At 38.2% G+C, this 69,234-nt stretch overlaps 1 pseudogene; it reads right to left on the bottom strand.

Annotated features, from left to right (window-relative positions):
- Positions 1-17,578: 17,578 nt before the first annotated feature.
- Positions 17,579-19,151, bottom strand: LOC144294241 (importin subunit alpha-1 pseudogene; annotated as a pseudogene).
- Positions 19,152-69,234: the final 50,083 nt, after the last annotated feature.

The following is a 69,234-nucleotide window of genomic DNA, read 5'->3' as shown; positions in this document are numbered from 1 at the left end:
TCTAGTACTATGTTGAGTAGCAGTGGTGAGAGTGGACATCCCTGTCGTGTTCCTGATTTTAGAGGAAAGCTCTCATTTTGCCCCATTAAGAATGATATCTGCTGTGGGCTTTTCGTAGGTGGCTTTTAAGATGCTGAGGAATGTTCGCTCTATCCCTACACTCTGAAGAGTTTTGATCAGAAATGGATGTTATATTTTGTCAAATGCTGTCTCTGCATCTATTGAGAGGATCATATGGTTCTTGTTTTTTCTCTTGTTGATATGATCTATCACGTTTATTGTTTTACGAGTGTTGAACCACCCTTGCATCCCAGGGATAAATCAAATCCCGCTTGGTCATGGTGAATAATCTTCTTAATGTATTGTTGGGTCCTATTGGCTAGTATTTTGTTGAAAATTTTTGCATCTGTGCTCATCAGGGATATTGGTCTAGAATTCTCCTTTTTGGTGGGATCTTTGTCTGGTTTTGGAATGAAGGTGATGCTAGCCTCATAAAACGAGTCTGGAAGTATTCTGTCCCTTTCTATCCTTTGGAATAGCTTTAGTTGAATAAGTATTATTTCTTCTTTAAACATTTGATAGAATTCCCCTGGGAAGCCATCTGGCCCTGGACTTTTGTATCTTGGGAGGTTTTTGATGACTGCTTCAATTTCCTTCCTGGTTATTGGCCTCTTCAGGTTTTCTATTTCTTCCTCTTCCAGTTTTGGTTATTTGTGGTTTTCCAGAAATGCATCTATTTCTTCTAGATTGCCTAATTTATTGGTGTATAGCTGCTCATAATATGTTTTAAAAATTGTTTGTATTTCCTTGGTATTGGTTGTGATCTTTCCTCTTTCATTCATGATTTTATTAATTTGAGTCTTTTTTCTTTTTAATAAGACTGACTAATGGTTTATCTGTCTTATTCTTTCAAAGAACCAACTCCTAGTTTTGTTGATCTGTTCTACAGTTCTTCTGGTCTCTATTTCATGGAGTTCTGCTCAAATCTTTATTAACTCTCTTCTTCTGCTTGGTGTAGGTTTTATTTGCTGTTCTTTCTCCAGTTCCTTTAGGTGTGAGGTTATCTTGTGTATTTGAGTTTTTTCCAACTTTTTGAAGGATGCTTGTATTGTGATGTATTTCCCTCTTAAGACTGCTTTTGCTGTATCCCAAAGATTTTGAATGATGGTATCTTTTTCATAATTTCCATGAATCTTTTTAATTCTTCTCTAATTTCCTGGTTGACCCATTCATCTTTTAGCAGGATGCTCTTTATTTATTTATTTAATTATTTTTTTAAAAAAAGACTTTACTTATTTATTCATGAGAGACACAGAGAGATAGAGAGGCAGAGACACAGGCAGAGGGAGAAGCAGGCTCCATGCAGGGAGCCTGATGTGGGACTCCATCTCAGGACTCCAGGACCATGCCCTGAGCCAAAGGCAGATGCTCAACCTCTGAGCCATCCAGGCGTCCCTAGCATGATGCTTTTTAACCTCCATGTGTTTGAGAGTCTTCCAAATTTCTTCTTGTGATTGAGTTCTAGTTTCAAAGCATTGTGGTCTGAAAATATGTAGGGGACAATCCCAATCTTTTGGTATCTGTTGAGACCTGATTTGTGACCCAGTATGTGGTCTATTCTGGAGAAAGTTCCACGTGAACTTGAGAAGAATGTGTATTCAGTTGCATTTGGATGCAAAGTTCTGTATATATCTGTGAAATGCATCTGGTCCAGTATATCATTTAAAGCTCTTGTTTCTTTGGTGATGTTGTGTTTAGAAAATATGTCATTTGCAGAAAGTGCCGTGTTGAAGTCTCCTACTATTTGTGTATTATTATCTAAGTATGTCTTTACTTTGGTTATGAATTGATTGATATTCTTGGCAGCTCCCACATTAGGGGAATACATATTCATGATTGTTAGTTCTTGTTGAATAGATGAGGGTCGTGATCCTGATGCATGTGTCTTTCCCCAGAACAACTGGCAAACCTGACAAATGATGGGTCAACTGAATTGAGGCTTTTCTTCTACATACATCATCATGCTTATTGTGTCCTCCAAGAAATGGTAGTGGTAGTGGGTATTCTATCTTCCTGAACTGGAAAGAACATGGGATTTGGATTCATACAGATACAAATTTTAATTTTTGGCTTTGCCATGTAATAGCTGTGTAGCCTTAGGCATGTCACTAAACCTTTGAGACTTGGTTTCCTTTGCAAAATGGGTAATTTTTATCCTATAGGGTTGCTATGAAGACTAGAAGATACGTGTTAAATACTCAGCAGTATTTGGCATAGTTCAGGTGACAATTAGTGCTAGCTCCTTTTGTTCTTTAATTAGTCCATTTGGGAAAGCAGGATTAGAAGCTGAGCGCAAGTGGTCTCTCAGGTTGTAGAGGAGACATTCTAGAACACCCAACCCTTGCAGTTTTTTTCCCCTAGAAGGATATTTGGAGATTCTGTAGAACCCTTTTCCATTTTTTTTCTCTATTTTAGGCAACCCTAAACTGCACACCTAAGTCCATTCGTGAGAAGTAATATATGACAATAAGATGTTTAGGTGGGTTGCATTAGACTTCTATAAAAGGTGATTTATTGCTATTTTAATAGGACATTTTATCCAGAAAATTCCTGGATGTGGGGTCTTTCTTGTCCTGATAAATTCATCTTTGAATGGTAGCAGAAAGGCCCTTGTATTAGCCAGCAGTCTTTCAGTTATAAGTGGAGGAGGCCACTATCAAATTGCTTATGCAGACAAGGGAGTTTATTGGCCCATAGAACTGAGAAGTCCAGAGTTATTTCTGGATAAGAGGCTCACTTGGATCCAGGTGACCATTAGCTGTCAACAGAACTTTCTCAGATGCAGTTTCTTAGTTTTGATTTTATCTTTTGACCTCATTTCCCCCCCCTTATCATGATAGAGATGTTTTTTTTTCCTTTCCTCCTCTCAGGTAAGGTGGTGAAGATTCCAATCTTACTTCCTTACAAGCATGATGACTCTCAAGGCAAGAAACATTCCTTCTGGCTCTACCAGAAAAGTCCTGGTGAAGAATCTGATTGATCTGACCTGTGTCACATGCATGTCCCTGAGCAAATCACAATTGTGGGTTGGGAAGTAGGTGGGCTATGTTTCAAGCCCATGCCTGTGCAGATGGGGGAGGGAGAGGGAGTTCCCTGTGACTGACAGCCTCTCAGGTCCACATAGACTAAGGAAGGGGTGTCTCCAGAGGATAAGACTGGCCAGGCAAATAAATATGGTGATTTATTATACAGAATGTCTCAGTTTCCACAGTCCTTGCCCTTTATTATTATTATTTTCTCTAGAGGGCTCCTTTCATTAAGTGTTTTCTTCATGCGTAATACAGTTTCTTCCACTGTTGTTTTCTACTCAGAGTTTACTGATTGTTTAATTAGAATTAAAAGACCTCTTAACCTTTCTCCAATATGAAGGTTCAAATGGTGAACACTCAGCGGATTCCTTGGGAATGTTTTTGTAAGGAAATAATGAATATGATAACATCATCTGAACTATTAGGATGATTAGTTGCTCATTTCCTAAGCATTTTCTCTAGGGTTGAGAAAGTATGTTGGGTGGTGAAGCTTCGGCCTGCACACAGGTAGTGAGAGAGGCAAGCACTGCTGCTTCTGGGGAACTTATGTTGAGGCTATGACTTTAAAGACGTGCTGTTGTGTTTTCGTAACCTAGCTGGAGGGCCAGTAATATATACATATCATTCTATAATGCTGAGCTCCAGTCTTGTGTTTGTTGTTATGGGTCATAGTTTGTGGTATATATTCATATCATGTCTAGAGACCTAAATGTGCCTGAATCCTGCCCTACCAGTCACTTCCTGTGATGGTAAATTTAGTGTGTCAGCTGGGCAAACAGTGCCCAACTGAAACATTATTTCTGGGTATGAATGTGAGGGTGTTTCTGGATAAGATTAACATTGACATTTGAATCAGTAGATTCAGTAAAGTACATTGCTTTCCCCAGTGTGGATGGGTATCATCCAATCCACTGAGGACTCAGAAAAAAAAACATGGAGGAGGGAGGGGTTTGCCCCTTTCTGCTTCCTGCCTCACTGTTGAGTTGGGACATCTCTTATCTTCTTTAGTCCTTAGACTAGGTTTTAAACCTATTGACTCCACTGGTTCTCAGGCCTTTGGACTCAAATTGAATTATATTACTGGCTTTCCTGGTTCTCTAGCTTATAAAAAGCATATTGTGGGACTTCTCAGCTTCCATAATCATGAGCCAATTCCTTATAATCTCTGTCTTTATCTATTTACACCTCTCTCTCTCTCTCTCTCCAGATCTCTATCCTGCTGGTTCCATTCCTCTGGAGAACCTTGAGTAATATGCACTCCTTACCCCCCAGTCCCTTAGGACAGCACAAATAGCTGATATTTCAGATTCTCTGGAAACAGCTGATATTTCAGGTTCTGTGGCAAAGGCTGGGTTAAAGCATATTGCATGGGCCTGAGACCTAAGTGGCTCTTCCCATATCTTCCAAGAATCAAAGTTTTGGAGTTCTTACTGTCATCTCGTTGACCATGTGGAGAAACAAAATGGAAGATGTATTGAGGGATGGATATAGTCAGATCTGTAGAACAGGCTGGACCTTAACTTCCTCTTCCAGCTGTGTATGTGAGGAAGAGGAGACGAAGAAGTGATAAGGCTCCTCTGTGACCCTGGCAGGATTTTTGGTTCTTCTGCATCAGGAGGAGGAGGATGCAGGAAAGTGAGTGCAGCCCTATAAGACTCAGTGGCCTCACCTTGGTATTTATGGCCTAATCAGTGTCTGGACTGGTGGCAGACCATCTTGCTACCACCTTCTTGGAGAACAGATAACTGAGACTCCACAAAGATAGAATTAGATCTGACAAGGGAGAAGCATTTGAAATAATTTTTCCTGAAGATTTTATTTTGTTCCATCTTCTGGCTTAATTAAAAAATCTAAAAACATTGGCTTATTGGTCATTTCAGACCATTAAAAACTAAACTAAAGGAGTGCTTGGGTGGTTCAGTCTGTTAAGTATCCAACTATTATTTTCAGCTCAGGTCATGATTTCAGAGGTTGTGGAATTGAGACCTGCCTTGTTGGGCTCTGTGCTCAGTAGGGAGTCTGTCTGAGATTCTCTCTGCTTCTTCCTCTCCCCCTGCTCATGTGTGAGTGCAAGCTCTCTCTCTCTCTCAAATCAATCTTAAAAAATACTTAACTACAAAACATACCCACTGCTGTTGTTGATTAGAATATGACATATATACAAAAGACAATGATGAGCTAGTTCAAACGTTTTATCTTATACAGGCATTTCTGTAATAACATGATGTGAGCATTCTCGAAAAAAACCTACATTTTACAAAATCATGTACTAGAAATAACAAGGATTGTGGGAAAATGAGGTAAGAAACAGACTACTCACAACTTTGTCCCCATAACACTGAAAACCAACTGCAACTCTAGTAAAAATATTAGCACAGTAAAAAAGACATGTTAAATCCCTGATAGATGAAAAATACTGCAGCAAATCTGGGCCTTACCCTAAAAAATTGCTCAATGGAAGTACAGATAAGGAAGTGTTGATGATGACGAGTTGCAGAAACAAGGGAAAATAAAGCTGGAAAGAAGCATGCAATAGCACATCTGACACAGTGAAGGTAGAAAGAACTTTGGATGAATTGTGGATATCATATGAGATAGCATATTTCTTTCTAGCTTACTATATTTGCTGAGAAACATGAAAATGTTGGCAAAAATTGTACATGAAGTAACATGACTTCTATGTTAAATTAACATCATTTTTCTATTTTCCAGTCTTGTATGAACTAATTTGCATTACAGAAACATGAGTTGTAGAGGAATATACTGTATTTTTGACACATGCTGATACATGTGTCATAGTTACCTTGAGGTTCATCTATAAAGAACATTTGTCTCATATTTGTTAAATGAGATAATTCAGTGAAAAATTGTCATGTATATATTTGGTAATGAGGATAAGGTTAAAAAATATTCACTTTTAACTTGCTTACCAGCCTTGGGAAGCTTACCTAACTGCTCTGTGCCCCAGTCTCCTCATCTGTAAAATGAGGATAATAATGTCTACCTTGTAGAACTGTTGTAAGATCAGGTGAGATGATATATAAAGTTTTCAGAACAACTTTGGTATAGTGTTTCTTCTTATTAGATTATCATTCTATCACTGAAAAATAACATTTTTTTAGTAGACTTAAGCATCTTTGACCACTTCTAAAGAAAAACAAATCCCTTGACCAGATGCCCCTCCAGATCTTCTGAATTCTGTCAGTGGCATTTGTCATCTTTTGAGGGAGGGACCAATCCTATTTCCTTCATCCTCCTTCCACCCTGTCATCTGCAGCTCTCAGGCTCTCTTTTCCTTGCTCAAAAATAGTAACTATCTTTTATTGTGTGCAACTGTGTTTCCTCAGTTATTTAATCTATCAAATACTTAGTGTTTACTAGGTACTGGGCACTATTCTAAGAACAACCCTTAATTTGTTTAATTCTCTGTTGGTAGGTATATTGTTATCTCCAATTTATAAATGGTCAGGAGACTGAAGCATAGAGAGATTAGGAAACTTGCTGAAGGCGTCCAGTTTGTGAGTGAGAGTGAGGGCAGGTCTGTCTACTGCCAAGGATGGGGGTCATAACCTGACCCTATGCTGTGGGGCCAGTTTGGTCAGCACTACTAATTGGTTTGAGTCACCTTTCTATCTTTGGTGGTGTTCTTGAGGTTTTTGGGTAAATGCATCTGGCTGACTTCTGTTTTCCAGAAACTTCTTCAGGGAACTCTGGGAAATGGAGTTTGACTTTGTAGGAGAGAAATACAGAGACAGCCTCTGAAATGTTTCCTCTCACAAAACAACACTTACATGGGCTAATAAAATCATTTCTAGGAAACATGATATCTATTAAGTTTTAGGTATAGTCATTTAATTCATATCCTCCTTTCTGTGAAAGGATGATTCCCAATCCTAGTTTTCTTTTTTTTCTCTTATCCTCAAAAGTTGGTTTCTTTACCTCCAAAGAAAAAATTTATTATGCATTTTCCTTCATTTAAAAAATATTTAACAACTGATTTGTGTGTTGCATGAAAGTTACACATTTCCTAAGATGCATTTGCTATTTTATTTTCTTTCATTCAAAAATGTGTCAGTAATCTTTTTGTTAACATGAAGATAAAGGATTAGTAATGCAAGATGCAGTTTTCTTGTAACCTTCTTGAAAGCAGACTATAGTTTCTTATCTGGCTCCAACATTCATTTTCCTGAATTGAAAAAAAAAAGCGACTTAAAATGAAATAAACCACATTTGATTCCTAAGAGCATTGCTAGCAGGGAAATGTACTGAGAGAGGCAGACTTGGTTGGATTCCAGAAAGCCCCACTGTTCCCCAAGTGAGAGAGTTGACTAATTTTGCATTTTAAAGTGTAATTTTAATGCGGGAAGGAATTGTGAATTGTCTGTCATTAATCACTAATCAAAAGATATGTATGATTTTATTCCCTGAAAGTTTAGCTCTTAGGAGAAAAAAACCCCAAAACAATGAGGTGTACATCTTCATGATTTTGGTTTAAATTTCATTTTATTAAAAAAAAATAAATTTCATTTTATTTATTGAGTGCCTCTTCTGAGCCAAGGAGCTAAGCAAGTTGCTGAGAGCATTCGGAGAGGAAGAAGAAAAGCCCCTGCCCTGGATAGGTTATATCCATTCCCCTTGACCCTTGATAGTAGAGGAGGCATATGTGGTAGAAGAAAGTACACTTGGTTTTTACTCTCAACTGCAATGTCCAGGCACAAGTAGAGGAAATTGATAGGCCTTTTATGTTCCTTTTATATGTGGTCTAAGTGAGATTGCCTCAACCTTCCTTGCCTTATCACACATACACTCTTGGTGAGTGTATATGTGGAGATGGGGACTCAAGCTATTTGAAATGTCACCTGAGGACAGATGGAGACTTGTTTCTTTCAGAATCTCTTAGGTCAATGGATCACATTGAAGAGTTCCTGAAGTCTGTAATGACCCTTCACAGGTGCCAGTACCAAACTGTGAATATCTAACTTTGGTAGAAACTTGTGGTTGTGTCACCACAAAGTGTCCAGAGCAAGCCAGCACATTTTTGAGTGTGTTGCCTTCAGACATTCAGCTCAGCCCAGCCCAGCAAACACCTGGCCTACCCTGTGCCAGACAGACCCTGGGCTGGGTCCTGGGGGAACACAGGTGAATGAGATCTGGTCTCTGCCCTCCATGAGTTCTTTTAACATATGATAAATGTTAAGATGGGGTGAATGCCAGTCCTGGGAGTGCCAGAGGAGGGGCACACAGATGAACCTGAGGGTTCAGGGAAAGCTTCTAGGAGTGTTGGGGGCAGGAGGGAAGAGAGAAGTGGCCACAGAGGGAAATGTGAGGGAGCATTGCAGGAAAACATACACGAAACTTGGTAGAAAGGTCTACTTTGTCATCACTCAGGGTTCTGGCAGTCAAGGTCATTGGTGTGCTTTGTAAGAGCAGCTCTGAGACACCATGGTAGAGGAAACCAGGTTTGAGTGTAAATGGGGAGCAAGTAAAAACAAATGGGGAGTCTGATTGGGCTAAGGGAGGGGGAAGCCATGGGGGTAGCTTAAGGGGGAAGAGGAACTAGGGAGAGGGCACAGAGGGAGCGAGACCTTTAGTGCAGCTGGAGATAAACAAAGGGAAGGGTTCTAGAGGGGAAGGTGTTAGACCCAGGTTTGGGGAGGGGATTGTTCAGGAGGAAGGGCTCCTCTGTCTATCTGGTCCCATCTGGAGTTCTGGAGTTGGGCACTGAGCTTATTCTCTCTGGGTTAGCTCCATCTTCTCCACTAGGGAGGCGAGGCTTTCCCTGGAGAGGAGCCAGACAGGGACACTGCTGATGGAGTGCGTGAAGGAGTGCAGACCAGGAAGGGGAGTATTTTAGCTGCAAATACTTCTGTATGCAATCTTCTAAAATAAAAGACTGCTTTAGAGAACATAACTCTGAGCATTACATCTAAATATAATTAATAATTCCCTAATTACTATGTATACATTTCCTTGATTACCTTATACATTTTAAACAATTCATTTGAAACTCCTCTTTATAAGTGGTAGATTGTAAAATCCCCCTTATTATCCTGAAATAAAATGATAGGCAAGGACCTCCTACTACAGAATACAAAAAGGAAAAACCAATACAACACCTAACTGAATGCAAAGGAGAAATAAAGTCAAAGCAAAGGAATGTGCGTTTCAACATTTAAGTGCTTGGACACTACTACACTAGAGGATGTACTAAGGATGTAGTAGTTGGATGCTTGACCTTGAAAATAGAACTGCTGTGAAAGTGACAGACTTGAACACAGACTGATATAGAGGTATCATGTGGTGACTTAATTACTATGAATGACACTACCATGATAGTGACACACTTTTTGGAAACAAACTCTTGAAAAAATTCCTAACAAAATAGGGTACAGCCCTCCCTTAATTTATATTGTTGCTATTCCTGAAAATTCAGTGTCTCTTCAAAGTGTATAAAAATTACTTTGTGTTTGTATGTAAAATGGAATTAGGATCTAAGTGCAGATAATTATAAATTGTTACTTTCTTTAAAAAATTTTCATTTACATTTTATTATTATTTGCCTAAAACACACTTTATTGAGGTATTATTGACATACAAAAAGCTGTATGTATTTAATATGTATAATTTTATAAGTTTGCAGTTAAGTATAAACTCCTAAAAACATCACCATAGTCTATGCCATAAACATATTCATCATATCCAAAAGCTTCCTCCCACCATATAAGTGATTTAAAAAATTTTTCTTTAAAAATTTATTTATGATAGTCACAAAGAGAGAGAGAGAGAGAGGCAGAGACACAGGCAGAGGGAGAAGCAGGCTCCATGCACTGGGAGCCTGATGTGGGATTCGATCCGGGGTCTCCAGGATCGCGCCCTGGGCCAAAGGCAGGCACCAAACCGCTGCGCCACCCAGGGATCCCCATATAAGTGATTTTAAAAACTGACATGAATGTCTGGCAGAAATGTTCAAAAGTCATATGGGATGTAGAACAATTCTTTATTGGTGGGACCATCCCGTGCATTGTGAGGTGACTATTTTTCATGCCTCCTGCCCACTAAGTGCCAGAACTATTTTGGATTAAAGGAGATGAAACAGACTTGATAACTCAATTCAGTATGATCTTTAATTGAATCCTGGATGGAATCAAAACCAACTACAAAGAGCATTATTGGATTAATTGAGGATATTTAAATAACAGATTGTAGAATAAGTAATAGTATTAATGTTATATTTCTTGTTCATCAGGATAACTATTGTTCTATTCTTGCAATTCTCTCACAGACTTGAAAGCTTTCAAGATAAAATGTTCTTGGGGAAATGCCCTCACAGATTTTCAAAATTGCCAGGGGGATAGTACCACTCTTATTGAGAATTGGTGCCCTAGGCGATAGGGGTCCAGAGGGAAGGAGACGGAGTTGAGAAAGAGTGAAGAAGTTAGAAGTGGGAACGAGATTCCTTCCCTATGCACTGCCTGATCTAGGAGGGGTAAATTTGGTTTTCCAAATTTGGATTTCCAAGAAAGTAATGACTCATTACCTATTTATCATCTGGAACTTTAGAAATGGCAGCCTTGCTAATATTCCCTAGGCCACAATGGCATCAGAACATGTTTGTTTGGGGAGAGAGCATCAGAAAGCCCCCATGTGCCCAGGAGAAGTATATGAATGGGTGATAAAAGGTGAAGAGCTCATGTGGGTGCTGACAGATGGATGATGGTGGCTATGGTCCAGAGGTCCTCTCCATGCTCACTACCACATCCTGAACTCTGGGACTATCTCTGGAACTTAGCACCTACCCTCAGTAAAAAGGGGATACACAAGGGGGTTAGGGTGGGATGGAGGACAAGGTACCCACAAAATTCGACTGAGTTAAACTTAAAATGTGTGAGTGATCACTAATTTGAATTTACTTGGATGTGACTAAATTGTTTGCTGCTGTCAGATGGAAATGGGAGATCAAATTGAATGGAGTTACAGAAAATGAAGTTACATTTCTTTTGGTAACTATAATTTTGTGTCTTGTAAAAACTTGAATCTGCTAAAGTAGTTAGATGAGATGTGTCCATGGAGTAGCGTATTCACTTCCTAAATTCTATAGGATGGTTTTATTTATTTTATTTCATGTTTTACAGTTTGAAATTATTTGAATTCTCAGAGAAGTCACTGTACATATAGTATGTAGTATTAGAGAAATGACAAAGGAGTGGACAAAGGATTGTGCAAACATGGAAACACCATTTTGGCAGAGATAGGGAGCTGCTGGGAGGAAGTCATGTCTAATTGTGAGTATGGAAAATACCAGAAGTCTTGGGAGTCTCTTTTCCAGCTCTCTAATCAAGAGGAGATGAGGAAGAAAATTTGTTCATTTAGTTAAAAAAAAATCAATTTGAAAAAAATCTCCTATTCCTCAGTGAGGCCTGTGGAGGATATATGGGCTCCTGTAAAATAAAACCTTGGCACCATCAGCTGGCCCCCTTTGTTTAATCAGAGGATGCCATAGGAACCAGCAAGGGCAGATGGCTGAGATCCTATCTCGGCAGCCTCAGGAATTAGGAACATTAATTTTAAAGGGGGATTAAAACACAGAAGAACATTTTTAAAACATCATGCATTTTCATAAGCATCTAGGCATGCTCCCTGGCTAGATGTTTATGTGATGGGTCTTTGGAACAAAAACTGTGACAGAAGCAGGGGAGCTCTATGTGGGGAGAAAATGTCAATATTTGTCTTGCTAAAGTACCAGGCAGGATTCTTCTTTTGTCTCAGTATTGGTTGCTTGACCCATGGGATGGAGGGAGAACCTGGCATTATTTCAGCTTGGTGGATCACAGTGTTTCTGGGAATTGAGGCCTCTCAAGACATTGTGGCTTTCCTGAGGGAGTCCGAGGGTGTCCTAGGCATGGGAGCAAGGAGTCAGTCCACCCATTCCAGGCCAGACCTCTAAGAGATTCACTGTTTTACACTTTAGACATCAAGTCACCTTGGTGTTATAGTCTTCAGACCAGTGAATGGATACTCCTGGGGATAGTTGGTGACTTTCCATGCAGCAAAAGGGCACATAGAGAGGTTAGGTGCCCAGACTCCTTATGTCTTCTTTCCTAATGTTTATCTGCCTGGAAACATACTTGAGGTCTGTAGATTCTCCTTTCTCATTTCCTCTTACTTTAAAAACATAGGTTTTTAACCCAGTCATTAAAGCTTATACTTTGTTTGTTTCATGATGGATAAATATCTGGTGGTGGCAACAAACAAGGTTTTGGATTGAGAAAGTGACTGGCTTTAATGACTGGGTTAAAAATCCTTTCACTACTAAGTTTGTTAATGACTCTTCACTTTCATCAAAATTGATGTGTGTCCCTTGTCCCTGGCGTGCAGCTTCTTTTTTACCCAGGGTAGCATTACAGACATAATCATTATGTCTATTAGAGTATTGATTGTGTCCGAAATCAAGATGTGTCTCATAGTCAATGGCATCTTCTAATTTTTTCAATTAGGTATCAGTCATGAAGTTGTTTTATAGCGTGACAATTCTAAGTAAGAAAGCTCCAGAATAAAAACTTACAGAATGGTGTCTGTGGCTTAGAAGAAAATCCCAGAGACAATAGTGGAGCACTTTTATGGGAAATGTTGCTTTTCCAATGTTCTTGGTAGCGCAGAGGATGATAATGGGTAGAAAACTGTGATCATTAATATCTCAGTTGCAAATTGATTCAGAAGACCTAGACTAAGACTGTGAAGATGTTGTAGGAGTACTGTAGCCAATTTATTTCACTTATATTATCCTTTTTATGAATGCATAAGAATGATATATAATTAAAATCTATGTTTAAAGTTAAAAGAGAAAAAAAATAAAGTTAAAAGAGCTCTTCTGATAAATCTAAAAAAAATCCAAAGTGGTAAGAAAATATTACATCATGCTTTAATTGGCAGAAATTTTTCCCTTTAGAGGTACATAAAAAATGTGTTTTAAAATCAGCTATGTAGTAGATTCATTGAAATGCAGTATGTTTAATAATCATATGTCAAATATATGCTAATTTAGATTGCTTCAAATAATTGTGTAATGATAAATGCAATGATAATGTAGTTCATAAGAAAAATGTTAACACTTAGAACTGTAGGGATATAAGAAATAAAACTCTATCTATCTATCTATCTATCTATCTATCTATCTATCTATCATCTATCTATATACATATATATATGAATTTGTAGTAGTTTGCACAGGGTCTAACACATATGGCTGTGTTTCCCTTGAAAATTTAAGCTATCCATGTGCGTTTATTATAGCATCCTGGGGTACCCCAGCACACAGTTTGGGAAACAACTATAGGCCATATTCTTTATCTTCTTTGCTGCCTTAATGAAGTTCAGGCTCTCTGGTTTCCCTGAGGTGGTTAGGACTCTGGCAGCAGCTGGGGATGAAAACTTAATGAAACTGGGCAAAGAAGTAGCCAAAAACAGACCAAGGAAAAACTCTGGGTTCACTGATAGCCTTTCACTGGAACAAGTAGACATTTGTGTATCTAATTTTGAGAGGTCACTAATCCTGACTGGCTGCTAAGGATTTTCTCATTGCCTCATGCAACATTCTTTCTTCTAATGCAGTCTGAGATGATAAACTCTGAGGGGGCAAAGGCCATGTCTTCTTCAAAATTATATAGGACACCTAAAATTATATATAATTTTATATTATGCCCAACACAGTGCCTGGACTTTAGAAGGTACTTAATAAATATTTATTGCTCTAAAAATCAGTAAATCAATGGAAGAAAGGAAAATATATTTCATGCAGTATTAAATACAATTCTTTGAACTTTCTTTGTTGAAGAAAAGTGTTTAAACATAGTGGTAGGTTTTCTTATGACAGATATTCTTCTACATCAATGGGAGTATCAAATTTGGAACCCAGGCATGGTTTAAGAAGAGTAGTAAGCTCTGTAGGGTGTGAATGAGGCCAGCGCACGTCCCCTTCCATCACAGAGGAACACTGGGCAATCCTGCTTCCATACCAAAAATTTGTGTTTTTCAAATTTTATTTTTCCTTTGCCTACTAAGTAAGAAAAAAACACTTTTTAGGTTTTTAATTTTTTTAATTTTTTAAAAGATTTTTTATTTATTCGTGGCAGAGAGCAAGAGAGAGAGAGAGAGAGAGAGAGAGAGAGAGAGAAAGCAGAGACGCAGGCAGAGGGAGAGGGAGAGAAGCAGGCTCCATGTAGGGAGCCTGACGTGGGACTTAATCCCAGGTCTCCAGGATCACACCCCAGGCCGAAGGCGGCGCCAAACCGCTGGGCCACTGGGGCTGCCCAACTTTTTTGGTTTTTTGAAGAGAGAATAAAACACTCTTTTGGTACAAAAATCTGCTCTCTATATTAACATAGAGTTCATTTTATTTTATTTTATTTTGTTTTATTTTATTATTATTTTTTTTTTGCCAAGCTGCATCACTCCACCCACTTTCTTTAAAAATACAATTAAAAGTTTGCAGTTGTTAGTTCTTTAAGGCCATTTGCAGTTCTGGGTTCCTGGAATTCCCTGAGTTTTCTGTGAACCCTTGAATCTCTGGCCTGTGCTCCTGCCATCTGTGTCTCCAGTACTGGCTGCTCCCGCCAGCCTTCGGCCCTCTCTGCTGTTACTGCACACCCTGCTATTGCCCTGGATTCTGCAGTTCAAGGTGGGGAGCAGGTGGATGTAGGTACCAGAGATGAAAAACGGAGGCCTTTCACAAATGCTAGAACATCAAACAACAAGGCTTCTTTTAAGGGAAAGGAAGGGCTGTGGTGAAGTAAAAATGATGAAGAGGTGTTTTTTGCAAAAAACGGTGACCCTGATGATTATTTCAAAGTCAGTTCTTTTGAATAGTTTAAGGTATTAACCTTGGCCCAGACCGGCTGCCTTTAGCCACTGAGGCTGAAGGTGTCCAAAGTGAATTATACAGAAGGCCATTTAGGCTGAGCCTCTTGGCATTCTGAATCGGATGCCATTTTTAATTTTTATTTTCTCATGGTTGCTGTGTGTGTGTGTGTGTGTGTGTGTGTGTGTGTGTTTGCAAAAGCAGTTTAGGCTCTGGAATTGCAAGCTGTTAAGACCAGGGCTGCTTTGCTATCTCCTATCTTTGTTCCTCACCTCATTTTGAAGGATTGTTACACATTTGTAAGTACAATGGGATTATTTATTCATTGTGTCTGTCCACTCTTTTCTGTGCCACAAAAGGAGAAATAGCCTGCACTGCGACTTAAGAGCTTTCTGACCGCTCCAAAGTCATGACATTTCCTTTGCTTTTTGACGGCTGGCTTTGAAAGGCGAGGGAAGCTGGGTGACAAACTCTGTTGGCTCCAGGAGGGAGATGACTTGTCGTTGTTGTGAAAAAGCATATTTAGTCACTTTTAAAAAGCAAATTGCGGACTTAATAGAGCCACACAGTCTTCTTTGGAGATTGCTACAAGGTGGATTGTCTTGATAAAACATTTGAAGCCAGAAATCCATCAAGCGTCAGTGAATATAAGCACTGACCTGAACCCAAGCACACAACATTCTCACCAAACTTCAAAGTTATTTTTTTTTAATAGAGAAAGGATAACTGTCCAGTACCTTTCATTTTGTCTTCTTTGCAATTCTTCCAGTTCCAAATCAAATGAAAGAGTATGATGATGAACTATTTCGAGTATATCTGAGACCATACGCACTGGTATCTGTAGGCTCAGCTTTTTGGCTTTCTGCAGAAACTGTGAACATGCACTTGAAGTTGAGTATTTAGCAGACCCTTTCATGGCCAAGGGCAAATCTCTATGTTAACTGAACAAATGCCTTCTTTGCATTACCCTCTCCCAAGCCCCTTGATCACTATGTTTCCTATCATTTTTTTAGGGGATATTGACAGAGCAACCTCAAGTCATGTTGCTTTCCTCCTAGGTACTTGTCTTTGAGGTAGCTGCCACCAGGTGAGGGTAGGATATTTAAGCATGGCAGCACTTTGCCAGATGTAGATGAGAGCAAGCAAGAGTTGGTGGCTAATCATATTTTTCCATCAAAGTAACAGCTATACTAAGTAATAATATGAATGGTAAACTATGTTTTATTTGCCAAGCCCTCTCTCAAACCATCTTTTCAGGGTCTCAGTGTTCTGCTATTAAAGGGAGTGACACAGCCTTTCTACTCATGGGTTGTTGATGAAGCCCAATTCAATGGCTATGTTGAGGGGAAAAAAAGCCGAGATTTTAAAAGGGGATTTTATTTGAAAAATGAAACATGCACCTTGCAGAACAGTTGTGTTCTGTTGTAAGCAAGATACTGAACACGATGAAGAGAAGACTTAGGCTAGCAGGAGCAATGGGAATGGGCCCATATTATCTGGCCCCTGTTTCCTGGCCCTTCAGCCCAGGCCCTTGGAAAGGCTGTGATCATAGCACTTATCTTTCTTTTTAGTCCCTTCCTCCTTTCCTTTCTGGAAGAGGAAAATACAGAAAAGTAGGAAGATCAATGTAAGATCAATACTTGTATACTCACTACCCAGAATTAACTAATATTAACACAGACATTTTTGCTTTAGATTTTAAAACCATTTAAAAGCAATAGTACCTTACAGTTAAAATTGAAGTCCCCTTTATTCTTCCTCTCAGGTGCCATTCATGTTCTCCTTCCCACAGAAAAGTGAACTTTATGACCTTGGTTCTCCCCAACCCCCCCACAAAAGCCTACAGTGTTTCTAGTACCATGAATTATTTTAAAAATACAAATAGTGTCACAATGTTCATAGTACTCTCATTGTTTTTTTGCTCAATGCTTTGTCTTCCAAATCTGCCATGTTGAGATGTGTGTGTGTGTGTTGATTCATCTAAATTTTTATATAGTATTTAATTGTGTGAGTATATAAAACTCTCCTCTCAGTATGTTCAAATATATCAGATATTCTGCCAAAGTCATCTTCTTGAAGAAGTGTCACTGGGGGGCCTCTAACCTCCTTCAGTCAGAACTACTTACCTTTACACTGGCAGCACATCTGTTATCCTAAGAATTTTCCTTTTGCCTTTCCTATATTGGATTTCCCCTTTCCTATATCCCTATCTTCCTCTTCCTTTCTTTACTCCTTTGTTTTGGAAAAGACTATGTTACAGTAGCTTCCTGAAAAGTAATTCATGGGAGAGAAATTTTTTGAGAACTTGAATGCCTAAAAATGGCCTATCGTGCCCTCACACTTACACTACTTTTGTTGGATATATTATTTTATTTTTTATTTTTTATTTTTTTTAAGAAAAAGGGTGGAATTTAATCTTTATTTACTGGGCACTGCAAGAGAGGAGATTTCACATAGAAATAAGAACCCTACTGAGAGGAGGAGCTTCATACAGTTTGTACAGTTTGGAACTGCTCAAGTGTAGTCTCATTGTAAAAAGTGCTGCAATAATGAAACACATTTAAAAAGAGTTCTTCGTAGAGAAACAGTAGACAAACTTCTACCAAACAGGGTACACAACAAACAACTTTCTGCCTCAGCTGTATAATTGAAAAGTTAAAGGCCCCAAGAGTACCATCCGAACTTGGAATGTATAGCCTTCAGAAGTGGTTTCTGGCACAACATTCTGATCCTCCTTTTCCACTAGAGAGAAATACTTCTCAGTCAAGTTTAATGAAGCTTTGTACAAAGACTCATTTTCATGGTTTTGTAGAGCTTCTGTTTTGTCCAAATTTCCACATTCATCAGTCATTATACCAAATTTCTCAGTTTCACCTTGTTTTTCAGCAGTCTGAAAGGTGTTTGAAAAGGCATCCAGAATAACCAGAATGGTTTTGGTATCTTTTGCAGTTAAGAGGTTCATCAATAGTTCTATTATGCCACAATGAATGAGGTATACAATTTTTTAACTGTTCTACCACTTGTATAGTTGGTCACAGCCTATATAGCTTCTTTTTGTGTCTTAAAGTCTGTTTTAGAATAGCAACAGGGAATGGGACTAATCCATGATTCACAACTTTCTGTATCTGGTCCTGGTGACCAGCTGTGATGTTTGACATTGTCCATGTAGCTTTCTTATAAATATTAGTTTTGGGATTCATTAGTAGGCTGGGTGGGACAGCAAGTGCTCCTGCATCTATTACAATCTGAGTCTGTTTATCTGTCCCAATGATAGTATTTCCTATGGCTCTTAGTGCAGGAGTCACAACAGGCAATTCAGTAACTCCTAGAAGCTTCACAAGTTGGGGCACAACTCCTGTTTTCAAACCATTTCAATCCATTCATTTGGACCATCATCAGTAAGGTAGGAAATGGCTTAGTAGGTATCTGCTAATACTTCTGGATCATCACGATGCAGGAGACGAACTATGGTAGGAACAGCATCTACCAGGGGTGCAGGATTCTTGTTGTGACAAAGGTTTTAAAGGGCACATAAGTAACCCTAAAGATGGGATATCAGGAATTTCAAGGAGCGCCAACAGTGGGTCAACTGCCCCATACTTGATAACCAAGTCTTGAAAAACTGAACTATCACCTGCAATGTTTCCTAGAGCCCATATAGCTTGTTCACTGATGTGGGCATGGAAGATGGCAACAGAGAAGTGAATGCCGGGTTGGCACCTCCATCTACCACAGCTGTCTTGGTCTATTTTGATGTCCCAGAAGCAGTGTTAGTGAGGACCCAAGCAGATTCAAACTGAATAGGACGACAATCAGTTCTGCCCAAGAAGGACACAAATTTTGGAATCAAACCAGCCCAGATCATGTTGTGATGGGGGTCTGTTTTTCCTTAAAAAAGCAGTTTTCTAGCAGCTTGAGTAGCCTGGAACTGGCTTTCCAAATTATTGCTACTTATGCTGTTACAATGTCATCAACAGACCAATTTATAGTGTCCTGGTTGTTGCAGTTTTCCTGCAGGGGAGAGGTAGTATCATCAGGAAATAACCTTAAATTTCTCCTTTTCAGCATCTAGTCATCATTCTTAGCTTTTCCTCAAGCTCCATGTTAACTTCTATTCCATGCTGCCTTATTTCTGTATTATCTTTCCCCTTGTTCTTGAGTCTAGTAAGGTGGGCAGCTGGTGAATTAGCTTTCTCGTTGGTGGACATGGTTATGAGACAGAGGGAGAAAGCTACACAACTGGCTCAGGCTTCCTCAGGAGGTGGTGTGGGGTGCATAGGTTGTAGGTCAGCTGGCCTCAAAACGTCCACCATGGATCAGCCTTTGGATATATAATTTTAGATTGAAAATCATTTTCCTCCAGAAAAAATTTAAAAGTATTGCTCCACTCTCTTTTAGAGTGTTGTTATTTGTGCCTGAGAAGCTATTCTGATAATTGTTCTTTGACACCTCTCGCTATTGTATTTCCTTTTTTGGAAGCTTGGAAGATCTTTTAGTGTTCTGAAATTTCATGATAGTGTGTCTTGATGCATGTTAATTGTCATCATTGTTGTGGGCAGTTACTGAGCCCATTTATTTATTTTATTTTTTTATTTATTTCTTTTTTACTGAGCCCATTTAGTCTGAAAAAGTATGTTCTTCAGTTCTGGAAAAAATTTTAAATTATTTCTGCAATAATTTCCTCTTAAATTTCCTCTTAAGGTTTTATAGTTTCTCTTTTATCTTCCATCTCTTTAGTTCTTTGTTTTACTTTAAGGGAAAATCTTTCAACTTTATCTTTTAACCCTCAAAATGAGATTTTTAATTTTTTTTCTATCAGCTTTCTAATATCCAAGGGTCTTAAAAAAACTTTTCATTTAAAAAAGTAACTTGGGGATCCCTGGGTGGCGCAGCGGTTTGGCGCCTGCCTTTGGCCCAGGGCGTGATCCTGGAGACCCGGGATCGAATCCCACGTCGGGCTCCCGGTGCTTCTCCCTCTGCCTGTGTCTCTGCCTTTCTCTCTCTGTAACTATCATAAATAAATAAAAATTAAAAAAAAAAGTAACTTGTTATTAGTTCATAGGTATATAGTATCTTCTCATGTCTGTAGTGATACTAATAAGAGTTTTAAACGTTTTTTTCTTCTGACATGGAGTCTGTTTCTTTCAAATTGGCTTTTTAGCTTTGGTCTTTCAATTAGATCTTCTTTAAAAAGTTGGGGATCCTTGGCTGTACTCTTGTAGTTGAGTGGGGCACTAAACCTGATTGGGACTTGCTAACCGTAGGTGTCATTATAGAGGAAGATCAGGCTGGGAAATTATATTTAGAAACTCCCAGTATAATATTCTTTAGATCTTTTTTGCAAGACTTTTCCTTAGAAGAGCTTTTTATGTTCTTGATTGGAACATATACAAAGCTTGGCTATCAGAATTCTGGGAACTACGTGGAGAAAATAAGTCAAGAATTTCAACCTTCAGAATTAAAATGTTTACTTTAATCCTTCCATATTCATAAGGTACCCTTTCCCTCAGCGAGGCTAGTGTCCCCCAATCCATAGACTTTTAATTTTATCATCTGCATAAGTAAACCACAAAGTCAGGGATGGGCAGTTTCCCTTGCTGACAGAGTGAGGATGATGATTTGGGGGTCTAACTGCTTCTTTAAAAGACTTTAACCAATTTTCTTGTTTATAAACTATTGTTACTCTTCATATCCAGTGGTACTGGAAAAGCCAATTGATAATTGAAATTCTATCCAGTAAATCAGGTTCCTTGATGTTTTCACTGCCAGTTTAGAATTTGGCATCTTGGGGGTCTGTCAATTATTGCTCACTCATCTGCTTTTCAGATTGCAAATTATGCTACTGCTGTTAATCTTTCCATTCCTTTTGTTTTTGTGGTTTCATGTCTTGGAGGACCATTGATTATTATTTTACTAGAATTTAAGGAGGAAGCAAATACTAATGTATGCATTTGACTTTCTATCTTTAATTGGAAGCTAATTTTGCTTTATTTTTTCTCTGCAGTTTAAATTTTGATTTTCACATTTTTTAAATTCATCTGGAATTCATTTTTATATGTAGTGTAATGTTATTATTTGTTTTTGTTTTCCAGATAGAAAGCCACATTTTCCAACATTTTTAACTCAATATTTTATCCTTTCCCTCCTACCATGTAAGCCAATCTCTATCATTTGCCATATTTATGGGCTTCCTATTTTGTTTCATTAATCTCTTTATCTTTTCACTAGGACCACCTGTTTTAATTACTATAAAGTCTATGATATCTTGGTATCTGCCAGAGCACTACCCTTGCTCTTTTTAGAATTGTATTGATTCTTAGAAATTTACTTTTCTATATGAACTTCAAAATCAATTTGCTAAGTTCCACTCTGTCATTGGGATTACAATCACGTTGATCTTATTGGAAAAAAAATTACATCTTTATTCAGTCTCCCGTCCATGAACAAGGTATATCTTATTTATCCAAGACTTCTTTTATGCTTTCATAACATTTTATAATTGTTTCTTAAAACATTTTGTGAGATTTATTCCTAGTTTCTTTAAAATTCTTGCTGCTATTGTGAATTGCAAGTGCATATACACCGTATTGTATTGTATTGATTTATTTTTATTTTTTAAAGATTTATTTATTTATTTATTTATTTATTTATTTATTTATTTATGATAGACGCACAGAGAGAGAGAGACACACACACACACACACAGGAGGAGGGAGAAGCAGGCTCCATGCCGGGAGCCCGATGCGGGATTTGATCCTGGAACTCCAGGATAGCGCCCAGGGCTAAAGGGAGGCGCTAAACCGCTGCGCCACCCAGGGATCCCCACCATATTGTATTTAAAAGTTGTTATTGGTTGCTGGTTATTGTTATTGCTAGGAATATTACTGATTTTATTATATTGATTTTGTAGCCAGCAAAAACTCTCTTCCTGCTTCTAATATTTGGTCTGTAGATTATCCCACATTTATACGTGGAAAATAATAGTTGCAAATAGTGGCAATATAGCGTCTTTCTTTCCAAACTTTTTGTTTTTCTCTCCTTTGTCTTCCTGCATTGCCTAGCACCTCCACAACAATGTTCAACAAAAGCAGGGAAAGCAGAGGTATCTTTATTATATTTCTAACCTTAACGACAGTGTTTTCATTTTTATTTTATTTTATTTTTTTTTAATTTATTTATTTATGATAGTCACAGAGAGAGAGAGAGAGAGGCAGAGACACAGGCAGAGGGAGAAGCAGGCTCCATGAACCGGGAGCCCGATGTGGGATTCGATCCCAGGTCTCCAGGATCGCGCCCTGGGCCAAAGGCAGGCGCAAACCGCTGCACCACCCAGGGATCCCACGACAGTGTTTTTAAATTTCTATCATTATATGTTATATCTGCTCTTAGTTTTTGGTGGATACTTTTTTTCTTATATTAAGAAAATTCCCTCCTATGAAAATTCATAGTTCACTAAAAGCACTTGATAAGTCATGAATGAATGTTTAATATTGACAAATGACTTGTCAGCACCTATTGAGGTTCCCCCCTCTTTACTTCATTAACGAGAGTTACATCTTAATAGATTTTCTGATGTTGAACTTACTTTACGTCTTGGGCTAAACCCCAAATGATTATGATGTAATTAAGAAAATATACTATTGGGTTTAACTTATTAATATTTAGGACTCTTCCATCTATATTAATAATTATGTAGGATTAGTTTATAATTATCTTTTATTGCACTGCACTTCTCTATTTTTGTTATCAAATTTGTTATAAACTTAGAAAAATTAGTTGGTGGCTTTCCTTTCTTCCCTCCTTAAAACATTTTCTATAAGAGTATCCTTTCCTTGAAGTTTTGGTAAAAATAATTTATAAACCAAAATGGAACCTGGTGGTTTTTGTAGGCCAAAAGTTTTGATAACTGATTCCATTTCTTGTTTTTAGTTTCTGGCAATACTCTGAAAGGACTGCTTTGTGATGTACTGAGGCCAATTTATCATCTGAGTTGTCTAAACTAGAATAGGTCTGTAGCCAGGCATAAAGGGGAAGATGCTCTTTACCAGGTAGTCCTGTACATCTTTTTCAAGTATATTGGCTTTAATGTACTACAAAACAAGTATTGCCATCGAAAAGGGAAGAAGAAAGATACTAATAAATGTCAGGTACTTACAGTGGGCCCCAAATGATGATGTTTGTTCTCTAATTTAAATGTACATTATTAAAAAAAAAAACCACTGTGTATCATCTGGACATCTCTAGTTCCGCAACCTTTAAGGTACAAAATGGAACATCCTATGCAGTCTTGGGAGAAGATTATCTGTCTTCCAAAGTTGATTCCAGAGCTGTGATTATGCAAGGACATAGCATTGGGTCAGAGGGTTGTTTTTGAAAACAATCTCAAGAAAAGCTACATTTTTCTGGGATCATCTTTTTTTTTTTTAATTTGCGAAATAAAATTTAAAACACTTTAAACAACCTTCATTTTTAATCATGTGGCTTCCGGTGCTTAAGTAAAATTTTCACTTGAAATGAATACAGGCCTATCTCAGTAATTACTTTCCAAATCTTAAAGAACTTAGATAAGCTTCCTTCTTAAATTCAATTCTCTTTTGAAGAGAAACAAGTAATGACTTTCAAAGTACTTAATGTATTATAAAGGAGTGGCAATGGGACATAAATTTCCTTTAATATAACCTCTTATTTTAGAAACATAGGTACAGATCTGATTGAAGGAAAGTCTTTTTAAGTATATCAGTTGTCTTATCTCAAAACAAGGTATGCACTGAAAATTGGGTCATAAAAACACAAACTTTATCTCCTGTTGTTAGTTCAGTATGCTAAAAACACCTGCTGGAGGAAGGGCATCCTTTCAAGTCCCATTAGTTAATTGCCAAGGAAAGCTGGATTTTGTCTTAGTTTGTCATTTTAACCAAAGGAGAACTAATTCTTATAAGCAAATAAGTTAATTCTTAGTCTTTTTTTTTCTTCTTCTTCTTCTTACTGCTTTCAGTGTAAAGTGACATGATTGAGTTTTTTTGGATCTTGTTTCAGGACAAAAAGAAGAATCTTACCTTCTGTGGGATAGACACCAGAGTAGCAAAGTGGGGACAATGATACCTTAGTAATAGCCGGGCATTGCTCCCAAACCCCAATATGGATTGCCAATTCCCATAGGGGAACTCTATTACTGTATACTAGGTATGCATAAGAGGCCTCAAATGAAAGCACTCTTCCTCAGAATGATAATGATAATGATAATGATAATGATAATGATAATGATAATGACATCCTTCTGTTCAGATAAACAAATACTTCCTCTTGAATGGCTCATTCAGAGACAACCATAAATCTCATGCTGAGTGAAAGGGAACAGGAGGTATTTGCACAGTTCATTACAAGAGGTTCCAGTGTCCTCCCTTGGACCAAGTTAGCTTTTGCAGCTAACATTAGTGTAATCTGTATCCATGCTTTTTTGTGTTCTATTCTAGGCACATAAGACAGCATCCTTTCCATTAAGTATGACTCTAGTATTCAATGGTTGTGTTAGTATGCCAGTTATTTAACTCTTTCTCCAATGTCTGGCATTTCCCCCTACTTTTCCACTTTTCAATTGTGTGTATATGTGCACACCTAGGTGTGTGTGTGTGTGTGTGTGTGTGTGTGTGTGAAAAAGAGAGACAGAAGGTCATAGCATCATTTTATGGTAAGGCTTAGAAATGTGATGTGAAGAAGGATTTCATATTGGAAGCATTGGAGTTGGGTGGCTAGGGCACTGATATAAGCAAGGCGGTAATTACTGAAGACATTTTATGTCTTGTCCATCATGGGAGCTGTACATCAGAGCAGTTCTGCAAAATTTAGCTCAGTGCTGTACCCTTTGAGAACAAGCCCTAATCTTCCTTTTTTAATAGTATGAGTATAGTGCTTGTACCTAGTAGGTAACCAATACGTTTTTGGTTATTGGTTGATTGACTCTGATTTAAAGATGCCCCAATATAAACGTAAACACTCCAGCTTTCTGAATCTTAGTGTAGGTCACAGGGAGAGTCCTGCCCCATGTTTTTGTCATGTGGAGTGAGTGACTGGGCTGCACCACAGGATGCTGCATGAGGATGAAATGATCTTTATTATTCTGATGCTGTAAGATGTGTCTACCTGCTTAATAAGCTGCCATTGACATTTTTTGAGATGTTCCACAGTGGTGCCAAAACAACCATCCATAAAGGAACAAATTCTGTCAATCTTGCAGTTTTGGGGTTTATATTATTCCAACATTATTTTTTGTGAGTGCTCCTGTCCCCTGACCTCTTAGTGGATTGCACAATATTTTAAGAAAATAAAATCAACAGAAGCTTTAGCTTGTTGGAACTACAGCCCTAGCAGCAGAGAAAGGAGAATGAGTCTACCTAGAATAGAGGAGTTGTTTTAAATTTAATTTTCTAGTGTCTAGCTGCTATGGCTAGTCTGGGTAAATGGATGAACAGTGAATAAAGAGAATGAACAGATAAATCAATATTAATGTTTTCCTTTCTGTGCTGCAGAATCAATCATAAGACCATGGCTGGGTCCCAATTTTTGGCACCAATCAAAATGACAATGGTTGTGGGGACCATTCCTTGATGCATTTGTTTTTGGAGGGCAGAAATAAACTAAGGAAAGATGGAATGCTATATTTTTCCACCAGAGACATTGTTTGTGTTGTCGTTGTCCTTTTTTCTTTTAAAGAGGCCAAGAAGGCTCTTTGGTCTAGGGCTGTGTGCTAATGTTCCTGGAGTTGCTGGTGTGCTGCTCAGAGCACAGACCAACATAGCATTTCCTTTCCTGGGAGTTTCCAAAAGGTTTTTCAACATGATCATCTCACTTTTCCCACAAAATGTCACACTTGGAGACTATATTTGTGAATGGAGAGCACTGTTAGAAGAACTGGCTGCATAATATGCAAGGCCCAGTGCAATATGGAAATATGGGGCTCCTTATTAAAATTATCATGAGGGGGCAGCCCAGGTGGCTCAGTGGTTTATCGCCTGCCTTCAGCCCAGGGCGTGATCCTGGAGACCCAGAATCGAGTCCCACATTGGGCTCCCTGCATGGAGCCTGCTTCTCCCTCTGCCTGTGTATCTGCCTCTCTCTCTTTCTGTGTGTGTCTCTCATGAATAAATAAATTAAAATCTTTTAAAAAAATAAAATTATCATGAATTTCAGGACAGTGACTGCAGAGTGTTAAATCAAGTCCAGGGCCCCTTCTAAGTGGGGGTCCCTGTGAGGCTACACAGATCACATGCCCATGAAGTTAGCTTTGAATGTCAGCGTGTTCACCTTCTCAAAAGGATGCTTTCGAGACACAGCTTCTCTGAGGAAGCAGCTGCTAGAAAGGCTTTTTCCATGCCTCTTTCTCCCCACCTTCTTTATCTTGTCTGGTGGTGCTGTGTTTCCCCATCTGCCTCTGGGGTTCCTTCCCTTAATCCCAATCCCATCTTTCTCTATCTGCTCCTTTCCCCCACTGGCAAGTCTAGTTCTTCTTGCTCCTAAGCCTGTGTCATTTTTAGCAAAAAGGTTCAAAAGCATGCCTGCTAATTGTTACTGTCTTCTTTTTCTCTCTCCATATCTATTTGTTGGCTCTGATTTCAGAGGCTCAGAATTCTACTATTTTTCTCTACATCCACCCCTATCACTCTGGTCCCAGCTGCCAGGATCTCTTGCTTGTATTATTGCAATGCATAGTCTCTGAGCTACTCTGTGTGCTTCAGCTCTCCTTTGCTGTTCCCTTCAGTCTATGCTCTGAGAGCAGAGCACATCTCTCCTCTTCTCAAATCCTTCTAGTGGTTCCCATCTCATTCAGGGTTGCCTTGTGTCCTACTCTTCTATTACACTTCCACTCTAGCTTCCTTGCTTTTCCTTGAACATACCAGGCATATTTGCATCAAGGTCTTTGTGCTTGCTGTCCCCTCCATGTGGAGTGTTTTTTCTTCAGACACACAGTGACTCCCAGCCTCCAGGGCTTTAAATGACTCCTCTGCTTAGTGCTATACACTCCTAGGACCCCTATGCTTCCTAATTCTGCTTCATATTTTATTTTTGTCTTTAGCACTTGTCACCATCTGGCATGTGATATGTTTTACTCATGTGTATACTTATTACCTGAATTCCCCTACTAGAAAAACTTCGTGAAGGTGGGGATTTTTGCCTGTTTCCTTCTGTTTCCCCAGTACTTAGGGTGGTACCTGGCACAAGGCAGGTACTCACTTAACACTGGAAAGAGGATGAAACTCTGCCAGAATTTTTTGGGTGTTTTTTGCTGTATTTCAAAAATGTCTGGGCTTGGCCTGCTTTAACTAGTGGGCTATCACTTTCTGAATATCCATAATTGCTCCTCATTCGTGTATTCAGAAATGTGCTAGGAGCTGTGGGTACAGGATGAAAAGGAGAGACTGGTCCCTGGCTTCATGGTATTTATAATGTAGTGAGGGTGAAGCAAAACAAAGAACAAAAAACAAACAATAATTCTTCAGATGATTGTGAGAAGGGTGTGGTGATTGGGAGAAGAGCAGTCTTAGGTGTGGTGGCCTGAGAAGTCCTCTCTGAGGAGGTGATTTTCTGATGTGACCTGAATGATGAGAAGTCAGAATGTGAGAGTCTGCTGAAAGAGCTTTCCAAGCCATAGAAACCAAGTATGGCCAAGGGACAGAAAGAAGCCACTGCAGCTGGGGTTTGCAGAAAGAGGTAGTGATGAAGTCAAGGAGATGGGATGGGATGATGGGTGAGACTTGTAAGCCAGGTATGCAGTTAGAATTCTCCTCTAGGTTCTTGAGTCTGTGGTAAACAGTTAGCTCTGTTCTGGCTCTCCGGCTTCAAGTTCCTCAGAAACTGATGCTTATGGGTGGCTCTGTCACAGGCCATGGGCTTTGGAATCAGGTAGATCAGGGTCTGAATCCAATTTTTACTATTTACCAAGGACATGACTTTTGGTTTGATTTCCTGAGCTCCACTCACTTATGAAGTGTCTATTGTTATTTCCTGCGCAGGGTGACATATTAAATATTTGTTCTGAATCTAGACATTGTTTGCTGGATAAGGGATTAACCCTGTAGTTTCTGGATCTGAGGAGATTAGGGGAAATCTTGGGAAAGGGCTTGAGGCAGTGACTTGTTACCAACTATGCAGAAGTATTTTAGTGGTGTAGTATTTTTTTAAAAAGACTTTATTTATTTATTCATGAGAGACACAGATTGAGAGAGGCAAAGACACAGGCAGAGGGAGAAGCAGACTCCATGCTGGGAACCCGACATGGGACTCCATCCTGGGCCTCCAGGATCAGGTCCTGGGCTGAAGGCGGCATCAAACCACTGAGCCACCGGGGCTGCCCGGTGGTGTAGTATTTTAACTGAGTATGGTCAGAGACCAAGCCCAGTGAAGAAGATACAAGGTTGTAAATCACAATCCCTTTCTACTTGGCACTTATAGTTTGGGAGTTGGGCAGGGAAATGACACACTATCTTACTTTGTGTACAGTCTCAATTAGGAGGCAGCACAAAGTGTAGTGGGCAAGGGTATAGGCTCCAAACAGCTTTCTGTGTTAAAATCCAGGCATCCAGGCAGGGTTACCTATTTAGATATGTGACCTTGGGCAAGTTATTTATCCTTTCTATTCCTCAGTTAGCCTCTTCTGTAAAAAGGAGATAATTATCTGGAGATGGTATCAGCTTCCTAGGATTGGTGTAGGAATTGAATGAGTTTATACAGATAACATAATTACAGATAACATAATTACAACAGTGCCTTAGGTATATCACACTATCCCCATTTACAGATGAGAAAACTGAGGTTTAGCAATTAATGAGGCTTCTTTCAGCTCACATTGATATGAGTGGAAAAGCCAGAACTGAAACCTAGATCCTTAGTTTTAATCCTGTATTCTTTCTATTTCAAACTAATACTTCCTAAAGAGGCTACTCATGAGATTTTATGTGGATGTCTATTTAGAGTAATAGTCCTTAACTCAAAACTGTACTAAGATTAAGTTTTTAAAATACTTAAAATTTTTATTATAAAACAAATATAACCCCATCAAAGAAAACTAAGAAAGTACTTTATTAGGTCTATTGCTTCAGGCAGGTGAGATGAGGCCTGAGAAAGAGCAGGATGTCCAGAAATGCTGCTGCGATGGGACAGACTCTGTCACTGGGAACCAAAGGTCCTATTTGGGAATGTCTCCAGCATTGGGAAACATCCAAGGGGAAGATATTCCCTAGAATCTTTAAATAAGTTCCATTCTTGATGGTTATCACCACCTGGAGAAGAGAGGGTGCCCTGGGTGTAAGGGAGTGTGAATGGTAGGAGTTCAGACATCAGATCCCATTCTAAAAGATTCTCAATGCCCACTGTCATGTGAAGAGCTCCAGGGTCCAGTGGTAAGGCAGTCAAGACATGAGCAAACTGTTTCCAGACTTATTTCATAATGGATTAAGAACTCTAATACCCAGAAACACCCCCAAGCATTTGGATTCTGTAGAACATACTTTGGGAAATGCTTCATTAGAGCAGTAAGAAGAAAATATGTTCTTTTGAGAAAATGTTAGGAGATAATGAGCCAGAGACTTGGATTGAAAAAAATAAGATGCTTTCTAAGATGCTGACTTAAGGACCCAGAATGGGACTAAAGGATTCACCTGAAAGCAAAAGACCTGGTAATCAAACAAGGGCACAAATGAAATGAACAGCCCCCTTACTTGTACATGTGTCTGTGGGCCTGTGTGGCACACTGTGAGTACTTTGTACCAACAACATCCATGATCCTCTTATCACTAAGGATGTCGGTTTTATTAAGACTGGTTTATAGCATGTGTGGTGAACTTTTTTTTTTTCTCCTCTTGGCATCCATTACGTTTTTCTGTTTATTGTTGCCTCTTTTTCCTCTTTGGGGATTTCCCTTCCCACTCTCAATCCTTGTGGCTTAATTGGGGCTGACTCTTCTCTGGATCTAGGGGTGGTACCATGACACATAAGCCATCAGGTCCACAAATAGTGCAGACCACAGCAATTGGTCCAGGAGAACCAGTGAGAAACAATGATACTTTTATTGGCAATGTAAGAATTCTTACGTTATCCAAACATATGCAGGGGCTGTTTCTGGGTTTTCTATGCTGTTCTATCAATCACTTTTTTGATTCCTGTGCCAACACTGCCCTGTCTTCAGTACTGTGGTTTATGAGATGTCATGATATTTGACAGCACAATTTCCTCAAATTTATTCTTTAGGAGTGTCTTGAGACACAGTACCCTGTCATATAAATTTAAGCAATTCAAGTGGCCATCAACAGATGAATGAATAAAGAAGATGTATATATACACACACATACACACACACACAGAAATATTATGTAACCATAAAAAAGGATGAGACCTTGCCATTTGTGACAGTGTGGTTGGATCCAGAGAGTATAATGCTAAGTGAAATAACTCAGACAAAGAAAGACAAATACCATCTGATTTCACTTATCTGTGGAATCTAAAAAACAAAATGAATGAACAAACAAACAAAAAAAAAGCAGAAGCAGACCCATAAATACAGAGAAAAAAACTAATGGTTACCAGAAGGGTGGGGGTGTGGAATGGGCAAAATGAATGAAGGGTAGTGAGAGATACTTCCAGTTATGGAATGAATAAGTCACAGGAATAAAAGGTACAGCATAGAGAATATAGTCAATAGTACTATAATATGTTGTATGGTGATAGGTGGCAGCTATACTTGTGATGACCATAGCATAACATACAGAGTTGTTGAATCACTGTTATACACCTGAAACTAATCTAACATTGTGTGTCAAATAAAAACTCAGATAAAAACTAACTAAAAAGAGTAAACATAAAAACCTCCCAAAACCTGATTTGAATTTACGGTGAATCCATAGATCTTTTTGGAGATAATTATCATTAAGGTTTTGAGCTTTCTTAAATACAAACATGGGTGTCTCTCCATTTTTCAAGCTTGTTTTTAATGACTTTCAATAAAGTTTTGTACACTTCTCCATCAATTTTTTACATACACTTTATTAGTTATATTTTTTAAAGTTACATTTTCTAATTTCTTGTGGTAGTATATTGAAATATGACTGGTTTTCTTATATTGATCTTAAACATAGCCACCTTAAGAAATTCTCTTTTAGGGCAGCCTGGGTGGCTCAGCGGTTTAAGCGCCTGCCTTCATCCCAGGGCATGATCCTGGAATCCTGGGATCGAGTCCCATGTTGGGCTCCCTACATGGGGCCTGCTTCTCCCTCTGCCTGTGTCTCTGCCGCTCTCTCTCTCTGTGTCTATCATGGATAGATAAATAAATAAATAAATAAATAAATAAATAAATAAATAAATAAAATCTTAAAAAAAAGAAATTCTCTTTTAATTCTAAAACTTTGAATTCTCAACCCTCTTTTCATTATTGTTCCCATTCCCAAGGAGACTTTTGAGATTTTTTTTTCTTATTGTTCCCTCTCCCTCCCCAAATCAACTTTAATACTGTAGGTATAACTGTGTATTTGTCTGTTTTTAGGTATACCTTTGCTTTATACATAGAATAAGATTAATTTTTTGTTTTTTCCTGCTAAGAACACATTTTATCTCCCTAGAGGGTGTTATAACCTCACTGAGAAAGCATTCCCTGGATAAAACACCATTTAAGGCCTGAAGTACATGTTTTAGAAGTTCTTACTGGAATTCTCTTGGTAGTACACTCTCAATTTTTGTTTATCTGAATGATAGTCTTGCTGATCATAGCTCCAGGTTGACAGTCATTTTCTCTCAGCACTTTGAAGACATTATTCCACTGACTTCAAGGTTTCATTGTTGCAGTTGGGAAATCAGTATTGTCCATTTTCTGTTTTTTTGTTGGTGACTTATTTTTCTGATCTTTGAATGCCTTTAAGATCTTCTTGTCTTTGGTGGTCTGAGTCTCACCATTATGTTTCTGTGGATTTATTTTTATTTATCCTGCTTAGTATATGGTATGTTTCCTAATTCTGAAGGATAGTGTTTTTCATCAGTTCTAGAAAATTATTAGTTATTTTCTCCTCAATATTTCTTTCCTCCCATTCTCTCTATTCTTTTATTCTGGTATTCTCTGATTGGATGCCTATTACTGTCTTGCCCACATCTCTTAACCATGTATGTTTTCATCTCCTTTTTTGTGATATAACAGATTATTTTTTCAGCTCCATGTTTCAGTTCATTGTTGTTTTTTCAGATGTGATTAATCCAATGTTTAACCCATCCATTAAATTTTTATATCAACGATTACATTTTTTAGTTCTTGAAGTAATAAAATTGGCCTTTAAAAATCTATTAGGTCATTTTTGATACCTTTTAGTTCTACCTTTTACTTCTTCCAAAATTTCATAATAGTACTTCAAATTCTATTTTTGAGAATACTTGAAGTACTTGGGTAACAACTATGTTTTTGGTTTTCTGCTGATTCTTACTTATACATGCTTGTTTCTTTGTGTGAATTTTGAAATTTTGTATTATAAGCTTATATTTTGTTGTCTTTAATCTGTGAGACTTCTGAAGGCCCAATATATGGGAAGTATTTTTTTTTTTTCATAAAGGATTTTTTTCCCCTTTCTATCTTCTGGGAGTCAAGGAGAATTACCAAACTGAAAACAGTTTAACCCCCTTTGAGTGTCCTGGAATAATGCTAGAATACAGGTTCAGCACTTCAATGAGGGCCAAGGCTTAGTTTCCAATAGCAGATATATGTTAATAATGTGAACATTTTCAATAAGAGAAATCCTTTTGTGTTTGCTTACTGTCCAAGTTCCCAATATTAGGTTCGATTTGCTATCTTTTTTCCTTCTCATTGAGATTTTCCTATGTTTCTACAGAGTCTAGTAATTAATTTAAAAATGTGTTTGTTATAGTTTATTCACGATCTAGTTGTATTTTAGAATGAGAGAACTTCAAATATGTACTGTGCTGTGTATCTGGAAATTGAAGCCTGAAATGCCATATATGTCTCTCATGCATTGCAATTTACAATGCATTTTCACATGTGATATCTATTTTGATCCTTACAACTTTTAAAATAAAAACACTCAATTTCATCCATATTAAAGATACATGTTTTAAGATTCTGGCTACAAAGCAATTCTTTCATGCTCGGAATTTTTTTTAACTAAATATTCAAAAGGAAGCATCCATATCTCTTAAGATGTAGAGATTTTATGAGCATAGTTAGTTAAAAATGATTTTGAGCTGTCTATGTGAATCATTTTGTTTTCATATAGGAATCTGGAAAGGATGTGAAACAGTTAGAGGAGGTAGCAGTGTAAAACTATGGTTGCCAAGTCTTACCTTTTACCTGACTGGAAGAAAGACAAATGTAGATTTTAAGAAATCAGAGAGAATGGCAGGATTATCCTTCTGCTCTACTTTCATCTACTAATCTCCAGAGTGGAAGGAAGGAGAAAATGGTTGCCCTTAGACAAAATGTTCTTGAGAGAGACTAGTAGAGATAGCGCTTGGATTTATGATTTACAGATGAAGTTAGAATGGAGGGTTCTTGGGTCTGAGAGTGAAAGTTGAAGTTTACCAAGAAAAAGTACCTGTAGAAAAAAATAGGATTTTTTTTGAAGCTTTAAAAATTATCTCTCTTTTTTGATTTTCTTTGATGAGTGAATTAACAAATTTTGATGAGGAACAATCATTGATTTTTTTTTCTTCTATGACAAATGCTTTTTTATCTTATTCAAGGTTATGAAGATTTCTTTCCTTTTTTTAAACTGTTGTAGTTTAAAGGTTTTACTTTTAGAGCTATTATCCATTTGTAATTTTTATCTATGGTGTGAGGTAGGGGTTGAGTTCATTTTTCCCCCCATATATTCAATTGCTCTAACATCATTTGTTGAAAAGATTTTCTTTCCCTGTTGAAGCACTTTGGCATCCCTGTCAAAAATTAATTGCCCACGTATGTGAGCCTATTTCTTGATATTTTACCTTGTTCCATTGATCTATTTGTCAATATTCCTTGAACTATAAACCTAAAACTTTGCATTTTTGTTATGTAAATTATACCACAATAAGAAATTTATACTTATAAATCTTATTCCATATCTGGATCATGTTTGCCAAATAAACATAGTAATTAGTGAATTAGAAAATATATCTTTTAGTACAACTATTCGTTATTATACAAAAGTCCATCTACCCATACATTCATTTAATTATTAGGAGCTCTTACCTGCTAGATGCTGTGGTGGTCTTTGGGCATACAGAGAAATAATCCATGGTCACTGTTCTTGGGAAGCTCATAGTTGAGTGAGAGGAGTTAGACACGAGAACAAAAATGTTGTATAAACCATTGTTATGAGGACTGTGTTGTAGGCAAGTGTAGGGCACCATGGGTGCCAGAGAGGATTATCCAACTCAGTTTAACTTAGGGAAGGATTTATCAAAAAGCTTGTGAACTGGTTAGGTGTTCAAAGTAAGTGGGAGCTGGCCTGGCATAGAGGATGTGCCTGCTTGTGGTCCTGATGTCAAGGAGGGGTGCGGGAGAGGGAGTTAGGAAATGAAAGGCTCTATGACTAATGATTTTTAAATGTTTAAAGTAGGGAAGTACACGTGGTCACTTAACTAGTTGAAAGAATAGCACCTTAATAAAAATTCATATTCTTTATGAAAGAAGAAGTGAGTAGGCCTGTTGGGGAGAAAGGCAAGCAAACACATAATGCCATGGAGAACAGGGTCAGGGACTGTTTCTGGTGCTGGGAGTGGCAAAAAAGTAGCCTAGGGCTAGGAAATGGGTGGGAGAGAATGAAAGATAGGATAGCAACACAGATGGTATACCGTGACAACAAAACACTTGGTTTGTTTCATAACTAAATTTAGCCCATTAATGACACCTGTTCCTACTATGGATAGAAAAATATAATAAACTAAAAAAAGAAAAAGCAAATTATAGCTATACTAGTGCCCCTTATCTGCATTTTTACTTTCTGCAGTTTCTGTTACCCATGATCAATCATAGTCTGGAAGCAGATGGTCCTCCATCTGACATCACAATGCCAATCATTCCCTTTACTTCATCTCATCATATAGGCATTTTTTCATCTCACCTCGTCACAAGGGTGAGTACAGTAAGATATTTTGAGAGACAGAGACCACAATCACATAGCTTTTGTTACAGTATAGGCATAGTTCAAAGACATTGTGGGTTTGGTTCCAGACTACCACAATAAAATAAATAACACAATAAAACAAGTGAGATGAATTTTTTGGTTTCCCAGTGCATATGAACATTATGTCTTCATTATACTGTAGTTTATAAAATGTGTATTAGCATTATATCTAAAAACAATGTACATACCTTAATTAAAAGATATTTTATTTATTGCTAAAAATATGGTAATCCTCATGTGAGCTTTCAGTGAGTAGTAACCACTGATCACAGATCTTCATAATAAATATAATGATGAAAAAGTTTGAAATATTGTGAGAATTACCAAAATGTGATACAGAGACATGAAATGAGCAAATGCTGTTGGAAACATGGTGCCAATAGATTTGCTCAAACCTTTAGTTTGTAAAAAACTCAGTATCTGTGGAATATAATAAAGTGCAATAAAATGAGATATATCTGTTTATTATTATAATTGTCCTATTCTATTATTATTATTGTTAATCTCTTACTGTGCCTAATTTATAAATTAGACTTTATCATAGGTTTGTATGTATAGAAAAAAATCTTAGTATATATAGGGTATGGTATTTGTGATTTCAGGAATCCATTGGAGGTCTTGGAACATATCCCCAAAGGAGAAGGGGGGGGACTTCTGTTCTATTAATTAAATGCCACTGTGTGTGGGTGTTACACCCTGTTCTTTATGTATATTAAATGCAATCCTCTCCATGTAGAATCACTTTTTTTTTTTTTTTTTTTTTTTTACAAATAAGGGCACTGTGGTCAGAAGCTTAAGTCATTAGCTTGCCAAGTTCACTCAGCTAGTAAGTGTAAAGTTAAGATTTGAACACAAGGCATTCCAAAGACTGGATTCCTGTCATTATTTAATGTAGCTTATCTCTATAATTATTTATCTGAATTTCAGATACAATTAATTATTTTCCCTCAGGAAATTGTGCTATTTATTTATTTATGGTTTCATCATTTTATTCAATAGAGTTTCTGTATTTAAAATAGTATAGAGATACAGATTTAGAAAGTAAAAGTATCCATTCTCTCTCACCAATGGGTACCATGGCTGTTTATTTGTAATCAGCAAAACAAACTTCACTAGTGAACATTCCTCTCAGTTCTGGAAGTAGCTGATGGCTGGACTAGGGCAGAGATGATCTGAGCAGACTGTTTCATGAGTATTCACCATAAGCAGGAGGGCTATGTGGACAGAAAGGTGGTGTAGTGGTGATGGTTTGAGAGGGACTAGCAATGACCTCTATGGGAGCCTTGGCCAATGAGTCACAAACCTTCTCAGTGGTTTTCTTTGAGATCCTTAACCCTATTTATGAAAACTGGGAAATGTCAATAAAGGTAGGATTTTCAATATAATATTTCAAAACAAGGTACATTTTGATCATTCTGAGCAAAATGGTCAATGAATATTATTGAATAAACTATTTATAAAAGGACCAATCAAATATATATATAATCTCAGTGGTATTACATTCTGATAGCTGCTTTCAAGGAAGACTTTTTCTTTCGTTGGCCATTTAGCCAAATATATACTTAATAACATTATTTGTTAGGTTTTCTCATTTGCTTTTGATTTTATGCTTACTATTTTCATTTTAAGTATTATATTTCTAAGGCTTTGATTTTTAAGAAATTACCACCTTTTGTAATACCATATGTTCTAAAATATCTGTCCAGTAACACTGATTTTGAATTCTCTATAGTTGGAATATGTACTTTTACGTGAGTTTTCTTCTATTTTGAAATGTGACTGTCTTATTAGCAGAGTTCAGACAATTGGAAAGGGCTGAAACTTAGCTTGAGACCTGCCTCCTGAGGGAGAGCAGGTACTAAGTGTGGCCCCACCTGCATTGGCTAAGAAATGTCAGTTGTGCAAAGAATATTGGGTTCTGGATATTGGCCTGATTAGAAGACCATTCCAGTATCAGGCACTGGATGGGTAAGGCATGTGTCCACCTAACTAGAAATCACAGTTCTGAGAGGCATGTCTCTGCATTTCTGTCTTTTTCTTCATTCTGCTTTTCTGGCATGCCACCATTATCCTGAGACAGGTGATGAGGTGACTAACCACTCCCAGGTATTGTGTATGGATATGATAATGTCCAGAGGGAGAGTGAGAGTGTCCCTTTTGGATGGTCTCCCAGAAAAGCAAGGAAGCACTTTCCTAGAAGCCTCTAGCAAGTTGATCCTTATTGGCTCATTCTTGAATCGATCAGTAGCAAGGAGGATGAGATTTCCTTTGGATTCTTAGGCTTATTACTGGAATTGGGGGAGCCATTTGCTTCCCCTGATTATTGTAGGCTATGTGGGAGAGGGGCTTTTGTCGGGGATGACATGGGGAGTAGATTCTGTGTAGACTATGTGGTATCCACAACAGTGAGGAATCCAGAAACAAGTGGTCCTTAAAAATGTAGGTATAGTGTGAGCACCAGAGAAGCGTGAGAGCAGCTAGCAAAGTCCTAGACACCAGAAGACGGCTGGCATTATTCAAGGAATGGGAGATAGATAAGATATAAAAACCATGCTCCATGGACAGGGTGATCATCCAGAAGCCTAGATAAGAGAACCAAGACTTAAGACTGGGTACAGATCAGCACAGTGTGAACTGATAGCTGAGGTCAGGATTGGCCTCAGATAATGTATCTTTTATAAGGGCCTTGGTGGGACAGTAGAGTTTAGGAACATCACTTCATGGATTAGACAAGTGTGAATAAGAGGAAGAAATGGGGCTGATTCAGCAAGGTGAGCTGCTGCCCAAGTGGCAGACCAAGGGGTAGGACTATCCCTTTGACTGGGTAGAGTCACGCAGTGAGAAGAGCAGGCCAGTTTGGGGGTAGGGTTGGGATGAAGGAAAGGGTAGTTTGAGAGCAGGGGAGGGTGTCATTATTACTTACTGGCTCTTTGGTTGTGTGCTGGCCATATTTGTGTTTAAATGATTGCTGTTGGCAACCAAGTGGCCTCATTAGAGGGGTGAGGAAGAAAGCGGAGGCTGGGGAACTAGTTCTGTGTGTGAAAACTGAGAAATTTGATGTTGTTGATGCATTCCTGGGTGTCGTTGCCACCCAGTGTTCTTAATGAAGTGAAAAAAATCTTCAAGCTGAAAATCTGTTCTGAGGTCAATGAGAAAGGTGACAGATAATATGTTACTAGCTTTTCTGTCGATTATCCATTATGTTACGAGGATTGTATGTTGAAACACTGCAGATAAAGTGTCTCAATTAAGACTTTAATTTAGATTTAATAAGAGTTATTATATGTTAATAAAAGATCAATTAGCAGTTAAAGAGCCATTGATCCAGGTACAATAAGTATGTCAGAAAGACATCAAGTTGTCATTGAAATAACTAGAGATTGCATGGGCAACATGTGAGCAATTAGATTCTCAATATATTCAGGCTATAATGAATGTCAATGCATTTAATTGCCATTTAACAAGAAAGCTTAATGTAAAGTCCCATGCTTATTAACTCACATACCTGTTCACAGTTCTCCAATAGGTTCATTTATTAATTGGTTCATTCACCAAATATTTAATTAAGCACACTCCAGGTACAGTGAGGGAAGCATAAGGAATAAGCATTTTTGAATCCCTGCCTTCAAACAACTTAAAATCTAGTACTGAAATAAACTTACTTATAGGGAGGAATAAAGTGACAAGGTAGATAGTACCATGTATTTCATATATTTTCTGATTGAGTTCCAACTATCGCCACCATCAACTGAAATTTCTCCCATGTTGAAAGAAAATTTCTTGAGGAATTGCTGAGTTTAGAGGCTGTTACTGAAGCATGATGTAGCAAAGCTGATTAATATAGTGAATAGAAGAAGGGTTGGCGGAGTCAGGCCCAAGATAGGCATTTTGATGTGATGTCACAAGAGAAGCTAAAGCCTTATTATCCTGGGTATTTGGTGAGAGGTACTGGAGAAATGCATTAGCTCTCACTAGGGCAAGTGGGCATCAATACATAGAAATTACTTTCAGTGTTCTTGTGCCTAGTGTCCAAGAATCTCAATTTCCCTGGGACCATATAAGGATCTGGGAGGGAGGTAGTCACCAATGTCTGATAAAAATGGTTAAAGTGGTGACTTTATGTTATATGAATTTTATCTCAGTGAAAAAAAGGGTCATCGATTGATTGATTGTAACTGAGGTGGGCACATTTTGGAGTGCCTGTAAACACAAGCTCTTGTATATCTGAGAATTGTATTCCTCCTTCTAAGGAAGTCCTTGCAGCCATATTCCCACCTTGTAATATGGCTCTCCTGGTCATGCTAAGGCCTTTCAAATGTAGAACCTCTCTATGAGGCTGCAGTCTCTCCCAGACCCTCCTCTGGAAAGTGTAGTAGTACTGGTCCCTTTATCTTTTGGGGCTCCTTCTTTCTCCAGGCTCTTTTCCCCGAAACCAGAAAGGTATTTTTTTTTTTTTAATTTTACTGTCAGGCAGGAAAATGGCTCTTATGTCATTACTGCATTTTACCCCCTTCCTCCTTTCTTGAATTTATTTCACAAATAGTATTGAAGTGCTCTAAGCTCTAGATCTTGGAAATCACAATTCCTTTTCCTTTCCAGAAAGCTCAGCTCTTTCTTTCTTTCTTTCTTTCTTTCTTTCTTTCTTTCTTTCTTTCTTTCTTTCTTTCTTTCTTTCTTTCTCTCTTTCTAGAAACTTCTATATCTTCTGTAGTCGCTCAAAAGACAATCTGCCTCTCTCTCCAGCCCTTCCCTGAGTGCATATGGAGGGCTGGAACTGCCTCAGTGCTCCAGGGTGGGTCAGCTAATTGTCCCTGGGAAGCAAAGGAGTGAGAAGTATTTGTTGTATATGCTGTGACCTAGCAGACACCAAGCCTGAGCTTCTCTAAGTCTCCTGTATATACTAGTCTTGGTGCTTAGCTTGGGGGAAGTAAAGATAAAGAGCCTATGCTCCACCTTTAAATCACCTGGAAGCTTAGATAGACCTACCGCCCTACCGCCGGAGATAGAGAGATGGACCGGTAGACATTGAGAATTCAGCTGAGTGCGGGATGGGGAGCGGGGGGGGGGGGGGGGGCATTGTCCTAGAAATCACTGCTAAATATATTCTGGATATGAGAAAGGAAACTCCAGAGGTTAGAAATATGGGGACATCTCTGGAGGTGACTCCTGAAATTACAATTGTAAAATAAACAAATGAATAAGCAAAGTAACAATCTGCTTGAAAAGTGAAAGATTTAGACAAGTAAGGTATTTTGAAGATGTGTTAAAAATTGTTTCTAAACTCAATATTCTTTCTCCATCTCAATTTAAATTTAGTGAGGTGAGTTTGCATCAACAGAGTTAAACTTTAGCTTTTGAAAACTACCGTTAAGTAATTGTGTCTTAAGAAATGACTTTCTAGGATCTACTGTGTGTATCCATTTACTTCTGCAGCAGGAGGAGCTCTCTGCTGGGCACTCACTATGTAAGGGGGAAAATTAACTCAAGGGGGGCAAAGGTAGAAAACAGATGTTAGACCTCAAGGGGAGCAGCTGAGGGTGGTGTGGGGGAGGGAGGGAGCTCAGGCAAATAAGCAAAGGGTTATTTTAGTATTACAGACAACTCAGTGTGGAGGTAGCCAATGAGAGTTTTGTTTATGTCTATTCTTATTTTATCTGATAACCAAATAGATAAAGGCACTGCAGAGTAATTATTTTAAAGTTAAGCTGCCTCCCCACTTTTGGCAAGAGGATGAAAGAGAAAATAAAGGAACTGGGGTGATGGGTACTTTGTGTGCTGCTTGTCCCCAGACCTTCCTTTCCCTTAAAGGAGTCTAGGCTGGAATACACAGGACATCACGGAGTAAATTAATCCTGACCGTAGGCAGCAAGGGAAGCTTCCACCAGTGCCCTACCCAGTACAAATGATGGGCTTAAAGGAAGTAAAAAGGCGATTTGAATAGCAAGCACTTAAAAAGACTCCCTTGTTCTCCGCCTTCAGGTCTAATAGCCCTCCTTAGAGCAGACACAGAGTGTTCTAAGAGAAATGAAAATATCCCTCCTAAACACATGCAAGCACATAACAAAAGCCAAGTTAAGAAGGTTAGCGACTTAGTTGTCTCAGCAACATGTCATCAAGTTGAGATGAGCAGGAAACACAGATAACAGGAGGAAGAAGGAAAACATCATAAGCTCACAAAGAGAGGAAAGCCGGGATGCTGAGAGAAGAAAAGCAAAGCCTTTTTCTTGCTGTTTCATTAAGGGGAACTTAACTTTTAAACAGCCTCTCAAAAAAGCTAAAATAGAATCTGCTTTTGTGTAACCTGTGTACTTGGTGTGTGTTAAAAAATTGTGTTATCAGCATTTCCTGTGTGGCACACTGTTCAAAAGCAAAATTGTTATGAATGTTCATATAATTCCACAGGGAAGCAAAATGGTGTCATGTTAAAATGGGATTTGATTTTTTATTAGAAATTAGCAGTATGGTATAAACATACAGAAATGGCCAAATGTAGATGGCTTTGCTTACCTGAGCCAAAACTCATCATAGTATTACAGCACAAAATGAGACAAATGGAATTATAGAGCCCGATTCTTTCTCTCTTCTCATAAGATTGCATTCAGAAAATTGCTGACATTTGGTTCCTGGGAGAGGGACATTTCCAATTGTGGAAATGCGAGATCCTCTCTCAGCCAGGGCTATAAACTTGCTATTGGAACAGGAGTATGGTAGTAGGAGGAAAGTTAGAGGAAGGCAGGGAAAGAGGCAGGACAGGATGGGGAGGGCCATTCCATTGTTATGCAACTCTAGTTATTAGAAAACATGTTCTAATGTTGAATCAAAATCTACCCGCAGGTAACTTTCCAAATCCTATACTCTGGAGCCATGCAGAACAAGTCAGCCTTTTCTGGGCCACAGCAATTCTTCAGATATTTGAATGATAGTATGTCTTCCCTCCTTCTCTTCTCTGGGCCAGGGGTTCTGAAAGTGTGGTCCCCAATTTGCCATGTCAGCATCACCTAGAAACTTGCTAGAAATGATGGCACTGGGGGTTATTCTGTATGTTAGTAAATTGAACACCAATAAAAAATAAATTAAAAAAAAAAAAGAAATGTAAATTCTCAGCCTTCCTTCTCCCATCTAGGACTTGAGTTCCTGAAATCTGCTAGTAAACAAGTCCTACAGGTGCTTCTGACTAATGCTTAAATGTGAGAACCACTGCTCTGGCTAAGAATCCATGCAGTGCTCCCACTTTAACTCATCTATCCATCCATCCATCCATTCATACATCAAGTATTTATAGACCTAACACACTGTAGACTGGGACTAGGGATAAAGACATCAAGGATAGTTTGTGCACTCAGACAAGAGTTGGTTTTGAGATCCCTCCCCACCCTGTCTCCTGGTGGTTTGGTTGGTTATAATTCTCAGATGTGATCAATGAATAGCAGTAACACAGCAGGACTGTTTCTTCCGTAAATGTAACATTTATTCCATATTTTATCCACAGGGTGGGTTTGAGAGAAGTTGTTTAATGCCTCATTGAATCTAAGAGAGGATTGAGCAAGAGCATGGAATAATGAACAGGTGTTTGGGGAAGATTAATCTAGAAATGCTGGTTAGGACTGTGTTAAGAGGTGTGGTAGTCTGTTCTTCTGAAATAACCTCCAGTGATTAATTTGCATCCCTGTGCCCCCCAGCCACTACCCATGCTCCTATAATTCCCTCCCACATGTAGGCTGGGCTTGGTCATGTGACTTGCTTTGGCCAATGGGACATCAGCATTCATAAAGTAGTCAGAAACTTGATAAAACGCTTGTGTATTGGGGTTTCCCTTCCCAAAATGCTGCCTTCTCCTTGTGTGCAAGCCCTGCTTGGTATGGTCTCCTTGAGGCTAAGAAACATGTGAAGAGAACAGCCCAGAAATCCCAGCTGCCCTCACTGACCCATTTGAGTTGAGTATCAAGCAGACCCTTCAGCTGCCTGAATTAGTCCAGGTAAGACCAGCAAGGAACTGCCCCACCAACTCACAGGATTGTGGAAAAAAATACATTAATGGTGTATTAAGCCATTAATACACCATTAATGGGGTGGTTTGCTACACAGTAATAGATAACTGACACTGGAGAGTACTAAAGAAATCAGGGGCTTTGGAGGTGGGGTGATCAGTATTCCAGTGGGGCAGCAGTATGGAGATGGGAAAAAGGAAGAGACCTCACATGAGAGGCAATTTCCACATGAGAGGTAGTGTTTGGATGCTGGGTAAGATGGTTCGGAGAATTTAGATACATGGAAAATGACAGAGCTTAAGCTAAGTATATTTCTACCCTTAGAAAGTATCTCTTATGTATTTTTAAGAGGGAAAAATGGTATTCTGGAGATTATCTGTAATACTAAAGGGCTATCATCAGGGGAGTCCAGCGAACCCCTTTGTTGAGATGCTTTGTCAGAGCCTGTTAGAACTGTGATACCAGGTGTAATTTGTTAACTATCACTATGTTAAAAACCATCCCAAATTTAGTAACATAAGAAATGCTTATTGTCCCACAGTTTATGTGAGTCATCCACAGGTGATTTTCCAGGGTTTGGGGTCTCTTACCAGGTGGCAATTAGTGTTGACTGAGACTGCAGTAATCTCAAGGCTAGACTGGGGAAGAATTCACTTCTAAGCTTGCACACAAGACTTTTGGCAGTATTAATTTCCTCATGGGTTGTTGGGCTGAGCGATCTCAGTTCCTTGCTCCCTGTTGTCTGAAACCTTCCCTTAGTCTCTTGCCATGTGGTCTTTCCCTTAGGGCAGATAAGAATGTGGTATCTGGTTTCCTCGGAATAAGTACGACGACAAGCATAACAGGAAACCAAAGTCTTTTTTAACCAAATCTCGGAAGTGACATCTCATCACTTTTGTCATATTTTATTAATAAGGAGTAAGTCAGTAGGTTAGCCCACACTCAAGGGGAGGGCATTAGGTAAGGGCTTTCATCTTAGGAGGTGAATATGGAGGTTACAAGACTACTTATTTAGACACTTTGGGGGGTGAAGATCACTGGAACCATTTTAGTTTTCCTACTTTGGAATTGGGATAGGTAATATCTCTGGTTGCACAATGCTAGGTGGTCACAACCTGTTAGCCTGGATCAGATTTTCTATCTACTTGGATGAGGAAGGTGGAAAACATCCAAGAGCCACTCTCTAGGCTTTAGATTTTCTGCATTGGTCCCACAGAGGAATCTATCACCTGAAATAGATCATTCCTCCTTTGCCGAGAGATATGAACCATTCTAATGAGATGGCCCTGTTTCCTCTCCATTTCACCTCAACACATCACAGTCTTTATAGACAACTGCTTGTTTTTCCCTCTATTCAAACTCAAGTTCTCTCTTCAACAAATCTGCTACCTTGATTTACTTGATTCAGCTGCTCACTATGATTGCTATCCTAAGTAGTCTTCTAACCTCCATATTCACTTTCTCCCCATAACTTTTGCTATCTTCATCCACCTTCAACTCTTTACTAAAATTGCACTCTCTTAGAGTAGTCAAGGGCTCCCATCCTTCATTGTAGCTGCTGGCCCTTTGTCAGACCTCATGTTCTTTGAGTTCTTTACAGCATTTGACAACCTTAGCACTGTCTTTTCCTTGCAGTGTTTTCCTTCGGTTTGTGTGTGTGTATAGTGTCCACATAGTAGACACTCAATAAATACTTGTGGTTGAATGAATACACTGCTAGTCTCTTCTGTTTTTATGATAATTCCATATATCTCTTTTCTTGGCCTCCTTTCCACTTTCCCCTATAAATATTGATTTGATATTTGAGTCTATGTGAAGTACATCTTCTCAGGGTTCAACTATTACTTAGAAAAATATTTTGGTGGAATATGGCTTTCCTGATACTGGTTGGTAGATGTGAGTGACCCTCATATTTCCATTCTGGAAGACCTCTAATATTTTGAGTACTTAGCATCTGCCAAGCCCTATGCTGATCCTCTCTCAGACCTAGGGGGTAAATCATGCAATATGAGCCAATTACTATGGCTTCATTCTCTTTGCCAAGGATTGGGTTATTCCCAAGCATATGACTTAGTCTTATCCATTTGGAATTTGTTATGACTTTATTCCTTTTGTATTAATTTAATGTTGGCTCAGTGGACTTGGGGAGACAAATATGTGCTTAGTCTTCCATTTAAATTGAAAGCCTGACCATGTTTTAACACACTGAGCCTATGTTAACATGTATCAGGTATCTACTGATACATAACAAACCACCTCAAAATTAGCAGCTTAAAACAATAACTTTTATTTGCTCACAGTTTGGTGGGGCAGCAATTTGTGTTGGGCTCAGCTGGGGAGCATTTCTGTTAGCCTCATTTGGGGTCACTCAGTGGCCTTACTCATCTGCTAGCTCCTACTGGGGGGTATCTGGTCCTAGATGCCCTCATTCCCACATGTTAGTGCTGGTGGTTAGCTGGCTGGTCTGGGAGGTTTTGACTGTCGCATGGCTCCTCCTTCAGTAAGTTAGTTTAGGCTTCTTCACCTGGGAGTTTCAGGGAATTAATCAATCTAATAAGGTGAGAGAAGAAGCTGCAAGACTTTGTGAAGCCTATGTTCAGAAGTCATGTGTTATTTCTGCCACAGTTTACTGGATTAGAACAAGTCAAATCACAAGTCAAATCATAAAAGCAGATCAGATTCAAGGATACCGAAGTAGATTCTTCCCCTAATGATGGAGCTACAAAGTCCTATTGCAAAGGGGCATGCAGCTAGGTAGAGATGGCAGGATTTTGTGACCAATTTTGCAATATAGTATCTAAGTGCTTAAGATTAAATGACTTTGTTGTTCTTACCCAAATAATATATGTTAAATATAAAATATATAAGCAAAAAAATAAAAGAAAAAAGAAAAATGTCTCATCCTGTCAAGAGGTAACCTAGTAACTTTAGGTGAATATCAATCCATTTAGCCCTTTGTGTGTAAGTGGAATGAAAAATGCCAAATAGTTTTGTAAAAATTGGGTCTTACTATATGTTTTTAGGAAAAAAAGCATTAAATTGAATTTTTGTTGCATTTAACAGAAGAAAAAGAAACCAAAGAGAAGCTGAAGGAATTACGGAAACTTCAGATAATGTTTTTTTCACCACAGAGATATTAGATCCTAAAAGTTCTCCCTAAGGTTACAAAGAAAGATTATAAAAAAAAAATTAAGAAAGCTAGAGTTTTTTTTCTTTTAAAGATCCATGTTTAATTTTAGACATATTGATTGACTCTCTGCTATGAAAGATAAGGAAATTAAAACTTTTAATCTTCCTCTCACCTCATTTCCCACTCCCCTCATCTTATGAGTTTTTAGTGACATTATTTTAACAAAATGTCAGAGTATAAAGCATTTATATTCTACATTTATAATTCCTTAATTCCATAATTATCATGGTTTAGTCTTACATCTATAATTAAATGAGTTTGCTGCTTCTCCCTGCCCCACCTGTCCTTATACCAGTTTCTGCTTTTATGAATTATTTTTTAAAAATTGTATTGCATTTTTGATAAGCTGGATTTCCTTGTCAAGTTTTTTTCAAGATGAACTCCTGGTACTTGCTCTCTGTGTTCTTGAATCCTTGAAAGTTTCCGTTGGTTGCCTTCACATTGACCTGACTAGTGTCCCAGTTTCTTTCTCATAGGGCTGTGGGCATAGTTCCACTGTCTTTAGGTACTGGATTTTGCATTATTCCCTCCAGTCATTCTTGGTTGGCTAAATTCATTATGAGGTTTTTCAAGAAGGATTCTTAGATGCTTTATTCTTCGAGTTCTTTCATGCTGAAAATATTTGTTATCTTTACCTGTTTGGTATTTGCTCTCTTTATAGGTGATCTATATTTCTTTGGAGAGTTCTGGATGCCTGCATAGTTCTTTCATACTGTTTGAATATTAGTGCAAGAAAGTGATATCTTGTTGAGAATCTCATACTGGAATTTTCTGGCTCATGATATGAGTTCTTTATAGCAGGGAATTTTTCTTGTGTTATATCTCTACATTTCTACTCTGTTTTTGGGCTTTTCTTCAGGGACAGTTCCTATGTTGAATGGCTTTTGTCCTTCATATGTATTATCTTCTAAGTGCTTTTAAAACTGTTTATTTTTTCCCCCCAAGATTTATTATCTCATGTCATTCCTCAGTCAGCAAGGCCTGGATTGTTCACTGATGTTTCTAATTTGATTATTAGTTCTTTAATGATGTGATTTTGGTCTTTGCATTATTTCATTAACTATGTAATCTCTCTTATGGTCTCATTCTGTTATTTTTTTATAATAAATTTATTTTTTATTGGTGTTCCATTTGCCAACATACAGAATAACATCCAGTGCTCATCCCGTCAAGTGCCCCCCTCAGTGCCCGTCACCCATTCACCCCCACCCCCCGCCCTCCTCCCCTTCCACCACCCCTAGTTCGTTTCCCAGAGCCCCTAGTTTGTTTCCCAGATCATTCTGTTATTTTATAATTTTGCCTTCCTATTCTTGATTATTGATTTTATGTGTTTATGAATTTTCTCTATAGTCCAAATCAGATGCATGAAGTTTTCTTATAAAACAAGTACTTTGTCATTAGCATCCTATATTTCTTTAGATGTGGTATATTTGCATAATTGTCCTCTTTTTTTTTGTATCTTGTTCATATTAATATGGGCAGCTCTGTTCTCCTTTTTATTTTCCCTTATTGTGAATGTATTTTCTTGGCTCTTTTTCCTCTATAACCGAGATCTGTATTTCTTAACTACAGTTTAAGGTTGAGCTATTGCAGTTTTATTCACTTTTCAATTTCCCTGAGGGCACAGGGTAGGAGCTGGGGTAGGAAGTAGAAAAGAAGTCTTCTGAAGGCATTGGTTGGCTTTGCTGCATGGCCTGGGCTCTGGGCTGTCTTCTGGCATTTTATTAAAGGCCCTGTTCTGAATTTATATCTCCTAGTCAGGGTGTGTCTGTTTACTGGGGAGGATATCCACAAGCTTCAGACTATCCTCACAATTCAGTCTGGTGTCTTAAAAGGCTATTTTACTGCTTCTTGCTAAGAAGAATCCCCAAGATTCTTCTGTGAGTGATAGGGGGATTTTATCTCGAGTCTTAACTATGATGTTTACTTGGCTCAGCCCCTAGTCTTCTCTCCAGACTAGAGGCAAGTTAGAGGAAGTCTCAAGATTTTGTTGACTCACCTTTTTTGCCGGTTTAGTTTCTGGGTGCTGAGGCCAATGTTAGGACCTTACAGAGCCACACCATAAACATGATCCATTTCTTGTGTTACATCTCTTATATATCTGTTATTTATATATATATATATATATATATATATATATATATATATATATATATATATAATATCTGTTACCACTTTTGAAGTTTTGCAGATGTTTGGATTGTTGGTGATGAATTTTTTTGCTGGTATCATTATTTACTAACTGGATTAGTACATCAGATATGGGAGAAGATTATGTTTAGTTTCTTTTTGCCCCCTTTGCCCTGAAGCCCTGACATACTTTATTTTTATATAGTTATATATGTTGATTGCTTACTTTGAAAATTTTTTTTTTACTTTGAAATTTTGAAGTAGAATATAAGGCATTTTTTTTTTTCAAATGTACTTTTCTGGAAAGTGTAGGGAGTCCTCTTCTTACTTCTTTAGTTCTGATAATTCCCCAGATACAGTAAAGAATGGTGATAGCTAAGAATAGAAAACAAAAAACACAAATTAACAACAGGCACAAAAACTTCAAAGCTAAGAATATCCTACAACTTTTATCGGATCCTGCAATTGAGCCCAAAGCTGAGATTTTTGCAGATATTATTTAGTTTGAGATGAATGATAGTCTTACTTTCAAATGAGTAAAATGAGATTCAGAGACTTTAAATCACCTTAAAGCTCAAGGTCACACAGCTAATAAACCTGAGAGTCATGCTTTAAGGGTAGGCCTGTGTTGTTCTAAAGCCTAAGTTCCCTTTCAGGGCTCCTCCAAGAAGAGTCCCGTACTATTTGGCTGGAGGGAGTACAGAAAGCAGCTGAGACAACAGCTTCCCCAAAGAAAGCACAGAGGAACAGCTCAGTTTGTTAGTAAAAATATCCCATTTGTGATAGTTCCCTAAAGGATGGAGTTCCCTCAAACTCTTACAGCATGGTCATTTTTTAGTTTGGGTTTCCAGAGGAAAACTAACAGAGTTAAAGTGGGGAGGGACTTAGGCACCAATTGTAGACTGCATTAATCACCTGTTGCTTTGTAACAAAATAGGTTGGGGATGAACCAGAATCCAGTATTAAGTGTGGGTTCAAAATGTAACTTCACTCTTAGATCAGGAACCTCACAATTTGCTAAGCGTTAATCAAGAAATAAGCTGGAGAAAATGTATGGGGAAGGTGTGGCTTCAAACTGATTCAGTGAACAGTTAAAAAGAGGAAATTGACAGCAAATACTTTTCCAGATTGAAGAAAGAACCATTGAGGGACTTCCCTTCACAAACCAGATGGCAGCCTCCAGCTGGCTGCCTGAGAGATACTGAAATTGGAAGTGCTCAGTAGCCAGACAGACCTGCCCTCTTTCAGGTCTGCAGGAGGCCCGGGATTCTATGGTTTGTAATTACCTCCCAACTGAGCCTTTGTGTGGTAACATAGCTGGCAGAGTGGAAGCTACTGCAACATTTTCTGTATTAATTTGAAATTGCCTCAAGTCATATTATTTTATGGATGTAAAGACATAGTACTGGTTAAATCAACAGTCCCTGGGAGTTTTTTTGGTGTAGGATAGTGGTGATGATGGGGTGGAGGTGGGGGAATTTAAAAGCATCTCTTTCTTACACTTTCAAGTACCATTGGTGATGATGTAACTTTGCTCGGGGTTTTGGAAAGATTGATGATGATTACCAAAATTTTAAATGTGCATGATCTTTTGCTTCAGCAGGGGCCATCCCAAGAGGGTGTTTTGGGCATCTTTTCCAGATCTCAAGAACAAAGGGAAGCTATGACCATGCTTTTAAAACCAGGGGTACTGATATTGGGGTTGATCTGATCATATTTATAATTTGAAAAGGTACCTATTGAGAGATAATTGCAGAAGTTTAGGGGAGAGAAGATGGTAGCTTGGACTTAAGTGGTAGTGATAGAGAAGAGAGGATGGGTGAATTTGAGTGAATTCGGGAAGCAAATACACTAAGACTTAGTTAAGTGACTGGCTTTGGCCAGATCATGGGGGAAAGGTGTGTCAGGGAAGACAGCCATATTTTAATCTGGATGGATAGTGATTCTCTTCACTAGGATACGTTTATTTTGACTGTGAACTACTATGCAGGATTAATAAGGATAGAATAGACCAATAATTCAAATTATCCAGACAGAGACAAATGTTATGGACATTTGTTATGGACAAATGTTATGGACATAACAAATGTTTTGGACATAACATGTTATTGGGTAGGAAAACTAGATTACAAGTAGTAGAAATAATGTCTTATAATTTGTTAATATTTATCTATCAATTTTTATGTGCTTTGTGAATATAGGCACAAGCTGATAACAATGGTCATCTTTAGGTGACCAATGGTATGGGTGGAATGATTGGGGCCTTTCACCTTCTCCTTAATATACTTTAATGTCATTTGATGTTTCTCTAATAAACTTGTTATAATTTGGGAATACCTTAGTCACTGCCTGGAGGAAGGTCAGAAAGACGAGGAGCTAAGTATTTAAAGATCTAGGGACCTAGAGGAGAAGCTCTGCTGCCTGAGGGCAGAAATTAGACCATGTGCTTCTGCTCAGAAGTCAGTGTATCAGGAGGAGCCATGAAAGGAAGGGCAGCTTTGGAAGAGACCCTGATGCTTTACCTGTGCCAAATAAACCTGAGGATGTGAATGATACTGTCTCTAGACTGTATAGAGCCCAGTGCAATGTGGTACAAACTATATAGATGCTGTGCTGTAGCCAGTCTTCAGGGAGACAGAGGAAGGAAGGTGCATGAAATATTCAAAAAAGGGAATATAATCTGAGGCGGAAGGGAAAACTTGAAAGGTTTCTGCAGTTTATTTTTGCTTTTCTATTTTTCTGATGTTCTATCCATCTCTACATGGGGCTACAAAACACAGAGACATCCGTACCCATCAGTAAGACTGATGCTTGTCAAGGATGCCCGCAGCCCAAATGTGAGATGGTTTAATCCTCTAATTATAGATGACTCCGGTAGCAACAGGAGCTCTGAGCCCCCAGCCAGGATCACAAGAGACACAATCCTGGCTCCTCCAGGTAAATCCTGTGATTACCCAGCACAGAAAAAAGGTGGGATCTGAAGGGTTCTTTATTGGAAGCCCACATGAGCACTGGCTTTCTGAAGCCTGGCTTCACAGGCCCCCTGTAGTGCCTATCAGGTTAGTCTTCTCTTCACCACACAACCCAGACCATGCTGTTCAACTTGCTGCCAATTTGTGATGTGAGCTACAATTAATAATACTCTTAGTTATAACACTGAATATTTGATGCAGCATAGCACAGTGTGGCCAATTAGGTTCAAATCCAACTCTACTACTTACCTAGCTGTATGAGTCTTAAAAAGTTACTATTTGCCTCAGTTTTCCCACCTGCAAAGTGGTGATAATACTAGTACCTACCTCATATGATTGAGACTCTTCGGGTTATAGTGGAATTAACATTCAATAAATGCTAATACTGTTGATTTGCTATATTCTGACTGATGATAGATACCTAGAGTCCTCAGAGTAAATCAATTCCACATCAGTCATTGCCTATGTTTGAAGGTCCTCCAGGATTTTGGAAGTGAGGAAAATCAGGTTTTCCTCTGAGGACAAAACAAAGAGGTAAATATATAGTAGATCATGACAAATTCATCTCAAAGTGCCAGAATTGTTCCTAGGCAAGCAGGGCTCAGCCGTAACCACTCTTTATTCATCATGCATGCATACATAAAATGACTTCTGAGTGTCTACCGTGTCTCAGGCACCAGCCTAGGGGCTAAATATGAATTGGGACTTGATGTTTACCTTCACAGAGCTTATCAACCAGTGCGGAAAACGGGCAATAAATAAGAGTAAGCAAATGGACGCATATAACAAATTGCAATAGGTGTTATAAAGAAAGAGGATGCAGTTAGAAGGGGGTTTGGCTGTAATGTATTCTAGATATGACTGTACCATACACTATCCATCCTATTGTTGATGGACATTAAAGTTGTTTTGTTTTTCTCTTTTGGCAGTCATGATCACTGCTGCAAGGGATAGTTTTACACATGTGTTCTGGTGACAAAGAGTTTTGATAAGTTATAACTTTCTAGGAATTTGTCCATTTACTACCAAGACAAGGGTGATGGAAGCATTGCACCATAGATGTGTATAATAAGGGGATGTATTGTCTGTAGAGAATCCAAAAACAATAATAAAATCAATGAAAATGTCAGAAATCTTAACCCCTCCCAATCTTTTGTTGGTATAAAAAAATGGCTGAGATTTCTGTTGCATTTAAATAATATTTTATTTATTTATTTTTTTATTTAAATTCAATTTGCCAACATATAGTATAACACCCAGTGCTCATCCCATCAAGTGCCCTCCTCACCCAGCTATCCCATTCCCCCGCCCATCTCCCCATCCACAACCCTTTGTTTGTTTCCCAGAGTTAGGAGTCTCTCATGGTTTGTCTCCCTCTCTAATTTTTCCCATTCAGTTCCCCTCCTTTCCCTTATGGTCTCTTTCACTATTTCTTATATTCCATGTATGAATGAAACCATATGATGATTGTCCTTCTCTGATTGACTTATTTCACTGAGCATAATACCCTCCAGTTCCATCCACGTCAAAGCAAATGGTGGGTATTTGTCCTTTCTGATGGCTGAGTAATATTCTGTTGTATGTGTGTATATATATATACCACATCTTCTTTATTTGTCTATTGAAGGACATTGTGGCTCCTCTCACAGTTTGGCTATTGTGGACATTGCTGCTATAAACATTGGGGTGCAGGTGTCCTGATGTTTCACTACATCAATGTCTTTGGGGTAAATACCCAGTAGTGCAGTTGCTGGGTGGTAGGGTAGCTCTATTTTTAACTTCTTGGGGAACCTCCACACAGTTTTCCAGAGTGGGTGTACCGGTTTGCATTCCCAGCCACAGTTCAAGAGGGTTCCCCTTTCTCCACATCCTCTCCAACATTTGTTGTTTCCTGTCTTGTTAATTTTCACCATTCTCACTGGTGTGAGGTGGTATCTCATTGTGGTTTTGATTTGTATTTCCCTGATGGCAAGTGATGCAGAGCATTTTCTCATGTGCTTGTTGGCCACGTGTATGTTGTTTTTGGTGAAATTTCTGTTCATGTCTTCTGCCCATTTCATGAGTAGATTGTTTGTTTCTTGGGTACTGAGTTTGATAAGTTCTTTATAGATCTTGGATACTAGCCCTTTATCGGATAGGTCACTTGCAAATATCTTCTCCCATTCTGTAGTTTGTCTTTTAGTTTTGTTGACTGTTTCTTTTGCTGTGCAGAAGCTTTTTATCTTGATGAAGTCTCAAAAGTTCATTTTTGCTTTCGTTTCCCTTGCCTTCATTGATGTATCTTGCAAGAAGTTGCTGTGGTCAAGTTCAAAAAGGGTGTTGCCTGTGTTCTCCTCTAGGGTTTTGATGGATTCTTGTCTCACATTTAGATCTTTCATCCATTTTGAGTTTATCTTTGTGTATGGTATAAGAGAATAGTCTAGTTTCATTCTTCTGCATGTGGCTGTCCAATTTTCCCAACACCATTTATAAAAAGGAAAAACTGTCCTTTTTCCAGTGGATATTCTTTCCTGCTTTGTCGAATATTAGTTGGCCATAGAGTTGAGTGCCCATTTCTGGGTTCTCTGTTCTGTTCCATTGATCTATGTGTCCATTTTTTCTAGAGATTATTTATTCATTAAAGACACAGGCTGAGAGAGAGAGAGAGAGAGGCAGAAACATAGGCAGAGGGAGAAGCAGGCTCCTCATGGGGAGCCTGATGCAGGACTGGATTCCGGATCCTGGTATCACAACCTGAACTGAAGGCAGGCACCCAACTGCTGAGCCACCCAGGCATCCCTATGTGTCTGTTATTGTGCCAGTACCATACTGTCTTGATGGTCACAGCTTGAAATCTGGCATTGTGATACTCCCAGCATTGGTTTTCTTTTTCAATATTCCCCTGGCTATTCGAGGTCTTTTCTGATTCCATACAAATCTTAAGATGATTTGTTCCAACTCTGTCAAGAAAGTCTATGGTATTTTGATAGGGATTGCATTGAACGTGTAAATTGTCCTGGGTAGCAGAGACATTTTCACAATATTAATTCTTCCAATCCATAAGCATGGAATGTTTTTCCATCTCTTTATGTCTTCCTCAATTTCTTTCATAAGTGTTCTGTATTTTTTAGAGTAAAGAATATTGATATGTGAGCTTCAAATTGGCACTTTAAAAACTTAAAGATTTTTTTTTTTTTTTATTTGAGAGAAAGAAGTCAAGTGGGGGGAGAAGCAGAGGGAAAGGGAGAAGCAGACTCCTGACTAAGCAGAGAGCCCAATGCAGGGCTTGATCATGACCTGAGCCAAAGGCAGATGCTTAACTGACTGAGCCACCCAGGCATCATAACAGTTTGGAATTATTTAAGCTTGTTTGCTTTGGGTGCAGTTTATGTTTCCAACTATACTACATGTAATATACTACATGTGTCTGAGTTTAAATAGTCAATTAGAAATTAATGCTGATAGTTCAGTGACTGGAAATGCAAAGAAATGGAACTTGAGTTACATAAATTCTATCATTCTTGTGACCACTTTGGAGATTACAAACATCTGTAGAGATGTCTGAAAGGGACTAGAGTGGATACCAAAGAACAAAGGCATGGATGATTTTGATAATTCTAAAATTTATTGTGGAGTGATATTTTTATCACTTATATATCTGTACCTTCATATGAAAGATAATTTTCAAAATTAAAATTAATGAAGTGTTTTTTGCTCAACTTTGAAGATAATTTGACATATTTGTCTTTAATTGCCTATGTGTATGTATATGTGAAGATCAATTTTGGTAAAGTCATTAAAAAACTTGCAAAAGTTTTGACACAAAAATAGGAATTATTTCTATTCACTAAAGTGATAGATTACTATTTAAGTATAAATATTTTTTCTTTGAAAATATATTAGCACAATTCAAAAGTATTACTCCATTACTTTTTTCATCCTTTTTTCCTGTAATATTTTATTGAAAAAAATTTTTTTGGTATGTGTCTATGTGTGTTTATTGGCATACAAAGTTCAGTAAAAGAAATTTTCACTGTGTTTCTGGCCACTATTATTTGTTTGATTACATGATTATTCCTGCCAACAATTTTGTTGAATAGAAATTAGAGTGTTAAAAATGATCTGAGTATCAAATATACCAACTATGCCATCATGTCTATTTCATTTGTTTTTTAAGTTTATAGCCATTATGTTGCTCATCATTTCTTTCTACCTGTTTGATTCTTTAGCACCTGAACTGATTTCTTCCTTTTCATTCCTGTTGTTAGTCATCTGTGCCAGTACTTATTCCAGAGAATGACTTTGGCTTTGTTTTCTACTCCTCCTTTCCTTCCACAGTCTTTTTTATATTTACCTTCTGTTTCATTGATTTCTGCTATTCTCTCTTTTCTAGGTTTCTTTCCCACCCCTTTTTCTAACATTTTGTGAGGGATGCTTAACTCACCTTTTTTTTTCCCCCTAAGTAATAGATGCATTTTAAGGCTAATGTTTTCTATAGGTTTCAGTGTACAGTGTTCACTGTATAGAATTTCCTTGTTGGGATCCCTGGGTGGCTCAGTGGTTGAGCGCCTGCCTTTGGCCCAGGGCATGATCCTGGTTTGGGGATAGAGTCCCATGTCAGGCTCCCTGTAGGGAGCCTGCTTCTCCCTCTGCCTGTGTCTCTGCCTCTGTCTCTCTGTCTCTCATGAATGAATAAATAAATAAAATCTTAAAAAAAAAAAAGAATTTCCTTGTTATTTAGCTTGAAGTGTTTGAAATTTCCCCTATTTCTTCTGTGACCCATGTTTATCAATATAACTTTAATTCCCAAATATCTGAGAATTTAAAAATTGTTTTATTATTTATTTATTTATTTATTTATTTATTTATTTATTTATATTTTTAAAATTGTTTTAATATTGTTTCTGGTTTAATTGCATTGTGGTCAGAGAATATACTCTCAGTCCCTAGAAATTTGTTGAGACTTGCTTTATGGTCCATTATATGGTCTAATTTTGTAAATCTAGGTATAAGTTTGCAAAAAGTGGCATATTCTGTAGTTGTTGGGTATACCGTTCTCTATATGTTCATTTGGTCAGGTTTGTCAATCCTGTTTTTCAGATCTATATCCTTACTGATTTTTATCAGCATATTCTATGAAACATTTGAAAGAGTGTTGAAATCTACATAATCGATGGGTACTTATGTATCTGTTATATATTTCTGCATTATATATTTTAGGCCACACTTTAAATGTACTTGAACTTAACATTTTTGTTTTCTTCATGAATTGAAACTTTTTACTATTATGAAGTGATTGTATGTCCAGGAATGATTTTTGGACCTAAACTGTATTTTGTCTGATATTAATATAACTACCCCATCTTTAGTATTTTTATGTTACCATTTACTTTGAACTTTTCTGTAGCCTTATATTTTATGTGATATATACCATGTCTTTTGAAAATTATATATAATTGGATTTTGTTTTTTTTTAACTTCATTTTCTTAATTGAAAAATTATTGGTTTATTTTTAAAAATTTTTTGAAATGTAAATTCAATTTGCCAACATACAGTATAAGATCCAGTGCTCATCCCAGCAAGTGAATTTTTGGTTTATATTCATCTTAATTACTGATACTTTTGGAATTTATTTTAAAAGTAGGCTCATGGCCAGCATGGAGCCCAACACCAGGCTTGAACTCATAACCCTGAGATCAGGACCTGAACTGAGATCAAGAGTCTGATGCTTAACCAAATGAGCCATCCAGGTGCCCAAATTTTTGGAACTTTTGTGCTGTGTTTTTTTCTTTATTTTTTTAAAGATTTATATATTTATTCTAAGAGAGAGTGAGAGCACTTGTGAGCAGAGGGAAGGAGCAGAGGGAGAAGGAGAGAGAATCCATAAGCAGACTCCCTGCTGAGCACAGTCTCACATGTGTCTTGATCATCAGGGTCTCATGCCCCTGAGATCATGACCTGAGTCAAAATCAAGAGCCAGCCACTTAACTGATTGAGCCACTCAGGTGCCCCTGTGCTATAAATTTTCTGTATCAATTTTATGTTTGTTCCTCTATTTAAGTTTTTACTGTTTTTTTTTTTTTTTTTAATTCCACCCCTTCTCATTTTGGTGGGGAGGTATTACTTTCATTTTATTCTTTTAGAAGTTCCTCTGGAAAGTACAAAATGCATATTTGCACTGTAAAAGAAAAATGTTAATAACATTTCTGTCTTCCAAGTAACCCCTTAGAGCACTGTAATTCCATTCACCATAACTTTGACTGTTACTCTCTGGTAATAATGCCTTTAAAAATTTTAACCCTATGGGCGTTGTTATTATTACTGATTTATATCTGTGTTTATTTATAATTCTTCACCTATTTCCACATGGTTTTCACTTTTTACCTCCTGTGTTCAGACCTTCATCTGGGATTATTGCTCACAGCATGTCCTTCACAATTTTTTCAGTAAGGATCTGCTGATTATGAAATGTTTCAATACTTTTCTGAAATATATTTTATCTGCTCTCTTAAAAGATATTTTTGTTGGATATAGTATTCTAGGTTGAAGGGTTTTTTTTTTTCCCCTTCAGGATTTAGAAAGTTCTCTGTTGTTGTTTAGTTTTGATTTTTGTTCCACATTTCGTTGTCTAAATATCATTTCTTTGAAGGTAATCTCTTCATTTTCAGTGACTGAATTAAAAACTTTTGATTTATCTTTAGCTTTTTGCATTTTCTATGATTTGTCTAAGGGATGAATTTCTTTTTATTTGTCCTGCTAGGGATTTTCTGGGATTCTTGAATCTGTGGATATAAAATCTTTAATCAGTTTTGAAAATTCTTAGCCATTTTTTCTTTACAAATTACCTCTGTCCCTTTCTTCTTCTCTTCTGAGTTTTAAATTCTGGTTATTATGTGTTTTACTTCTACCAGTTCTTCCACATCTAAACCTTCTGATTTATGAAGTCATTCACTTTAACATTTATTGGTGCCAGCCACATTCTAGGAATTGATCATGCAACAGTGAATGAAAAACAGTCCCTCTTCTCATGGAACTTTCAATCCATAGGGCCATTTCTTTGCTGTGGTGGAATCTTTTCTTATTATCCTATCAACACTGAACAAACTTATTAGCCAATGAAGTGATATCTTTCTTTTTTGATTTGGTTATTTACTTCCATCTATTACATTTTTCCCCTTCCAATTTTAGCGACTTTTATTTTATTTTATTTTATTTTATTTTATTTTATTTATTTTTTTTAATTTAATTTTATTTTATTTATGATAGGCACACAGTGAGAGAGAGAGAGAGAGAGGCAGAGACACAGGCAGAGGGAGAAGCAGGCTCCATGCACCGGGAGCCCGACGTGGGATTTGATCCCAGGTCTCCAGGATCACACCCTGGGCCAAAGGCAGGCGCCAAACCGCTGCGCCACCCAGGGATCCCTAGCGACTTTTAAATTATGCAGGGAGGCTAATTTCAGAATAGTCTGTTTCTCTCGTTTTACCTCACTGAGGATGAACTGACTTCAATATACCCCCATTTGTTTCTTTCTTATCCCTGTCAAGTATATGATCTCTGAACTTTACACTTTTCTCTCTTTCTCTCTTTTTCTTTCTCTCCCTCCTTCCCTCTCTCTCCTCCCCCCTCCCTTCCTGCCCCCTCTCTCCTTTCCTTCCTCCCTCTCTTTGACTTTGCTGTGCTTTAACACAATTCTATAGGCTTTGACATTAGAAGGTACCACCTGCCCTGTATAGCTTACTTATTTTATTGTCACTTATTTTTTCCCTTCTAAATACACTTTATTTTTTAGAATAGTTTTAAGATTTACAGAAATATTGAGCGGGAAGCACAGAGAGTTTTCACATAACCCTTGTCTCCACATGTGCATAGCTTCCCCAACCAATAGTTGGTAAAATCCTGAACCAGTAGTATACTTGTTACAATTAATGAACCCATACATCATTATCACCCAACTAGATTACATTAGGGTACATTCTTGGTGTTGTACATTCTGTGGGTTTTAACCAAAGTATAAAGGCTTGTAGTATCATACAGAATAGTTTCTCTGTCCTAAAAATCCTTTGTGCTCTTCTTATTTTACTCCCCTTTCCCTGGCAACCACTGATGATTTTACTGTCTCCATTGTTTTGCCTTTTCCAGAATGTTATATGGTTGTAATAATAAGAGTATATAGTCTTTTCAGATTGGCTTCTTTTACTTAGTGATATAGATTAAAATTCTTCTATATTTTTTTCATGGCTTGATAGTTCATTTCTTTTTAGCATTGAATAATATTCCATTGTCTGGATGTATCACAGTTTGTTTATACATTCACCTACTGAATGACTTAGTTGCTATCAAGTTTTGGCAATTATATAAAGCTATGAAGCTGCTATAAGCATCTGTGTACAGGTTTTTGTGCATACAGGAGTTTTCAACTCATGTAGGTAAACTCCAAGGAGTACAATTGCTAAATCTTATGGTAAGAACATGTTACTTTTTTTAAAAACTGCCAAACTGTCTTTTAAAGCAGCTGTACCATTTTGCATTCCCATCAACAATGAATGAAAGTTCCTACTGCTCCACATTGTCACCAGCACTTGGTAGTGGCAGTGTTCTGGATTTTGGCCATTCTAATAGATAAATAGTGGCATTTTATTATTATTTTGATTTGCATTTCCCCCGTGACATGATATATACCATCTTTTCGTATGCATATTTGCCTTCTGTATTATCTTCTTTGGTGAAGTGTCCGTTCAGGTCTTTTACTCATTTTTAAAACTGAGCCATTCATTTTCTTATTGTTGAACTTTAAGGGTTCTTTATGTTTTGAATAACACTCTTTTATCAGATATATCTTTTGCAAATATTTTCTCCCAGTCTATGGCTTATCTTCTTGTTCTCTTAATAATGTCTTTTGGAGATCTGATCTGTTTTTGTATATCGTACTCTGACACCAAATTTGTGGGTTTTCCACAGTAAATGATTTTCTGCTAACACCAACTTAGTGTCCTGTGGTTTCATTAAATTCTGACACTGAGTACCTGGAATTTTAATGCAGACTTTACAAGTTAAGCTCAGTCCCACAAGACTGTTTTCACCTTCAGATGCTAATTGTAAGTCCAGGTACCTGTACTTCTGGCCAACTGGCTATAAAGTTGGAGGGTTCCCACAAGCCCCTCTCAAGTTTGGTAGTTTCTCGCATAGGTCACAGAACTTAGTCAAGTTTGGTAGTTTCTAGCATAGCTCACAGAACTTAGGAAAGAGCTTTACTTGCTATTATTTTATAAAGGGTAGAACTCAGTAATAGCCCAGTGGAAGAGATGCATAGGGCTAGATATGAGCAGGATGGGACATGGAGCTTTCTTGTCCTATGTGTGCTGCCATCCCAGTACCTTCATGTATTCACCAACTGGAAACTCTCCAAATACCGTTGTTTAGGGTTTTTATGGAGGTTCCATCAAGAAGACATGATTGATTAAATCCATTGACCATTGATGATTATTTTCAGCCCTTTTCTCATCTCCAGAGGTCAGAGGATGGGGCTGAAACTTTCAACCCTCTGATCACCTGGTTGGCTCCTCAGGCAACTAGCTCCCATCCTGAAGTTATCTTGGGGCCCAACAGAGTCCTCTCATTAGCAGAAACTCAGGTATGGTTGAAAGGGGGCTTATTTTGAAAAACAAAGGATGCTTCTTCTCACTCCCATCAGGAAATTCAAAGGGCATTAGAAGTGCTTGTGCCAGGAACCAGGGATGAAGACCTAATATATATATCTTATTATAGCACAATATTAGAGCAGATATTTTTAATTTTAATGAAATCTAGCTTATCAATTATTTCTTTCATGGATAATGCCTTTGGTGTTGTGTCTAAAAAGTCATTGCCATACCCAAGGTCATCTAGATTTTCTCGTGTTATTGTTCTTTTCTTTTTTTAAGTTATTTTTATTTTTTTAAAGATTTTATTTATTCATGAGAGACAGAGAGAGAGAGAGAGAGGCAGAGACACAGACACAGGCAGAGGGAGAAGCAGGCTCCACGCAGGGAGCCCAACATGGGACTTGATCCCAGGTCTCCAGGATCAGGCCCCTGGGCCGAAGGCGGTGCTAAACTGCTGAGCCACCTGGGGTGCCCCTCATGTTATTTTTCTAGGAGTTTTATATTTTATATTTAGTTCTATGATCCATTCAGAGTTATTTTTTTAAAGATTTTATTTATTTATTCATGAGAGAGACACAGAGAGAGAGAGAGAGAGAGAGAGGCAGAGACACAGAGGGAGAAGCTGGCTCCATGCAGGGAGCCTGATGTGGACTCGATCCTGAGACTCCAGGATCAGGCCCTGGGCTGAAGGCAGGCGCTAAGCCACTAAGCCATCCAGGGATCCCTGATCAGAGTTAATTTTTGTAAAGGGTATAAAACATGTGCCTATATTTTTTTCACATGTGAATGTCCAGTTGTACCAGCACCATTTGTTGAAAAGACTATCTTTTCTCCATAGTATTGCCAATTCATTTATATTTAATTTCCATGCAGCAATCTCTTTGTTTAAAGGAAACAGGTAGTATAAGAATAATGACTCTATAAGGATTGTTTGGGGATGCAAATATGAGTGACCAGCTCAAAGATTTTCCTTTAAATGACACTATCTCCACATTCAAGTAAAGTTCACCTTCCTCCTTGGGTGCTGGGGAGACATGAGTCCTGATTACATCTTGTTAGCTCTCACTCAACCTAACTTGAAGACTCCAGTAAGGTGGCTTATTAAGTCTTCTTGCTAAAGCTGGTCTGGAAAGGTAATGACAGCACCTGCCCCTTTCTAACTGTGCCTCACTGTGTTACTTCTCTTAAGTTAGGAGAGCATAGACAATGTTCAGTATAAATAACTTTTAGGGGAAACTGTGTGGCTGTAAAGCCCTCACTCACCTAGATGCATTATTTATATACTGTCAAGAAGTTACCAATTTGGAAATATATGAACCAGGAATAAAATTCGATCAGGTCCTGGTTCTGTCCCTCACTGGCTATGCAGCTGAGGCCAGTTCCTTTTCCTCTAAAGCCCTCAGTATCTTCACCTGCAAAATAGAGGTTCTTACAATTATACATCCAAGTTCATGTCCTCTCTTAAATTGCAAAACTTTTCTGAATATCTGCACTGTAAATTTTTCTTGATAGATTCATAGCTTCCATATGACTCTTAAATTTGGAGATTGTGACTTCAGACTTAAACTCCAGAATATGGACTCTTCATTCTCTCAGTACATCAACAAATGTTTTGGAAATTTATAGACAATATCAGAGTCCTTTTTTCCCCCCTGTATAATGTTGAATATATTTTTTAAAGAAAAAGTGCTTTAATTCTCTTAAAGTTTTCTTAGTGTTTGGTTCTTTTTGGTAAGTTTTCTTGGGGAGTGGATCATAGGGAAAGCCAAGGTGCTTGTGCAGCAGGGAAAAAGTCCAACTGTTCCCTGAGGGAGAGTGGCACCTGACTGATACCTTCACAGCATACAGTAAGAGTGTAAAGCTGAAATTGAAGATAGTCAGGAGAGCCTCAAATTTCCAGAATGCTTGTGAATAAGTGGGTCTTTTTTAAAAAAAGTGTGTAAATTTAGCAAAACCCCAGGTAGATGCTGTGTTGCCCTTCACTCTTCTGGTAATAGGTAGCCCAGTGTGAACTTTTCTGGGTACATGAAATCCAATGTCTTAAGAGAACACGCTAAATATAATGCTTGTAGCTCTGATCACAGCCTCTGCTCCAGATCTGACAGGTGTATCATGAGAGTTGGGTCAGGATTTTGCTGCTGAAATCTTCACCTAGATATGATTGATCCAGCCAACTCTAGGAAAAAAGATATCTTTTATTTGTATTTCTAAAACTATCCAAAAGTGGGTAGATATTTGAAGAATCACTCTATTTTTTTTTTCTCCTGAAGCTCCTCCTTATTACTGCCTATAAGACTGGGGGGTTGGGTGGGGAAGGAGGTGAGAGAGAACACGAAAGAGCACACTCACTTATCAAGAGGTTTGGACCATGGCCGATTTGAAATATTACTAACCTTGCATTTTCAAATTTGATGCACAACAACCAAGATGCTAATACTTTCCTTAGTTTAGAAAAAAAAATCCTTTCACCCATCTCTTCTAGCCGAAGATTAGGAAAGAGGCTTTAAGAAGATTTAAAAAAAAAAAACCCAACTTCTGAGCAGCGGAAAAAATGGTTTGTGATTCAGGGGCTTCGGGCAATTCATCATGGAAATTGGGTTTCTTAGCAGACATCGTGTGAATCCTTTCGTCCCTGTCAACTTTTTAATACATTACATTGAGAATGTAAATCGTGTTGGTGAGGGGGAGCGGAGAAAAAAAGGGAGCGAGAGAAAAGAGAAAGCTTCCTCATTTTGGATTTAGAAGGGAGGAAGCATGAGGCCTGTAATTCATATTAACTAAATAATAAAAAACTGTATAAATATATAGATATGCAGGTATATCTGGGGAAGAAGTGGGGAGAAGTGACTGAGACAGAGTAAAATTGAAATAATTTTATCCTTTTGAAGGGTCTTTAATGGGTGCTTCTTATAATTTATTTCCTTTAGTTTTTATTGCTTTAGAATTGTTTCTATGGCTATATGAATCAACTCCCTTACCCCGAAGAGCAGAGGACAAAGGCTTGAGGTCAAAGGGGAACAGAAGCCAATGCATTATTAATAGGGAATAGTGCTGAGAGAGCTGGTGCCTCTGCCCTATCTCTGTCACCATCAGAGCTGGGCACAACCCTTGGCTGGCCTCCTCACTACAGAAGTGTCATCCAACTTCATTCATTTCTTGTTTTGAAGGTGTTTCATTCCCTCCAACTTAGGAGTTCATGTCTACTCAGGGCTATTGGGGGGTAAGATGAGCAGGTACATTGCATGCTAGCTCTGTAGAATGTTCTTCTATCGTTCCCTCAGTGTAAATTCTTAATCATTTTGGTCCCTATAGGGGTTTATCCCCAAAATTCATTGTGGTGGTCCTTTTGTGTTCTTTCTGGTTTTTCTGGGTGACATGTCTCTTAGGCCTTCTGGAGGCTGAGGAAGTTTCAGTCCAACAAATTTCTTCTATGGTTGTAAAGGTTCAAATGTTGGGCCCAACCAGAATGAGAACTGGGACTTCTAGGGCCATTTCCCTGTAGGCATTCTCGGCAAAGGGAAAGATAAGAGGAAGGGGGTTTAGTTAGATTCTATGGCTCCTTTTTAAAAATGCTCCCATCACCATTTCAGTCACCTACACATAGGCAATCATGCATTAGTCATAAGTCTAGTCTACTCCTGACATGGGGTTGAAGATTTGCTTCCTATTGATTTTTGTTGTACACAATCAGGTAGGAAGATGGGGTAGAGGCCAGGAATCCTGCTTTTGAGTTAGACATCAAATATTTCAACTAAAATTCCTTTTCCTCTCACCACTGAAAAAAAGCCAAAAAATAAAAAAAGTTCTTCCTAGAAGCCCATATGGAATCTTATAGGGTGGGTGACCATCAGAAAATTGTGAAAAAGGAGAGGTACCACCTCTTTTGTTATGTTCAGGGATCAAAATAGAATTAAATGGAGGCTTTCAATCATTCTTATGTATATGAAAATGGACTGGAGTTTGAATTAACTTTAAAAAATTAATTTAGATTTCATTTTTATTGATGTAATATAGTTACATATTACCAAATATTAAAAAAGTCTCCTACATGTACCTCCCAGTCCCTGTCCATTCTTGAATTGTTTCTCTTGATATTTTCTTCCATGTATGCAAATACTGTGATTATTCTCCTCTTTCTTCACTGATCCATTTTGCATGGTATTTTCTCTCTTGTTTTGGTTGTTGAAGATTTAGCTCTCTTACTCTCTATATCACCACCCCCACCCTTCCAAAATACTTGTAATGCAGTATTTATATTATGATGAATATGTAGATACTGTTCATAGCTGAGCAAAGTAGGGTGCTATTGTTATCAGTTCCTCAGTCCTCTCTCTTTTTTTTGCATTATTTTCTTATTTAAAAAACTCAAGTCTAATTAATATACAGTATATTTCAGATGTACAATGTAATGAGTCAACACTTTTATACATTACTCTGCTCATCATAAGTATACTCTACCTCCTTCCCTTCTCCTCTTTGACAACCACTAGTTTATTCTCTATATTTAAGAGTATGTGTTTTTTGTTTGTCTCCATTTTTCTTTGTTCATTTGTTTTGTTTCTTAAATTCCACATACCTCAACATAATAAAGTCCGTATTATGAAAAACTCACATACTCCAGGGTGAAAAACAGAGATTTTTCCCCTGAGGTCAGGAATAAGGCAAGGATATCCTCTCTTACCACTTTTATTTAACATAGAGTACTGGCCAAGAGTCCTAGAAGTCCTGGCCACAGAAATAAGGGAACAAGAAACAAGATTGGTAAGGAAGAAGCACTATTTGCAGATGACATACTATATATAGAAACCCCTTAAGACTTGACTCAAAAGTTGATAGAACTGGTAAACGAATTCAGTAAAGTTGCAGCATATAAAATTAAGATGCAGAAATCTGTTACATTTCTATACACTAATAATGAAGTAGCTGAAAGAGAAATTAAGAAAACAATCCTATTTACAATTGCACCAATAAAGATCAAAATACCCAGGAGTAAACTTAACCAAGGAGGTGAAAAGACTGGTACTCTAAAAACTAGGAAATATTGATGAAAGAAATTGAAGATAACACAAACAAATGGAAAGATATGCCATGTTCATGGATTGGGAAATCCTCAGCTCTGTCTCGTGCTCCGTCAAAACTCACTGTTAATAAGGCTACTAAGGGAGATTGTTTTGGGATTTTTCTTTCCCATTATCTCTAGGCTGGGTCCCCCCTTCTCTGGATTTCTATTGTCTTCCTTTTTGGTTTTATATTTGGGTTTCCTCCTATAATTAGCTAAAATATGTCCTCTAGGAGCTTTCCAAGAGAAACTGTAAATGAAAAAAATTTGGGGCTCTGTGCCTGATATTTTTATCTTACCCTTGTGATTCATTGATTATTTATAGAATTCTAGATTGAAAACCTTTTCCCCTCAGACTTTTGAAAGCATTGCCCTATTGTTCTCTGGCACTTAGTTGTGTTGTTGGGGTACAGGGTATCTTGGATTTTTATGCCTCTGAGTGTGATTTTTTTTTTTTTTTTTTTTAGTATGGTCCATTTAACCCAGTATTCTAAAATGTCACAGTGAAGTGTGCTCTTTATTTCCTCATTGTGCTAAGTCCTCAGTGGACTTTTTAAATTTGGAAAGTCAAACCCTCTAGTTCTTCTATACTTTCATTGAGAACATCTTTTGTAGTTTTAATTTTGTTCTATCTGGGTATCCTGAGTGGCTTCTCTAGTTTTCTCATTAGTTCTTTTAAGCTTTTTATCTTTCACTTTGTTTTCTGGTTGAGTTTTTTAACTTTATATCTATTCCTGTGCTGACTTTTTAAATTTTTGATTGTCATAAAATTTTTTTTCCTCTCCCCAATACTTGCTAGTTTTTTGTCCCTCTGAGATTACTTTTTTCAAGTTTTCATTTGTACTAGTGCTGTTATTGTTTTGGTTCTGAGATTGTTTTTCCTCTTTTTTTCTCTCTCTCTTTCTCTCAGTCTTTGCTTGCTTTGGTGTCTCTGTTTTGAATTGGAACAAAGAAGCAAGGCAATTGAGGGTGCCTGGGTGGCTTAGATGCTTAAGCGTCTGCCTTGGGCTCAGGTCGTGATCACCGGGTTCTGGGATGGGGCCCCATGTCAGGCTCCCAGCTCAACAGGGAGTCTGCTTCTCTTCCCTCTTCCTCTCTCCCTGCTCATGCTCTCTCTCCTCTCTCTTTCTCTCTCTCTATATGTATATATCTGTCTCAAATGAATAAATAAAATCTTTAAAAAAAAAAATAAGGCCATTGAAAAGCCCCATAGGGGTAGGGGCAAGGTTTTTCTGCTTATTCTTCCTGAGGTCTGAGCAGAGGGTGACCAGCCCACCTTATGGAGGGGTCCCCAAACATTAATAACTGGAGTACTTTCTCTGGACTTGTTTTAGTTTCCTCTAGAGAATAAACCTTTTTTCTTTTTCTTTTCTTTTCTTTTCTTTTTTTTAGGAGACCTACTCCTAAGAGTCATGTAGGGGAGAGTAGGGGAAGATTCTGGGGCCCCACAGTTCAGTATCTATCTAATCCCCTGTTTTTAGCTTTGCACCTAATTCCTGACCTGTGAGCTGAAGGCTCTGCTTTATCTTTTCCAGAGAATAAACCTCTTGTCTCCTGCAGAAGGGAGGAGATCCAGATGGTGCCTGGCTGCTGGAGATGGCTGTATGGGCTTGGAAGATCTAGTTTCTCTTTATCTAGATTTTCAATAGCTTCCATAGTTTTCAGCCCCACATCTCCTTAGCTTCCAAAGTTCTTGGTGCTTCTGAGGCCTAAATCTCTTAATCTGACTCTGCAGGACAAAGAACTTTGCTTCCCATCTATGTGGCTGCTCTGCAGGTTGCAAAGTTTTTATTTACACTTTAAGGAAAGTTACCGTTCATTTATCTGCTTTCTGGCCTCCAAAATCTACTGAAACTGATTTTGCTGTCCTCTACCTTTCCATTCTTCTGGTCTTGGTTGGCTGATGCTCTTTTATTCCTTCACTTCCACTTGGATAGATACAGAGAGGGGAGGAGGTCAGTGTGTATGGTTAATCTGCCACATTTGACCACAGCTGAGTTTGGGCTCATTCTCTCCTAGATCTCCAAGATCTGTCTCCTTGTTTCTGACCAGGCTGATGGGTGAGTACCCTGGTGACTAGAATGAGGTGGCCTCAGTTTCAAGGACTCTTCCAATGTTTCAAGCCCAGAGCAGAGAGCACCTGGGGGAAAAGCCTTGGAGCAAGTCACAATCCCCCCGCCCCATCCCCCATGAGTCAACCTCTTTCTTAGGGCTGTGGAGCTTCAGTTCCCACAGTTAAGACCAAAACCACCTGGTGGGATATTTGTGGGTAAGCTGAAGAAGTTGGCAGAGATGAGCAATTTCAGAACTTGTCTTCCTTTTCATTAGTGGGATTTCTGCACAGCCTAGGCCCTGCCCAGAGTTTTGATGAAAAACAGACAATGACAACAAACCCTAAGATTGGAGACCTTTTTATTCAATACAAATAATTGCATGAGAAACTTAAAAACTACCCAGTTTACAGGCTGAAAACATTCTGAATACCGTCCTTCCATATAACCTCAACTGATAAAGTGAATAGGGGAGGGAAGGAGCCCATGAAGGAGAAAAGTAAGGGAAGAAGGGATTGTATTAGCTCCCAGCAGCAGCCATCCAGAATAGCATCTTGATTTCACAAACACCATTTTAGCATAAATTATCTCATTTTTAGCTTGTCAATTTGGATAATCTTGGCCCCAGAATGGATTCAGGGGGTCTTAAATGATCTGGTTTGGCTCTTCACGGATTCTGAATTTGCAGATAATTGCCAGAGCTCTTTTGGCTGGGTAAACTTGTTATCAATTGCCTTTTTAAAAGTCAGCACTAAAATAATCATTCCCGTGAGCAAAACCCATTACAAACCTTAACTTTGGAGCATAAACACATTTCAGGCTGGGGGACAAATGTGTAAGATTTCATCATGGCTGCATCAGGAAAGGCTTGTGAAAAGTTGGACATGCAGCAGGAGAGTCCCTTTGGGGCTGAGCCTCAGGCCTGAACTGAGGATCAGATACTTAGAGAGGGCTCTGGACTGGGTCCACTGGGGGCCTCTTATGTGCTCCACCCTGGGCACACAAGATTTCTGGGCAGAGATGCTGTGGCCTTATGACTCACCATCAGCTCAAGGACATCCCTGTCTTACTTGCCACAGTATTGCCCCAAGTCAATTCCTTCCTTATGCCAGTCAGCTTCACTCTCTTTG

The sequence above is a fragment of the Canis aureus genome, chromosome 22 (genome assembly GCF_053574225.1).
Source record: "Canis aureus isolate CA01 chromosome 22, VMU_Caureus_v.1.0, whole genome shotgun sequence".
NCBI classification, from domain to species: Eukaryota; Metazoa; Chordata; class Mammalia; order Carnivora; family Canidae; genus Canis; species Canis aureus.
Note: the sequence above shows the minus strand (reverse complement) of the source record. Positions and strands in the feature narration are given on the sequence as shown.